Here is a 51,719-nt window from a genome sequence, read left to right on the forward strand (position 1 = left end):
ATGAAGATCTCCAACCCATATCAGTGTGGAAATTGGACAAAGAAAAACTCAAAACTCTTTTAGCTGTGATAGTGTCTGTCTGCATTACACTACTACATAAGAATAGTTATAAGTATATATACTTGTAATATACTGATATTATAAATAGTTATAATATCAATTCCATGACAGTAATAGCCATATATTGTAAAACAAATGCACTGAAAAATAAAAGGAACTTTTATAATTAGTTTTGTACTAATTTCCATGCTTGAAAGAGATAAACACATGGGGCCAGTTGTTCAAAACATTTAATCTGGATCAAAATGATCTGGATTTGGAAATCCCATTTTTTCCTATTCAGGATCAGGTAATCCGTCTTACTTTTATGCCGGTTTTTCAAAGCAACATTGGACTGGGTCACCCTGATCCAGATACACAGTTTTCAAGATTACCAAATCCGGATTACCAGTGCTCTAAATGGGACAACATATCCTTTAGCTATGTAAAGAACAGGTAGAAGAGCCAATATGGAGTCACTGTAAATGCTTCTTATTTTGAGACAAAACACAAAAATAACAAAAACATCCACTTCCATTCGTAAATTTCTTTTATGACCCCTCATCTGAGCCACAACAGATAAAAAAAAAAAATACATTGTAGATATTTTGAAAATGTCGTAAAAAAATTTTTTTAATGAGGGCCTGACTGGACGTATAGTATGCAATTGCTAGAAATTATTTTTGACAGGCTCATCTCTGATGATTGTTTCTTTGAAATTAATATACGGTGATGAATGACAGAAAAATTGAATTATATTATTTTTGTTTGTTGTTGAAATCTGTTTGGGGGATTATTTCATGGGGACAAGATCATTTTTATTTTTACTTTAGTTTACTGAATAGCTTTATTGGTAGCCTATGTCTACTTTATCTACTTTATCACTGTTACAACGGTTACACAAGTCAAGTGCAAAATATAAATAAAAGTATATATACACTAAATGATACAAAAGTATTATTTGACCAATTTAAAAGTTTTACTACATTTTCTTCTTGGAATCCACCTTGAAATCCTATCCCCTGTTGGGATCAGGATAATACTGTTTTTTTGGATCAAAGTTATCCAAATCATACTGACAAGTTTTGAACAACACAAACTGAAGGTTTGATCCAGATTAAAATTAGGATTGGATTCCATGATCTAATCTGATGTCAGACTCATTCTTTCCCCTTTGAACAACCCATTTTCAAGATTTGATCCAATCCGATAACCAAAATCCGATCAGTTTACCTTTGAACAACTGGCCCATGATCTTTTATTTTGGCGGAAAACATGGTTTACAAACGCGTCTCATTACACTTCTAGTAAAATGCGTAATCGTCAACTATGCAGATGTCTAAATAATGCGTAACTGGGTAATGGGTCCTACACTCATCGCGTAAGTGTTCTGAAAGTAGCCTAGTTCTGCTTACCACAGTTCTCTACACTCACTCATTCTCCCCCCCCGATCCTCAATTTCCTCATCAGACACTTGAAGGGGCCGTTTCTTTTTTCACGCTATTTCTCTGCACATTCCTTGCGTTTCTTCTCCATATACTGTAAGCACTCCACTATTTTGACAGATACACACTGACACTGCACGCGCGCTCAGAGCCAAAAGGGGGAGATTGGACCAGCACATTAAAGATGTGATTGGACCAGCCCAGTGCCAATCAAGAAAAGAACCAATGGGCCGCTGATCTACGTGTTTCACGGGCCGGTCTGTTAAAAAAAAAAACAACCTACGCTGACTTTTTTTGTCCAATGCATTACACTGGCACAAAGATCCCAGCGCCACCAATTAAGCAAAACTAAACGAATGTGCCGCCGATGTACGAGTAGCCTATTATGGGCCGTTTAGACAAAAAAAAATGTTTTTATATTTTTTTTAAAGAATTATCTGTAGCCCTATCGGCCCAAAAAGCACGTCGGCCCACCGGGCAAATGCCCGGTATGCCCGATGGCCAGTCCAGCCCTGGTGGGAACCGAGCTAGGGTGACCACCTGGCTATTGCTCTGTTGCGGGTCAGGAGACCTGATTTTGCGGGACACGTGGGAGAGAGCTTACTATTATTATACTAGGTGAATAAATATTGATTTTATATTAGATGTCTTTTTGCAGTGATATAAACATGCTTTAAATTGCTAATAGGCTTTATAAAAATGCGCTGACCGGCGCTGTGAACGTCACTAATAATATAAAACTCATTTTAACAGAACAGGTCTATTCAATCTAAATAATTAAGTGAAAATAATCAAATCGCTAAAAAGCACATTTTCAAATAAGCACATAAATTCCAACAGGAAAGACTAGAAAGATTAAATGCGTTCTTACCGGATTTAGTGCATCTTGAATTTATATTTTTTGTCTGATCTGGCAGCTTCGAGTTGGGCCTTCTCATTCATTACGTATCTGTAGAACTCCTGGCAGGTGTAGCTCATACCTGTCAACCAGTGTTAATTTTGGCAGCAATTTTTGATTTAGTCTTAGTTTTCATCTTCAGACGAAAATGCTTATTGGTCTTAGTCACATGTTAGTCATTTTGTCTTTCATAGTTTTAGTCTAGTTTTAGTTGACGAAAAGTCATTGCATTTTTTGTCAACTTTGTCATTACTTTTAGTCAAATTGCAGATACCGAATTTTGGCATATGTAGCCTAGTCTTTAGACAAAAAATGTCATAACAAATTTTCTCTTGGCCAGTTCATTAAGCTTATGAGAAATTTGAATCAAGGTAACAGGCTGTATTGACATTGCACTCTAGCAGTAGCACTTATGCAATTCTACATATCCATTTTCCTTAGTTCAGTGGTTCTTCAATTTTTTAGAGTGCCGTAACCCCTCTTCCACTTAGACTGCAGTCACACCTTTTCCATTAAGGGACAATATTTGCCCTCTTTAATCGATTTTTCCAGTTTATTTTTACCTTTATAAATACCTTTATAAAATAAATAATGATTTAAATAAAACAATGTTCAATAAATATGCAATGATGGTAAAAACGAAGTTATACTTTTAAATATTAAATTAAAATGGCCACTAGGTGGCGGTAAGTCTGTCTATAGTTTATGAGTGTGCCATCGAGCCATTCATTCATTCAGTAACGAAGCAAGTTGCTGTACTTATGATCGGATCATTGAATCTCACGATTCGTTCAAAGCCACAGATTCGTTCACGAATGCCTGCTGTGTGCTGCAGTTCTGCTGTGGCGTTTGTTGCAAAATAGAGCAAATAGCCTACTGACAATACAGTTTTAAATTTAGTAGGCCTACCTCACTTACTGTTACCCTTTTGTTTATTGAACTGTTGTATAAAATCAATGTCACATTTGAAATCGTGTGGATATTCGGGAAACATTGCATTCTTGCTCGTATAGGGCTAAAATGATCAACATTAAAAACAATGCTGGATATCAGCCTGAATTTTGACCGCAAATTTAGTCTCCCAAACAGCGCAAGCGGCTAGTGCAGAAAAATGACAGACTGAATGACACTTTAATTTAAGTAGAAAATCTCAAATGAAGATCGCTGAACTCTGTTTTTTTCAGATCATCCGCGCTTCTTCAGCATGTAGAGAGAGCGCGCGCGCATGGTTGCCAGATACCACTGAAAAGACCGGGTAGAAAACGTGTTATTTAAACAGAAATTTTTAACTGGGGATTAAATTATTGAAATATGGCAACCGTAAGCATGAACGCTCGCAAACAGTCTGTAATGTGTTGTCTTCTCCTTTATTCGACAAAACAAGTGGTTTTGGTAAAGTCTTGTTTTTGTTTTAACCGATCAGTCTCGTCTTTTTTCGTCAACGATATTGCATGTGTAGATAGTCATAGTTATCGTTTAATGACGTGGGTGTCGTCGCATTGTCTTGTCTTAGTCAGGGGAAAAAAGGTCGTCAACGAACATTTTTCGTCATAGTTTTCGTTAACGAAATTAACACTGCTGTCAACACTCCCTTTTTCCCCGGGAGTCTCCCTTATTTCACATCCATCTGCCGAATTTCACATCCATCTCCCGCCCCCTTCCCGTTTTGTTATTTCTCCCGTGAAACTCCCGTAATTTGTATTGCCCAAATCTCGTTTTATGCAGGGATGCAAACGGCGCACTTTATTTTAATGCAAACATGTTGTTAAATGCATAGTTTATTCCAAGCGCGCTGTATCTGTTTTATGGGCATGTTGAGCGATGCTCAATTAACAAATGAATCACTCTTTTTTTAGTCGATTCTGTTCAAAGACTTCATCAAACATGTTGGCAGATCTGTCTAAATTGGTTCGCGAATCAGTTTGAATGATCTTCTTCAGTTTCCTGCACGCACTGAATCACTGAAGCGCTTTCAATTCACACTCGACTCGGAGCCGTAACAGGAAGATTTAAGAACATCAAGACCCACATAGCAAAATTTGTCTGGCCCACCTCTGGGCCTCACCCTTGCATCAATTCTGGCCCAGTTCTGGCTGGGTCCCCGGCCCAAAACTGGCCCAACACACTGAAAACGGACTCAAACAACTTCCTCTAGCCCAGATGTGGCCCACACCCTGTAAAATGAGTCTTATTTATTGATTTGACCCAGGTCTGGCCCAGGCCCTGTAAGACAGATCTGGCTTAGAGTGGGCTGGGTCCCCGGGCCAGATGTGGCCCAGAAACTGGCAGACAGTGATACACAAATTCAACCATTTAAGGGTTTTTATTATAAAATTAACAAATACACTTTAATCTAAACATGTATTAACAATGAACAAAATACACTATTTACACATTTATTAACAACACAATTTTTAAACCACAAAATAACAAGTAAATTATTTACTGTATATGATTAAAAGAAAAACATAATTCTCTTTCACACACAAACTTTTTCACTCTCTTTAACACTAAATTAATTACTTTTGCAAATGTCAAGTCACCATTAAATATATATCACTATGTACAGTAATGACTTTTTCAAAGCAGCTTTACAGGGTTAAACAGGAAAATGATCAATGATGCAAACAGAGTTCAATTGACCCTTCGCTAAGCCACGCCCGAAAACCGCAACTGGCCAATCGTGTCTTAGCAACCGTAACTAGGCGCGGGAGGTCTGGCAAGCTTTCGAGCGAGTGAAACATGCCGAAGCGTTGTGCGTATGGATTGTGCAAATCTGATACCCGGTATCCTAAAAGTTTGGACGCGGGAGTGGAATTTTTTTCCTTCCCGAAAATCTAAAAGCCAAGAGGAGAAATGATGTGCGTGGATCAGCAGTGTGGGAGACCACATTCACAACTACATGTCTACAGGATTAACAAAAACACATATTGCTTGGAAGTTGGAAATAATGACTGTTCTTTGTTCATAATGCATATATTTGAACGTAAAATAAGACGATTAAAGACAAGACGGAGGCTCACTGACATACTTTAAAATATATTTCAGCATTTTGTTAATGGACGGCCTACTAACGTTACCCCTGACTGAGTAACTTTAACGCAATCTGATCGCGGCTCACCCGGTGTTAGTGTTATTCCACAAAATGTATGGATAAACTGTTTGATATGTAATTATTAGATTATTTTCACATTTCACTTACCCTGCTGTGCACGAAAATAGCTGTGTGTTTCCCATTTGAATGGTCAGCGTATGAGGCGGCCGCTGCTTGCGCTGGGACTATAGGCTTTAGCTTCAATTTGAATGAAATGATTCGCTAATCGGTTGCATATTATGTCGTGGATATATCCCTCGAATGCATACTGCAGTCCCCTTTGTCTTGCTCTCTCAGATATTTCACATGTTCGCCAAAAATTACTAATTATCTCATTGGGAATTTCTGACACCGGTGCTGCATACACACTGTAATAGACGTGCCAGACACGAAAGCTTGACAGGCGTAGCAACATTAACTAGGGAGGGCGGGGCTTAGCGAAGGGTCAATTTGGCTGTAAAACTGCTCTAAAAAGAAAATAGTGTCATTGTTCAGCTGAATTCAGTTTCAGTTTCGCTCAAGCGTTGGATGAAGTGGCCGTGGACCTACAGTACAGTCTAGTGAAAGCAAATCTGTAAATCTATCATATTGTTTGCCAGCGATGAAGATCTTTATTAGTTGAACATCTTCGTAAACTGTCTGTGAATGAATGATTCCACAGGACGATACATTCGATTTCATTTCATTCAGGTAATATATTTTACAACCAAACCGATTATTACGCCACGATAGCACGATCCATCTGCTGTCAAGACGCTGATCTTCACCATGTATTGCAACCATGGTGTTGACGAAGAGACAGGAATATGATGGCAGACATCGCGCGATGTTTCCATGTGCAGTTTGTTAACGTTAGACGTCTCTTTTTGTCTGGTACTAATAAAGTTCACTAGCTTAACACTAAGTTAGCTTTAGGTAGTTCATGCTTACAGCTGTTAGCTAACAATGACTGTACCTAACGTTAGTTGTTCGCTGGTTCGACCAGCTTACATGCATCTTTCACTGTATTTTACTGAACTCAGCCCAGAGCCAACAAACCCTGTAACGTCACACGTTATAATACTGCACAATGGCGGCGCCCTTGCCACGAAAGATATAACGGTGTTTCTTTTTTATTTTATATGTTAACATTTGTCATGCTTCTTATATCATTTTTGATTATAGTGGAAATCCATCTTGTAAATCATGTAAACTTGATTGACTGCTTCATTTCCCCTTTGAGTTCCAGTATGACCCACTAGCAGTTAGTCAGGGGCAGTCAGTCTTGGTTTTTGCTATCAAATTAGGCTAATCTACGTTCCCTTTCGTTGTCACTCCGAGTTACGTTGGATGACGACGAATGGGGTTTCGCTTAGAAAGCCTATCAACTTCGAGTATTACAAAACGAGCCAATGGCAAAGAAATGCCATGGGTCTGCGGAATTTGCATGGCGTAACTCCGCCCCACCTCGTGGGTATAAAAAGAGGAAGCCGGCATCAAGCAGATATGTTTTCGCTTCGGAGCCAAGTGTATTCTTCTCTCCACAAGCCATCTCTGAATTGTCAGCTTTACAAACGAGTACCTCGAGTGTTGGTGTGACGGCGATCTACGGCGAGAGCGTGCCTCCTGCTGATCTGTTGCAGTGGTCTGCCAGTCGGTGCGTTTCTCCCCGGGTGCTTCAACACTTGAGTTTTCTCTCACTAAAAGAGCTTACACGTGGCACGTCTTTTTAAAGATGTCTCGCCCGTGTACTTCTGGTTGCGGCAGATTGGTATCGGACTCTGATGGGCACAAGCGTTGCATAGTATGTTTGGGCATTGATCATGCTAGAGCAGCGCTCGTGGATGACTCATGTTCTCTCTGTGGGAACATGACCATCGCGTCATTACGGTCGAGACTCAGTGAACTCGCAAGAGTGAGAGTCCCCTCATCCACCCCCCGTTCTGCGGTTGGTGGCCAGGGTGACCTGAGGGTTACGGTCTGGAACAAGGCGCCGACTATGTGTCCGCAACCCCAGCCCCCCTCTTCAATGACGGTGCCCGCTAGTGAACTGCTGATTCCCGCGGGTCTACCCTCTGGTGGCCCGCGTGTTTCAGTTGAAGCTACAGAGGAAGATGCCATGTCTGTTGCAGCATCACTAGGTGGGTTTGACTCTTCTGGAAGTGAGGGCTCGTCACAGCTGCCACCTTCCGGTGTGCATACGGCTGTGCTCGAGTCTGATCCGGAGATGACGGCCATGCTTTCCCGGGCAGCCGCGAGCATCGGACTTGAGTGGAGGCCTCCACCCTGTCCTGAGCGCTCGCGGCTGACCGATTGGTTTTTGGGTAAGGCCGCCGACCCTCGTCCTCGGCAAACCCCAATACCTTTCTTCCCGGATGTGCGTGATGAGATCTCGAAGTCCTGGAAGACCCCCCTGTCTTCTCGGGACCGCTCGCTGGTCTCATCCGCCTTTCCTCCCCTCGATGAGGCAGCTGCCCGTGGGTACACTGGGCTTCCCCCGGTTGAACGCTCTGTTGCCATGCAACTATGTCCTCAGAGTGCTTCTTCTCGGGGCGAGCCTAAGCACCCATCCAAAGCCTGTAGATTTTCGTCGACCCTGGTGGCGAAGTCTTACAGAGCGGCGGGACAGGCGGCTGCTTCACTGCATGCTATGGCCACTCTGCAGGTCTACCAGGCCCAGATGCTCAGAGACATGCACGAGGGTAGGACAAACCCAGGGCTCTTTGATGAGCTGCGCGCCGCAACCGACCTTGCTCTCCGGGCGACGAAGGTTACCGCGCGCTCCCTGGGTTTGGTGATGTCCACAGCTGTGGTCCAGGAGAGACATCTGTGGCTGAACCTGGCTGACATGCGGGACGCCGAGCGGACCCGTCTGCTTAACGCCCCCTTGTCCCAGGCCGGCCTCTTTGGCGGTGCAGTTGAAGACTTTGCCCAACAGTTTTCAACTGCCCAGAAACAGACCGAGGCCATCAGACACATTCTGCCCCGCCGGCCCGCTGCTGCCTCCACCCTGCCGGCCGGGCAGACGCCTCGACCTGTTTCCCGCCGAGGGCGCCCTCCTACGGCTCCCGCCCCTCCCGCCCGGACCACGCAGCAGCCTCCACCCAGGGCCGGTCGCGGAGGAAGCCGTAAGAAGGCGCCATAGCCCTCTCCTGCGCCGCCCCCCGCTAAACACCGGGCTAAGCGGCGCTCCTGAGACGGGCTGCTCAGGGATGATGGTATACAGGCGGTTGACACGGCGTGCCGTCCACGGACCGCTTCGCCCCTGTCCCCCTCTGTCGCCAGACCCCTGGCAGAGCAGGTCCCCGCGGGACGACCAGCCTGGTCCTCCCCTGGCCCCCTCTGCCAGGGCGCGGTTGCTAACTGTGCCCCCACTCCGGGCCGCTATGCCGTCCACGTCTGGGCCAGTTACTCCGCTTCGCTGCCCCTCCGGGGGGACGCCTGTGGCTCGCATGATCCCGCTGGTTCAGTTCCTGGGAGCCTGGCTAGAGCTTCCCCGTCTGTCCCACTGGATCGCGCGTACCGTCAGGCTCGGCTATGCGATTCAGTTCGCACGGTCTCCTCCCCGCTTCAGGGGAGTCCGCTCCACGTTGGTCGGTGGCAATGCCCCTATCATGAGAGCAGAGATTGCCACCCTGCTGGCGAAGGGTGCAATTGAGACTGTCCCTCCAGCCGAGATGAGGTCCGGCTTCTACAGCCCCTACTTCATTGTCCCCAAGAAAACCGGTGGGTTACGGCCAATCCTGGACTTGCGCGTGCTGAACCGCTCCCTTCACAGGATGCCGTTCAAGATGCTCACCGCCAAACGTGTTTTCGAATGCATACGGCCCCAGGATTGGTTTGCAGCGATCGACCTGAAGGACGCCTACTTTCATGTCTCCATTCTTCCTCGACACAGACCGTTCCTCCGGTTTGCTTTCGAGGGGCAGGCATACCAGTACGCGGTTCTCCCTTTCGGGCTAACCCTGTCTCCTCGCATCTTCACGAAGGTCGTCGAGGCTGCCCTTGTTCCCCTTCGAGAACACGGGGTTCGCATCCTGAGTTATATCGACGACTGGCTGATCCTAGCTCACTCTCGAGATCAGGTTTGCGAACACAGGGACTTAGTGCTTCGGCACCTAGCTCGTCTGGGCCTTCGGGTCAACTGGGAGAAGAGCAAACTTTGCCCCGTGCAGAGGATCTCTTTTCTCGGTATGGACATCGACTCGGTCGCCATGTCCGCGCAGCTTACGAGCGAGCGCGCGCAGTCACTGCTGACTTGCCTGAGACAATTCGAGGGCAAGAGTGCGGTTCCACTGAAACTCTTTCAGAGGCTCCTGGGGCATATGGCATCTGCAGCCGCGGTCACGCGGCTCGGATTGCTTCATATGAGACCGCTTCAGCTTTGGCTTCACGACTGAGTCCCGAGGTGGGCATGGCAACACGGCACGCTCCGAGTACCAGTTACTCCGACCTGCCGTCAGTTCTTCACCCCGTGGGCGAACCTCAGTTTTCTCAGGGCGGGTGTCCCCCTGGAACGAGCTTCCCGGCATGTTGTTGTCTCAACAGATGCCTCCACCACGGGCTGGGGCGCCATGTGCAATGGACATGCTGCTACGGGCTCCTGGACAGGACCCCAGCTGCTGTGGCATGTCAATTGCCTCGAGTTGTTGGCAGTGCGCCTTGCCCTGGACCGCTTCCGGGCGTTGCTCAGGGGTCAACAGGTACTAGTCCGTTCAGACAATACCGCCACTGTAGCGTACATCAACCATCAAGGTGGTCTACGCTCCCGCCGTATGTCACAACTCGCTCGCCACCTCCTCCTATGGAGTCAGAAGCATCTGAGGTCGCTTCGAGCCATCTTCATTCCCGGAGCGCTGAACTGTGCAGCCGACGAGCTCTCACGGCTTCGGCCACTCCCTGGAGAATGGCGACTCCATCCCCAGTCGGTTCAGCTGATTTGGGACCAGTTCGGGGACGCGCAGATAGATCTGTTTGCCTCTCACGACTCGACCCATTGCGCCCAGTTTTATTCCCTGACCGAGGGCACGCTCGGCACGGATGCTCTGGCGCACAGCTGGCCGCAGGGCCGCAAGTATGCGTTTCCCCCAGTGAGCCTTCTTGCGCAAGGTCAGGGAGGACGAGGAGCAGGTCATTCTGGTTGCCCCTTACTGGCCCAACCGGACCTGGTTCCCCGAACTAGTACTCCTCGCGACAGCACCTCCCTGGCCGATCCCTCTGAGGAAGAACCTTCTTTCTCAGGGACGGGGCACCCTATGGCACCCTCGTCCCGATCTTTGGAGCCTCCACGGGGGTGGCTACCTTCACTTCCGCTATAGCGTCGTCCACGAGACACGTCTATGCGTTGAAGTGGAACCTCTTCGTCAACTGGTGTTCTTCTCACCGAGAAGACCCCCGGAGATGCTCGATCAGCGTTGTGCTTTCCTTCCTTCAACAGGGGTTGGAGCGAAGGCTGTCTCCCTCCACCCTGAAGGTCTATGTTGCCGCCATTGCCGCACACCATGACCTCATCGAAGGTAAGTCGGTGGGGAAGCACGACCTGGTCATCAGGTTCCTGAGAGGAGCGAGGAGACTAAATCTGCCTCGCCCTCCTCTCGTTCCCTCTTGGGACCTCTCAGTGGTTCTAACTGCCCTGAAGAGTGCTCCCTTTGAGCCCCTGCAATCAGTCGAGCTTAAGTTCCTGTCTATGAAGACAGCGCTCCTGGTTGCACTGGCCTCCATCAAGAGGGTTGGGGACCTGCACGCATTCTTCGTTGACGAAGCGTGCCTGGAATTTGGGCCGGCTTCCTCTCACGTGATCCTGAGACCCCGGCCTGGATACGTGCCCAAGGTTCCTACCACTCCCTTTCGGGATCAGGTGGTGAACCTGCAAGCACTGCCCTCGGAGGAGGCAGACCCAGCCTTGGCACTGCTCTGTCCAGTACGCGCTCTCCGCGCCTATGTACACAGAACGCAGTGTTTCAGGACCTCAGACCAGCTCTTTGTCTGTTATGGTGGGAAGCTGAAGGGAAAGGCTCTCTCCAAGCAAAGGTTGTCTCACTGGATAGTGGACACCATTGCTTTGGCATACCAGCAGCAAGGTCGACTGTGCCCCCTTGGTGTGACTGCCCACTCCACCCGGAGTGTGGCGTCCTCTTGGGCTCTAGCGCATGGCGCGTCGCTAACAGACATCTGCAGAGCTGCAGGCTGGGCGACACCTAACACATTCGCCAGATTCTATAATCTCCGAGTGGAGCCTGTGTCCTCTCGTGTACTCGCTTCAACCAGCTAGTACCGGACCCGCTCAGGTGTCTTCGCTTGCTCGCCATTCCACTCCACGGACTGGATACGTGTGACATTCTCCTCAGGTGAGCTTTCCCGAAAGCCCTGAGCTCCTCCAGCACTCCTGACGTCGGTGCCAGTGTCTATTGCCTGTGCGTCGGCTAGATGCCTCCCGTGTGCACGGTCCCTCCTCTGAGCGACCCCCACATGTGTATTTCCACTGTAAGCATCTCTGAGCATGTGTCTTTCCCTTGGCAAGCCACCTTGCCACCCCTGGGGTTGAAATATTCCACCTGCGGCTGGACACCCCAGTGTTTTCCATATGCTTCCTTCGGGTCATATGTGTATTCTCTAAGTCCCCCCCCTCTGGGTTGGCATTAATTGCATACTTCCCCTAAGCTTGGGATATGCTTCCCAGTGTACTTTGGTATTCCTGTGATAAATGGAGTCCGTTGTCCAGGCTGACAGGGATCTCGATTTTCGCAGGGCACTGGAAGACAGCTGAGAATGTGGCGTGATTAGACTGGTAACCCCATTCGTCGTCATCCGACGTAACTCGGAGTGACAACGAAAGGGAACGTCTACGGTTACGTATGTAACCCTCGTTCCCTGAGTAGGGAACGGAGACGTTACGTCTGCCTGCCACTTTCCGCTGTACCGCGGGGATCGCCTGAGCTCAGTCTTGGCTCCTCAGCGAAGAAACATATCTGCTTGCTGCCGGCTTCCTCCTTTTATACCCACGAGGTGGGGCGGAGTTACGCCATGCAAATTCCGCAGACCCATGGCATTTCTTTGCCATTGGCTCGTTTTGTAATACTCGAAGTTGATAGGCTTTCTAAGCGAAACCCCATTCGTCGTCATCCGACGTAACGTCTCCGTTCCCTACTCAGGGAACGAGGGTTACATACGTAACCGTAGACGTTTTTCTGTAACTGATTAAAAAAAATCTATGAACAGTATTAAAGAAAATAAATTGATGTCTAACTTGTAAGACTAGTCTTAGAGGTTTATGCAACCGCCCCCTGTTCACAAGCTGGGGTGGGACTTTTCCCTATATGGCTTTTGTGGCACATATGAGGTATTTCTGGGTGTTTCTCCCTCATATCTGCTTCTAGGTCTTAAATATGGCATTTCTCTGAGGTTTAGAATCCAGTATTCCTGTAAATATTTTGCCTTTTATGAATTTAATAAAGATCTCTGTCTCGTAGGCTATATTCTGTCCAAACATAAAAATCTACGTCAGGTGACCTGTAAATGCGCAGAAATGTTGGGCGTATTTTCAATTCGCAATTTCAATTTGCACAATTTGAAGGGTAATGGAAACTCGGCTAGTGACTGAACAATTAATAAATACTTTAGATTGGACTAAACCATATATTTGGAAAAAATTATTTAATTGCATGTTGTGGTTTGCATTTAAATCGCAGGCATAGGCCTACAACTAATATACATATTAGAATTATTCATACAACAGGGGCCTATATAGTATAACTGCTGGAATTTGTGGGCCCCTGTAGCCTATCCTGTGGGGAAAAATAGGATTGGATTAACACATGATAGTTATGAAAGTTGTTTCGATCCAGTAGGCTAAGTTAAACAGTATACTGAGTCCTCCAAAAATTGTCTTTAAAGGCAAAACTGATGATGACACCAGATCACACATAGACAATCAACTTTTAGTTTTTTACATTAATATGGCTGGTATTTAGCCCAATGATCAATAGGGTTACATTGGGTAAACAGAAAATGTTGTTGTGGTATTTCTCACTTCATAAACAACAGGTGGCAGCAGTGGTTAATTTGTCCCTGTAGGTCTGCAGCTCTGAACTATTACAGTGTGGAGATCTGCAAGCCAATCTACTCTCTGATTCAAAGCAATGAAATTCTAAGTGTCAAAGATGTTGATCCAGGAAAATACTTTTAGTGAAGCATGTTTTGCTTGTGGCCACAATTTCATGACTAAGTTCATAAATTTCATCGGAAAGTAACTTGACGGCATGCAGTTATTTCTTAAGTTTCATAATGATCACAAGGCATTTATGCTAAAATTGTATGTCAAAACAACTAGTATTTGTGTACCCATTGTCCACATTTTAAGGGGACTGTTATATAATGACTAAGGATAATTATCAAGCAGGCTGTAAAACAGTACCTTATCAAAGACTCTATGTTTTGCAGGAACATAGTAATAACCACCATATAATAAAATAACTAGTTGTACATCTGTATTTACTGTATGTTTCGTATTAAGAACAGTTACACAGAACATTTAACTTCTGTAAAAGCAATGAATTTAGAAATAAAGAGTTCTGTCATTTCATCACAGTTCAGAGTTACACGTAATAATGGAAATGCTTTTACACATTTTTCACGGGGGAAAAGAGGAAGAAACAAATTTCAAGTCAGTGCACATGCATGTCATTTTAACTGATATTAAAGAATTAGAAGAACTTTCACAATATGTAATACCTTTGTAATCTTGCCATTTCTTTTTGAGTATGACATGAGAACAAGACTCGTGTAAAAAAATGTTTTTGCTTAAGTGTATTACTGAAATAATATTATGCATTAATAAGGCATACCATATATTCCTTGTACACTGTTCAGAATCCATCCATGATACTTTGTCAACATAAAACACACAATAAAAGTTAAAGTTTAACTCATTACATCTGCCTTGATAAATCCGTATCAGTTGCGTTTCTATTATCACACCCTGACGGTAAAATAAAGTATATGACCTTATAAATATACAAAAGAGCTGAAAACAAGAACCAGAAGGTAGAATGAGCAAGAAATTAACTCTTTATTTTAAGCTAATTCAATTCCTGTCAAATGTCATTGAAGTTTACATAAATTATAAACTACAAAACAGTAGTTATATCACATTCTTTGGTAAAGATAATGAACAAGTTAGGCAATCAGACAATAAAACTGCCATGGAAATAACAGCCATATATATTTTTTTTAACCAAAGCTTATACTGTTTATGACAATAATAAAATGTTGCCTCCTCATTTCTTTTCCCTGTGTGACGTTGTGTTCAGGTCTAAAGATGAATTTAGTCATGGAACCTCTGTTTTTAATTACCCATAATCACAGTTATTTTATTTTCAGTGAAGGAAAAAAAGAATGAGGATGTATCTGATGGTTTCTGAGAAACTGTTTGGTGTGATAGCTAAACATTAGCCTATAAATATAAAACATTTAAGGAAGAATGTATATGGACTGTTTAGATAAGATGAATATAATCTACACATTAGCAGAACACAGTCCTCTGCTCTGAACATTCGTCACTGTTTCAATTTGAAGGATCTGGAACATTATCAAGTGTGAATCACACACTATAATTAAAAGGCACTGGATTATGACACAAATATGACGCAAAAAGTGGATATTTGATATGATGTTCAGTCATATGCTATAAAGGCATGCTGTGGGAGACCGGGGATGGTTGTAACAAGGGATGAGTTGTAATACGGTCAGTTAACCAAATTACGTACAGGGATGTAATCATACATGGCCACCATCCTATTGAGGTGACAGTAGAAGTAATAGGTATTTGTGTAAAAATGTGAAGATAAATTTAAGATAGACAAATCAATACTTCACTTCATAATTTGATTTGCGATAAGGTTTATGTATGTTAATAGACAGAACATGTTTCATCTGAATCCGCAGCTTCTTGTTTAACTGGAACAGTCATCTCTGGGCTGGGAAGGGTTGTAACAAAATAAGACATTGTATAAGCTGATATTTGAAAGCCCATGTTTTATGTCATTTATTTCAGTTTATTTTAATGAAAATAAATAAATGCATGTGCATAAATTCAAACAGATATCCATGTTTTCTCTATAACGTTGTAACCCCAAACTATACTGTTACAACTCACTCCTGTAGATGGTATGTTGAAATGTAATTTTGTATGTGACATTATTTTTCACAATAGAGAGATTTCAAAACAAGTTGTAAATTTCAAAATCAATTTGTATCAGATAAATCTGTGAACATTGTATCAAAATTTAAGATAAATAGCCCTGACCAATAAATGTTAAAAAGTGATACCACCCTCCCCTGTCTCCCCTATCATAATTATGAAAACAGAACAATTACACAGCCTGACAGGTCATCTTGCATTCAAAACTATAATAAAAATGTTACATTTCACTTACACAACAACATTCAGCAAATTAAAGCTAAATTAAAGAAATAAAACAAAATGTGGTAAATGTGCAATATGTGGAAGACTCAGAGCAGTAGATTTCAGTGTCTTCACTTCCTCACCTGCGCAAAGGAGGGTTTGATACCTGAAAGGAGATGTTACACAAGCATATGATAAAAGAAAGCAACCAAATGATTTCCTTATTGTTTTACTGCATGGCTGCAGGACAGAATAAATAGCATTTGTTTATGATGCATTACAGTTTTATTGCAGCTAAAGTACACATATGGTTTTCTACAATGGGATATGCTACATTTTTTATATGAAACTGCTCACCTGACTTCCATAGGGAGGTGGAGGAGCCTTTGACTTGGCTCCAGATTTTACTTCTGCATACTCTGTACTAGACTCACTTGCATTCCCCAGAATCATTCTCTCTCCACCAGCCTTCTGGAAATGGCTGATGTCTGCATAGTTCAATTCCTACAAATAGTCAATTATTTTTGTTAAATTACAATGTCAAATTAGGTAAAAAACAGATCTTTTTTTTTCTTGTTGCTGATATTTAAATGGTGAAAAAGAATTGTCACTATTAAACAGTGGTAATTATCATGATAATCAAAATGACTGAATATATGCCAATATCCATAGCTCACTGCAGTCATTTCGGTCCTTTTGAACCGACTTTAAAAATACACACATCCCTCCTGCTATAAAAGCCATAAACTCTTTAATTACCTCTGAGATAAAAGAGTCAAGAGACAGAACAACTGAATATCAGTTACTACCACTGAAAAACACCTTTAAGTGTTTGTAATGTGTCATTTCACATCAGACTTACAGTTTTAAATCAGGTATTTAGAGAATAAAAGGTAAAAATGGTTGTGATAATGAGGAGAAAACAAAAACTGAAAGTCACTCACAGGCTCTTGTCTGCTTTGTTCTGCTGCTTAAAGAAAGAAACGTTCAATAAGTTTGATACTGAGAGAATTATGTTCTGAATCATCTGTAATAGATAATCTGAAATCTGTTATGGGAGGGACAGTTTCTTGGTCAATCTGGCTACAAATAGTAAGTAGTGTTGATTTAATCAGAACTTACTTGTGTTGAAATTATGAATAAATAACAAACATACCTCCACTTGCCCGTCCATTTCTGTGAAGGCTTAGATTTGGGCTGTAGTGTAAAGACAAATACATTTTGTAAAGTAGTTGTTTATCTGTACTACATTTTGTCTCACAAAAGCAGCTTATTACAGTTGTTTTACTGAAATTGTTTTATTATCAGATAAATACAGGCCCGGTTTCAGAATTAAATCACAAAGGGTGCTTCTGAAATTAGTGAAAAAGCTTCTAAGTACCACCATAACAAAAATGTTGATGTTCAGTGGGAGATTTAGAAGTTTAAAAGTCAGTATTTTTACAAATAATTATGCAACAACATTCAAAAAAATATTATGAGGGCTGCGGGCATGTATTACTGACTATGTATAACAAATGAGCATTTTATTATTCACAATGCTAGTCACAATACCAATACCAAAATTTCAGTAGTCAGTAACTATACCTGTACAATTACAGGATTCTCAGTACCAATTTCAGTACCAGAGCAAAAGCTATTGGAGCACACTTCCTTTACTATTTACATATTGAAGTATATTGTTATATACATTTTTATTTTACCACGGGTTGCCGTGTAGTTAAATCCCAAGGAAGATGTGTGATGCAGAACCAACGAGAAATAAACACTTTTAATAAACACAAATAGTGATAGCATACACAACTAACGTTATTTCAAATAAGAGACAATGAATAGAGGAGAACTCAGGGCCTAAAGAAGAAAGATCATCAACAGAACAGGGAACAGGTGTGAACTAATCTGAAACCATGACATCTGATGAATGACTCGAAAACAGGCATGTACAGACAATTAAAACTTAGCGTGCTAAAAAATGGAAAGGTTATTCCTTTGTGTTTTTCAAAAACAGAGGACAACATTGTCAAATTGATCCCTGTTCACACAGATTTGCGGAAACGATTAAAAACGCTGTATTGTGCTGCCAGGCCAGTAGTTGGCGATGTCACTTTGTAAAGAAACACAACACACCTATTCATACTTTGCATGTTACGTCACAAGTACTGGCTGGCGGGCAAGAACGTCGTTCTCTAGCAACGAAACCCCGTAAACTAATCAAAGATCTTGCCAGGACATCGCCAGTTTTAATATACAAAAGTTGGTGTTTTGAGGGGTAAACGACATGCAAGATAGTTGTTGTGCGATTGGATGCCCTATTATTCAGCATAATCGGATTAAGAACGTGCATGTAAACGCGCTCATTCCCTGAAAGTGAAAGTAGAAACGGACTAAGCTTTCAGCATCTGTCGCTGCATTAATGCCGCGTTCCCTCAGAGACGACGATGGATATAATGGTATAGCGACTATCTTAATTTACTGGTTTAATATTTCTCTTGTGGACCTACATTAATGACAGTAGAAAATTTGAAGAATATTTATTTTTAAACAGGTTTTTGAAGCTGCTTTTGATTTTCACAGATGGCAGAGTTGTGCTGTTCGTGAACTAAAGACTGTTTTTAGGCCTATATCATTTCAGTTATATTATTAATATTTAGTAATTGTATTGTTTTTAGTGTTATTGGTGTCATTAAACGTTTTGTTAATGTGCTATGGAAACAAAATAGCCTCACTATACTGGCTGGCCACTATTTGTCGCCATTTTGTCAGCGTTTGTTGCCCGCCAGGTATCCATGGTAGTCACGTGACTGCAAAGTATGAATAGACCCCTTTTCAGTTGGTAAACATGATGACGTTTTTATGTGGGCGGAGCTTAGGTGGAGGCAGAACGATCCCTCTGGCCGCTTCACTAACGCTAGTTTGCATGTTTTGTTAGCTTGTTTTTTAAAGTGATCGGAGAAAAACAGATTTTATCTTAATGTGCAAGGTCACTCTCTGTCCAGGTTATTTGCAAAAGTTAATTTTAACAGACGGAACCAGATTGGCCGACCCATACATGCTCAGTAAATGGATGGACGATCTGACAGGATTAACGTTACCTCGGGTGAGTGAGTGGCCTGCCTTCTACACCGACCTGATAGAGAAACCGAGAGCAAAGACAAACTGAGGGCATATACATCTTTATTCTTTAGATGCCTATAACTATGTGATGAATGGTCTTGACTTGTGGCATCATTACATTGCGCGGTCCTGCCCAGCGCCAAGGCCAGAAGACGACAATGTAAAGTGACATACAGTGCAATTTTAATGATGTGAATATTTTCTAGAAATAAAAATATTTTTTATGTATTACAATTATATTAATTAACTATGTATTTGATTATTCTCTTTCTTACCAGGTTCTTCAAAAAGTCTATCACAATCAATAACAACAATGTATACAATCATAGATGATTCACAAATAATCACAATAATTTAGAAAACATTATGCGATAAAATTTCAAATTGGATCCTGTAGGTGATTCTTGCACCCAGAAAAACAACAAGATGACATTTAATAATAATAATAATAATTTAAAATTCTTATTCTGTAGCCGAATCTGTGCTGGTTTGTATTGGCCGCCTCCAGTTTTCTCTATGTTTTGCCTCCAGCTAACGCCGTGACGTAATTGTGACGTCGGCGCAAAAGGGGTCTATAGACTGAACATGTAATATGCATGTGTGCATGATGCCATCGTTTTTACAAATTCACATTTTTTTAGTTTACAGAGAGACTATAACGGTATAGTTTTAAAAAACGTACACTTTGAAACCCAAGTTTGTGTTTTCAGGACCCCAAAACGCTGTTGTTGTGTAAATGAACTACAAATAATGCATGAAAGTACCCGGCTGTGTTCTTGATAATAAGTCTGTAACTGTAACTAGAAATACCAGAAGTCATTGCAGGCGGACAACATGTAGAAGCCTGAAAGCTTTAAACTTCTCTTCTCACTCAAGCAATGTTTTAATAGGTTATGGCATCTGTGATGTTATGTGTTATTTATTGTGCATTGGGCAGCGCTTTCCTGCAATATGCTGATATGGTCTGTTGAGCAACAATATCACAGCACTTTTCAGTCCTCACAAAGATGCATTCTGTGTCCTTGTGTCCTTCTGAGTTTGTTCTTTCAAAATAGTCTGGCAAGACTGGTCTCCATGAGAAAGCAAAGCTGTTGCGTATGCAACCCACCGTTCCCTGAAGGAGGGAACGGAGGACGTAGTCGACGGTCAACTGAATTGGGATCTCGCTAGAGAGCCTATCCTCTTCGAGTACTATTGAACGAGCCAATGTAATTGGCGTGCGTGATTTGCATCACACACTCCGCCCCCGCAGCGCGGATATAAAGACGGAAGTGGATGCACGCACTAGTTGCTTTTCGCTGAGGAGCCGAGAGTAACCCGGGGTCAGCGGTGGTCCAGCGGTAGTGGCAACGGGACTACGTCCTCCGTTCCCTCCTTCAGGTGGGTTGCATACGCAACCAGGACGTTCCCTTTCAGACGATAACGTCAGACGTAGTCGACGGTCGACTGAATTAGGATAACCTTTGAAAACGCCACTAACGCTGCCACCTTCCAGTGCCTAAACCAAAGCCTCCTGATGCCCCCGCAAATTTAAGGCGGGGAAGGACAGGGCTTAGGCCAGGGAAGTCACTGCTGTTCCTACAGGACTATTGGGAAAGCGTTCCCCGTACATTGGAAGGAAGGGACGCTGCGGAAGCCACATCCAACCCAGAGGGAGGTAACATGGAGAATACACATATGAACTGGGCGGAAACCGGGCAGTCTAACATATGGAATGTCGCTGGGGTGGCTCCAGCCTAAGACGGGGGGAGACACACCGGAAAGTGACGGCAGAGAGACTCTGCCGAGGGAAGACACTGGCTAGCCGAAGGGAGCCGTATCGTGGAAGAATACACATATGGAGTCGCCGTAGGGACCGCAACATATGGACCCAGCCTAACACAGGTTCCACACTGCTTACGAGTGGTAGGCCTAACACCAGACGTTCCGCACGTCCGACGTCGGAGGGGTGTGGAGGAACTCAACAGGGTTCAATTTTAAGGGAACTCAACTGGAGTAGAAAGGCGCACGTATCCAGTCCATAGGAGGGGAATGGCGCAGCAAGCCGACACTTGAACCGGGCTCACGGTGAAACTGGCTTCATGAGAAGGGAGCCCACGGGAAGCAGCGGTTCAACTAGGTGTCGTCCAGCCCCCAACTCTAGAATCTGTTTACCAAAGCATATCGTCAACGCCCAGGCGGAGCACTTTACACTCATCATAGAGGAGCTCAACACCTAAGTGGACATGTTGCATCTCGGATTTTTACCGAAATGAAGGCAAGCACTAAGTGCAACTTTGCATGGAAACAGCCTTCCCTCTCTGCTGAGTTCCAACAGATATTTGTAGAGCTGGTCTGAGGTCTATGGCTTGCATTCTGTACACGTCCAAGCGAACGGACAGAGAAGCCAGGGCTGGATCTGCCTCCTCCAGAGCAGCGCTTGCAGGCTCACCACCTGCTCCTATTACGGGAGAGGTAGGAACCATGGGCACAATCCGAGCCGGGGTCTCAGCTTGTGAGAGTTAGCCGGCCCAGACTCCAGGCACAATACGTTGACCGAAAGCGAGCAAGTCCCTACCCTCTAGTAGAGACCACGTGAGCAGGAGAACTGATATAACAGAATTTTTAACTCACTGCCTGCAGTGGCTCAGGGGCGGTCTCTGCAGTGCAGTCCCACCAGGGACAAGGCCCAAGAGGATAAAGAGGGATGCAAGGATTTACAAGACCTTGCTCCTCAGGAACCTGACGATCAGAACGTGCGTCTGCCCACTTCTGCAACATGATGAGCGTCGTTTAAACACCGAGGAAACATCATTTTGAGGGTGAAGGAAAACAGCCTACTCCAACCCATTTTGCAGGAAAGAGAGCACTGAAGTGATCGTAAACTTTCAGGATCTCCTCTGGAGAGAAGATGCACTCAACGACTAGGTTCCACTTCTAAAGGCGTAAGCACGCTACCCATTTCTAGGGGGTGCTCGCAGAAGTGATGGTAACTATCACATGTCCCTGTGATAGCCACCTGAACCTCCGCGTTCAGATGTAAGACCGCCCGGAATCTCCGGGGGAAGAACGCGGGTGCCATCGTGCCCCTCCCTGGAAGAGTTTTCAAGGGAAGTCAGGAAGGCTGTCGATGGGAACCAGGTCTAGTTGGGCCAATAAGGGGCAACTATGAAGACCTGTTCCTCTCCTGACTTGGCACGTAGGTGCAAGCGACAGGCGCAAAAAGACAGGAGCATTGCTCAACACAACATGTGAAGATCACTGGGCTTCCGGAGCATTTTCTGCTCAGCACTTGAGTGTGATAAGTTCACTGAGCTTCAGGAGCATTCCTGCTCAACACCTGAGTGTGATAAACTCACTGAGCTTCAGGAGCATTTCTGCTCAACCCTTGAGTGCGATAAACTCACTGAGCTTCAGGAGCATTTCTGCTCAACCCTTGAGTGCGAAGAACTTCACTGAGCACCAGGAGCATTTCTGCTCAGCACTGCGTGTGATGAATTCACTGAGCTACAGGAGCATTTCTGCTCAACACCTGAGTGAATGAACTCACTGAGCTACAGGAGCATTGCTGCTCAACACCTGAGTGCGATGAACTTCACTGAGTTTCAGGAGCATTTCTGCTCAACATGAAGTGTGATGAATTCACTGACTTGAGCAGGCGCAAGGCAACCATGAGTCGCAGTCGCTTTTAGAAGGCTCACTGGGGTTAAACGCATTTCTGCGGGCCCCTGGACAGCTGAGAGCCAGTGTTTGTCCAAGGGTAGTCTGCTCGGTTTGTACAAACACTGGCAGGAAGACGAAACCGGAGGGGCAACTGAGCGGCCCCGGAATAGTCATGACCCAGCTGGACCCAGGGGATGGAGTTTCCACTTGCCCTGGCTATAACTGTCGTGAGGCTCGATGGCGGCACGATTGAGTAGAGCGGGAAGAGTGGAACAAAGCGTCCTCAGAAGCTTCTGACTCCAAGGAGGAGGTGACGGGTGAGTTGTGACATGCAAGGGAAGCTTGCGCAACGGTTGCAATGTCTAACAACTCGAGGCACGAATGCCCGTGTAGTCGAGGGTCGCCCAGGCCCCCGTTAAAACACACCCTTTGTACATGGCCCCTCTGTTGAAGAGGGTTTGGCAGCAGACCGGGATGAACTATAGTCACACAAGGTGAGCTGCTGTGCCACGGTCACCTCGGGACTCGATCATGAAGCTAGCGCTGAAGCGGTCACATATGGAGGAAGCAAATGGTTGCAACTACCATATATCCCAGGAGCCTCTGAAAGTTCTTTCAGTGGGACCCTTTCTCACTTCAAACACCAGCTGAACACATTCTCATTGGAGAGACGTGTTAGACCGAGTCCATCTCCAAAACTGAAAAAGAGATACTCAGCCCGTGGGCGAGATTACTCTCTTCCAGTTGACCTGAAGACCCAACGGGCTCTGGAGCACTCGAAGGGAAGGACACTGTACTGATACTCCACCCTTACACGCAACCCACAGGATGGTCTGCGGTGCGGAAGGTAGAGATCTGTTTTTAAGCACATGTCTTACAGGTCGGAGCTGCAGACCAATCTTGGGCCAAGATGGTCACGACCCACCACCTAGTAGCACGAAGAACGAGTTTACAACTGGCCTTCGTACCGGCTGGAGGAGCGGCTATATCAAATCCTTCGCCACCAGGATAAGATAAGCACGCACAAGTCAGGAGCACTGCTCAACACTCGGTGTGATGAATATCACTGAATTTTCAGGAGCACGTCTGCTCAACACCTAATGTAATGACTATCACTGACTTGAGCGGGGTAGCCGAGCCTGAGGTGGGGCAGCAAAGTAGAGAGAGTGGTGTTAGTGTGCTGTGCAACACTTACCTGTCTCCACAAGCGGCAGGGGGCGCGTGAGAAGGCGGATGACCGGGTCCTCGAACGCACCAAGCTGCCTGCTGGCGACCAAGGGGGAGCTGAGGGGTGTAAGGCTATACAGGGTCACATCCGCCAGACTGGCCCTCTTGGGACCCAGGAACAGATGAAATTGCTCTCTCTTTGAAGTGTGGGTACCGCTTGCTCCGCTTTTTTTTTTTTTTTTTTTAGGGAGCCAGCGGCGGAACAGACACACACACAAACAAAGGTTCGACCGGGCCCTCACCCGGGGGGAGGGAGTGATCGTGCCACTCCAAGAGCATCTCATCCATTCCTGGGCGGCCCGCTCCGGAATGCTTTCGCTGTCACTTGCCACCTGGCTTGGCAGCGCCAGGAGCGGGCTGGGCGTCTCTACTGCGGGCGGCTCCATGCTGAGGCCTGGGTGGAGGCTGCTGCGGAGGGCCAGCAGGAGCGGCGGCCGGGGAACGCCCACGGCGACGAGCAGGCGGAGGAGCTGCCACCGGTGGCGGGTGGAGGCAGCAGTTGGCCACCGGGGCAGGATGTGCCGGATGACCTCCGTCTGCGCTTGAGCTGCAGAGAACTGTTGGATACAGTTCTCCACCGCGTCGCCGACCAGCCCAACCTGGGAAATTGGGGAGACCAGGACCAAACCTTGTCCGCATCCGCCATACCAACCAGGCTGAGCCAACGAAGGCGCTACTGGACCACCAAGGTGGACATCGCCAGACCGATCACGCACGCTACGACACTCATGCACCGGAGGGTGAGGTCGGATGCAGTGCGGTGCTCACCTATGAGCGCACGGTCTGGATTACCCTAGTGCATGTCATGGGTGCCCTAGCCTGCAGCAACGCCATGGCACGCAAGAGGCAGCAGCTTGCCCACAGGCTTTGTAAGCTCTGCCCGTCTGAACGGACGAAAACTCACAGGCCTTAGGGGGGAGACGAGGATCCCCCCAAAAGGCAGCGGCCGCCGGATACAGGTGCACCTGTGTCGACAGACCGCTCCAATGGAGGGACACCTCGCAACCCTTCACCGTTCCTCCATCAAGGGTAATGAGGGGGAAAAGCTATTCAGGCAGTTTCTGGCAGAGAAAGATGCTGTTCACCACCTGATAAGCTCTCCATGCATTTCGGGAAAGAAAGGCACTGGGGCGGCGAGCTGAGAACCAGCGCGGCCCGCCCCAAGATACCAAACTCCAGATTCCAACCGAGACTGAACGGGACACGGTGGAGGTTCCACTCGAGCCCGGCAGCCTCGGCGGCCCGTTTCAGCATAGCTGATAATTCTGGATCCAGCTCGGGCAACATTGAACTCCCGGAGGGAGACAATGCAGCCGAGTCATCATCTCTAGAAGTCAGCTCACCCTCCGATGCTGCAATCGGCGTCCTGTCCTCCAGGGGAGCCCGGAGTGAAACGGCTGGCCCACCCATTACAGATGGACCAGCAGACAACACAGGAGCCTCCAGTGGTTGCAGTGGATGGGAGGAGTGAGGAGCCCACAGGGAATGGTTACCGGGCGGGACATCCAACACTATCCTCCGGTCACCCATCCCACACAGCACCCGAGGGTGGGGCATGGTAATGGGGACTCGCTCTCCGCGAACGAAGGCGAGTCTCGCCCTCAACACTGCGACAGTCATGTTCCCACAGTGAAAACATGAGCTGTCCACAAAAGCTGTCGCAGCGTGCTGTAAGCCCAAACACGTGACACAACAGTTGTGAACATCAGAGAGAGACAGGGAACGACCGTACCCAGAAACGCACCGGCGGAATGACATCTTGAAAAAGACGCAAACGCACCCTTGTTGCTCTTTCAGAAAATAGGACCGTCACCAGTGCCGGAGCACACAGGGGAATGACCGCGGCAACACTGAACAGAGAACTGAAACAGTGAAGCACTCACTTTTACGCCCTCTAACCAGCCATCAACACACACAAACATTTAGAAATTTGTTGCTGTTAAAACAATAGTTGAGAGCTCAAAGCTCGCGATCACCGCTGCACTCGCGCTGTAGAACACCAGCACTGGGAGAGTCTTCCTGAAAAACACTGACACACTCGCTCGTTGTAGACAACAGCACTCTCAGAGACATCAAACGATCGGCTCTGAAGCGAAAGGCAACTAGTGCGTGCATCCACTTCCGTCTTTATATCCGCGCCTCGGGGGCGGAGTGTGTGATGCGAATCACGCACGCCAATTACATTGGCTCGTTCAATAGTACTCAAAGAGGATAGGCTCTCTAGCGAGATCCCAATTCAGTCGACCGTCGACTACATCAGACGTTATCGACTGAAAGGGAACTGAGAAACGGCCACTAATTTTAGCATCTCTGATTGGACATTCCATTCATGTGCTCAACAGACAGGTCTGTGATTTGCTACAATCCTCAAGGCTTTTGCCCAAAGGGACTTGCAAATGAGGAGAGCAATAGAAGCAAATAAACTAACAAAATACTGTGACTTCCCAGATTAGTCTAACGTATTACACATAATTTAAAAAATATATATAAATATAGAATAGAAAAGAACATTGTTACATTTTGAAATCTGCTTTCATCATTTGCAATATTTCCAGTAGCATCTTTAGTGATTTTGCAACCGTTTACTATTTCTTCTCTTGTTGTCCAAAGAAGTGGAGTTACAGGATTTTGCAACAAAAAAAGCACACATGGACTTAAATGGTTTTGCAGCAAAAGACATATGCATTTGACTAAAGTGACATTTGTGAAAATAAGGCATTTCAATAACTGAATAATAACCTTTTCATTTACATTAAAGTGAAATTACAAAACATAAACATAGGAGCCTGATAAAAAAAATGCTAATTTAAAAGAAAATATGTCAGGTGGACTTTTTGGAGGTTTTTGCATTGGAACTCTTCATATAGAACAGAAGCATTTGAAAGCAGCCACATATCAGTGTGGGTACCAAAAACAGTCGGCCAAATATGTTTTGCCAATATGCAATAATAATAGTTTTAACTGAGCGTGCTCTTACATTTAATTGTGGGTGCTTAGCAAAACAGAAACAGCTTGTTTTACTCACATTTTCTTGGTTTTTGTTAAATAGACAATAAGACCACAAATGCCTGCAACTGCCACTAAAATTCCAATGACAATCCCAACTATCGCTCCGGTTGTAAGTCCTCCTCCTCCTCCTCCTCCTCCTCCTCCTTCTCCTCCTCCTCCTCCATCACCACCTACTAAGATAAAGATAAACAACAGATCATGTACTGCACACAATAAGGCTACTTACTGTAATGCACCTTTACCACAATTTTAATTAAAAAACTAAACAAAAAATGATTCATGCATTATGAAGGTATATGAAATGTACTATCTGTCTTTCTATTGGGTGTATTTTATTTAGCAGATTTTTATGCAAATAATTTTATCCAAAGTAATCTAAAACAATACAAAATGTCATAAAAGTACCTATTACTTTTTTTTAACCATACATTTTTGAAAATATAACATTCCTTAATAGGTAAATTAAGATCAAAGCATTGGTTATCAAAAAGTTACAACACATTTCAGGTTAGTTTTATCTTTTTACCTTTAACTAGTAAAGCATGACTTTGTGAGTCGCTTCTCTTTGTGACTCCATTCCAGACAGTGCAGTTGTAATCTCCACTGTGTGTGAAGTCAGTCTCATCTATGGTGAAAGTGTCTGTGGTCACACTGGTGTTTGTTGCGTTAAACTTCCAGCTGAATGAGGTAAAAGGTTCAGAATTTGCAGAGCAAGACAGAGACACTCGAACCCCTAAATCCACCACTTCCGGACCCACAATAGAAACAGCTTCTGGTCCATCTAGAAAAAACACAAAGCACTGAAGTATGTCTATATTTCATCAGGTTTGAGCTCAAATAATCTTGATGTTTAAATGTTTAACACGCACAGTTGATGATAAGGCTGAGTCTTGCTGTCTCAGAGCTGACAGGGTTTCTATAAGTACACTGATATTCCCCACTGTCTGATCTCTGCACTGGACTGATGGACACTGATCTGCTATCAGGTGAGAAGATGATGCGGTTGCTAGGAGACAGAGGACTGTTATCTTTCATCCACTCCACAGAGGTGATGATGCCAGTTCCCTCAGAGGTGATGTTAGCAGTTGAGTCGCCCTCAATTAATAATTCTTCTGGACGAATAAGAATGACATTAGATATTTTTTCTGTGTAAATGAGATAAAGAACAAAACACAGGATCTAAAATTAGTATTTCACATTTAAGACCCAATAAACCTTACAAACAGCAAAAGAGTTTGTGTTTTTGCATTATGTTTTTCTTTTCATAAATTACTGGTTTCTATGAATATTATTCAGTTTCATAAAACAGGCATAATGTTTCCATCCCATTCACTACGTCAACACTCCTCATGCAGAATCATTGGAAATTATTATTATTACAATTTACAGTTAAAAGTGCACTCCTACCTAGTACTATTATGAAGTATTACTAAAAACTTGTTGTTTATGACTACAAATAACTGTGACGTAGCAGCACTCTGTAATGTAGAATCAATATAATTATTTACAGCTTACTTTTGTTTAGTCACTTTTACTTGTTTAGTTATGTTAATAGTTGTTTAGTTTTTAAATATTTGTTTATATTAACAATAACATCGAATTCTGTATGCTAAATGTTGATTGTTGGGTGTTTCTCCCTTCTCCCTCATAACTTCCTGCTCAGCTACTGTTCGGGCGCACTTGCTTACTGCTCCGCGCTTTGCTCTATCGCTTTTATATTTTTGTATTCTATCTCCTTTTATCACCTAATTTTAACTTCAGCAAATCAGCACAGTGCTCAAATGCTTGGATTACAAAAAAAAAAAAAAAAAAAGCAGAATTCTTTTATTCGACCAGCCTCCCACTGAAAGCTTACATTCCGGGGAAGAGAAAACACAACTGCCATCAGGACATTCATAAGGATAAGAAAATGCCTCCTCTGGAATCTACTTGCTGCTCTAACTGCCACAGACTTTTACCAAGGATTGCAGTTCTTGAAACAAAGTTAATTGCGGGACCACCAAACCAGACGGAACACACAACAGAGCTTCGTCATGGACGCCCTCAGCATAAAGCCGGTGAGTCCCATGAATCTAGTGCTCCTCGACAGGCTATACTGAGTGTAGAGAAACAAGCTGATCGATTTACAAATCTATGGCACAAACAGGGAGCGAGACCCAAAGGCACTCGAGACATCAGATTGTCACGAGCATCACATATTGCCGCAGTAGCATTCTCTACCCCAGATACGGCTCTGCCAAGGATTGCAAACACTGGTCTCCTACCACCGCCTATATCTTGAGAACAGATTTGAAGTATTAATGAATGAGGAATCCCCAAATTTGATGAATGAACACAGACTGAATCAGCCTGTAGCTAACACTGATGCTAACTGGGGCTCAAGGTCGAAAAGACAGCGGTAGGGATGGGCGATATCTTATCGTTTGCGATATATCGTTGAAAATTCTCCTCACGATAAAAATTTGTCTCCTCACGATAATAACGATAAGTCTAGTTGATGACGTAGTTTTGTGCGCGGCTGCGCGCCCGATTCATTGTTCACGTGCGGAGTGAAAACAAGCATGGCGGAAGGCGGACGTGAGGCTGAGGAGGTGCTTGTTGTTAAGCGAGGAGCTACCTCCACAGTTTGGAACTGGTTTGGTTACAGAAAATCAGATGAGGAGCAAACTACCGTAATATGCAAAGTTTGCAGAAACACGGTGGTTACAAAGAGTGGAAACACGTCCAATTTGTTCCACCATCTGAAACACAAACACAAACCAGAGTATGAAGAATGTCTGAAGATACGCGAGGCAACGGAGGCGAAAACTACAAGTGGACCTAGGGGTAAGAAAATTCCCACCCAGACGAAAATTGCCAGCGCATTTGCTAATTGCGTCCCTTATGATAAGCAAAGTAAACGATGGAACGAATTGACGGAAGCAGTGGCGTTTTGTTTGACAAAAGACATGTTGCCATTCCAAACTGTCGAAAAAGAAGGATTCAAGCGAATGATCCATAAACTGGACCCAAGATATAACATGCCCTCAAGGAAGCACTTTTCCAAAACAGCCCTGCCAGCGATGTATGAAGAGTGCCGCGGTAGGGTACAAACATCACTGTCTACGGCGGATTTTTATGCTTCAACTGCAGACATGTGGAGTAGCAGAACGACTGAGCCATACATTAGCCTTACGGTCCACTACATAACGAGTGACTGGAGTTTGAACAGCTGTTGCATCCAGACAAGTTTTTTCCCAGATGACCACACGGGTGAAAACATCGCGAGTGGCTTGAAGCAGTTTCTTCAAGAATGGAATTTAGATGAGGAGAAACAGGTGTGCCTAACAACGGACAGCGGGGCCAATATAGTAAAAGCAGTCTCACTAAACATGTGGACAAGACTGTCTTGCTTTGGCCATTGTCTACACATTGCTATTGGTAAGTTTACTCTTTCTCTCTTAGTGTCAGTATATTTAATCCATGCACACTGAGCAAACATGAGCTTAATATTAACTGTATTTGTTTCTGCATTAGTAATGTGACTATGCAGTATTTTGAACAGTAATTCATTACATTAGCTAATGTTTATATTATGTGCCTTTAATATTAAATGTTCATTTAAATTTTATTTTGTTTCATCGATTTTAAATTTAACTGAACTTTAACTTTTTTCTTTTAACTTTTTTTGTGCAAAATAAACATAAATAAATACATAAAAATAAACAAATAGTTTTGTTGTTGCTTTGCAGAGAGAAGCATGAGGGATACCAGGATTGACAGAGCTGTGAGAGTCTGTAAGAAGATTGTTAGTGTTTTTTCGCACAGCTGGAAAAAGCAGCGAACACTCAAAGATGCTCAAGTAGAACTTGGCCTTCCGCCACACAAACTTGTGACTGAATCGGCAACACGATGGGGATCAAGGCAGAAGATGATTGAGCGCATACTTGAGCAAGAGAAGGCCATTACGCAAGTCCTGGCTGCTGACAGGTCAACCAGGCATCTGGTGCCTACTTGGCAGGATATTGATGTCCTAGACTCTGTCAGTAAAGCACTTGGGCCTCTTCTTGATTTTACAGATGCCCTCTCTTCTGAAAACTATGTCACAGTGTCATGCTTGAAGCCTACTCTTCACCTATTCAATAGTGAGCTGCTGCAGGGGAAAGATGAAGACACCGATCTCACCAGGACAATAAAAAATGTAATATTGGACTACATGAACACCAAATATGGTGACCAAGACGTTCAGGAACTGATCAACATGGCAACAATTCTTGATCCACGCTTCCGCACTCAGTATATGAGTCAAAAAGAGATCCTGGTCATCAAAGCCAGAGTAGTAAGAGAGGTGGAATCCCTTTCTGTCATGACAAGTGACGCTGGCTCTTCTACCCCTGAAACGTCATCTGAATCAACAAAAGAAGCTCAGAGTGCATCTAAAAGGCAGAAGAAGAGTCTTGGAAGTTTTTTCAAGAAACCAGCTGCTGCTGAGATGACCACCCTTTCTGAAACAGAGAAAATTGAGGCTGAATTAAACAACTACCTGCATGGGCCACTTGCAGATGGTGAAAACAATCCCCTTACGTGGTGGAAGGTACATGAGGTGAATTTCCCTAACATCAGTCGTTTGGTGAAAAAGTACTTGTGCATCCCCGCCACTAGTACACCCTCAGAGAGGGTTTTCAGCGCTGCTGGAAATGTAGTGACATGCCAAAGGTCTCTTCTGAAACCAGCTACAGTGAATATGTTGGTCTTCTTGACTAAAAATCTTAACGTGTAAGCCGTTCTTTTTTTGAAAGCTACTGAATCACACTAGTAAGTGTGTTATACAACTTACACTACCAGACATATTCATGTCAGCCTCATTTCTACATTTTGCAAGAGTATATCAGTGTTTACAGTTTAATTAAACTTTTATTTAAATGTAATTTATTGATTTGTTTTTTAATTTATCATCTTGTTTTGCACTATTTTGTAAACTATCTAAAGACATAGCTGGGATCGTTACTTTTTGATTTGCACTATTTTTACAATTTGTTCCATGGGACAAGAGTGTTGAAAATTGAACTACCTAATTGGTGGTAGCATGTTCCACTTACATATTATGTTTACATTCTAAGAGTGTGTCATTGACTGTTTCACACGGAACTTCTTTACTTTATCAGGTTACTTTAACATGTTTGTTACTTTATCAGGATTTATTTGCAGTTGTGCTCTGTTGTAATTTTGAAACACAACTGAAGACATGGTTGGTGATTGTTACTTTTGCTGTTTGCACGATTTTGGCACCATGAGAGTATAAATAAATAAGAATCTGTGTTTACATTTTAAACTTGTAATTGATTTGAATTATTATTGTGTAATTGTTGTTGTGTGATTTTTTTCAGCACAGTCACTGGAACAACTTAAACATAACATAATCTGATATTTTACAGAAGAAAATAATTTATCGTCATTTGTATCGTTATCGCAATAAATACCTGAAATTATCGTGATAAATTTTTTAGGCCATATCGCCCATCCCTAGACAGCGGCACTCAGCTCAGACTGCAGCCGAGCCCAGGACTCTGATAGTGGGCGACTCCATAATCAGAAACATAAGTAGCAGGGATACAACTACGTGCTGCCTTCCACAAGCAACAACTTCTGATGTAAACAGGGAACTTCAGAACATTCTTATGAAACATAAGACTGCAAAACGACTCATCATTCATGTGGGGAAGAATGATATTCATAAAGAGCAGTCAGAACTCCTTAAGAAGGATTTAAATGAATTTTTTGAAACACTTAAAAGACTGAAAGTTCAAACATTCATCAGTGGACCACTCCCAGCAAGAGGAACAAACAGGTTTTCACGGTTGCTTGGGCTTAATACATGGCTGCAAAAAACCTGCAATATAAAAGGAGTGAACTTCATTGATAACTTCAATATTTTATGGAGTCAGAGGCAACTGTTTCAACAGAATGGCCAGCACCCAAACAAACTTGGTTCAAGAGTGCTAAAGGACAATATCTACTTCTCCCTCCGTCATCCTTCTGCAGTGTATCACGGCTCCAGACTAACTTTTCCACTGGTTGCACTGGTGCTACCAACAGTTGGTCGCACCAGCATATGATTTGGTCGCACCTTTTTTTTTTTGCTACATGCCATGGGATTAATCAATGCATGCTGATGAATAGTGGTTTTAATGGACCAAGGCTAGCAAAGGCTTTCTGGGTTGCAGCACGAATACCTGTAATATATTAATTATCATTGCCCAACATGACATCATGACTTTGCGTAAACATACACGCCACTTTCAAGTCAAGTGGCGTGTTATCTATACGCATTTTCAGTTATCCGCGTGTATGTCCACGCCGAAATCTTTTGCGTGTATGTCTACGCCATTAAATGTCCGAGTGATTCCGCGTGTATGTGTACGCCGTTAAATGTCCGAGCGAAACGAAGCAAAATGTATATCTACATCTGTGGAGCGATATTTCTTTTCCTAGGATGGTAGGAGAACACTCATAAATGGTATTAACCCCAGGGACGGGTAGGTTTAGGGACGGGGTTGGGGTAGGTCATATATTTATATATACATAATACATTAATATAACGTTAAGTCAAAGGCGTTGATAAACACGCTGAAAAGCGGTTATGCGTGTTGATAGCACGCCAAAAATGGAAATACGAATTGGCGTGTCATACATACGCCATTTCATGAGATCAGTCTGCATTGCCAAATTTCAGGATTTTCATGGATTTTGGACAGTAATTTTAATCTGTAATTTTAAGCATTTTACATTTGAATTATATACAATCAATCTATTTACATTTGAATCATATTCTATCTATCTATCTATCTATCTATCTATCTGTCTATTATCATCTTTCTATCTTTTAAAAATCATTAAACATTCAAATGTATGCATTACATTTTAAAAGATTACAGTATTATAATAAACTGATACAGATTTTTCGTTATCAAAGTTTATTGTTTATGTAACAAAAAGCAGAAATCTCACACTCCTTACCTTCTGCATTTTATAATAATTTCCTTTTCCTCTGTCGAGTGATTACTCTCATGATCGCTCGACAGAGGAAAAGGAAATTATTATAAAATGCAGAAGGTAAGGAGTGTGAGATTTCTGCTTTATATTTCAGGAAAATATAACCGCTGAAAAGACGTAGGGGGAAGGGTATACTTTTCAAAATATGAAAAGACAATTCAGAAAAGCAGAGAGCATGTGGCGGAAGACACAACTTGTAGTCCATGCTTTCAATAAGGAATTAGGCAAAGCTAGACAGACTTTCTTCTCGAATATTATAAACAGCAATATAAACAACACACGCACTCTTTTTGCTACTGTAGAGAGACTGACAAACTCCCCAAGCCAGATTCCCACTGAAATGTTCTCAGAGAGCAAGTGCAGTGAGTTTGCTTCTTTCTTCTCTGAGAAAATCAATAATATCAGAAAGGTGATCAGCTCATCCTTGAGTTGCGCTGGGGTCAGACATATCAGACAACAGCCTGAGAAAGTAGTCACCATGTCTGATTTCAAAGAAATTGATGGCAAAATTTTGGAGGAAACCGTACAGCACCATAAAACATCAACCTGCGCCCTTGACACACTTCCCACATATTTCTTCAAAAGTGTGTTTAACTGTTTAGAAGCAGATATCCTAGAAGTGGTAAATGCCTCACTTCTCTCTGGGAGTTTTCCGAACTCCCTGAAAACTGCAGTTGTCAAGCCCCTCCTGAAAAAGAGCAATCTGGATAAGACCATATTAAACAACTATAGACCGATCTCAAATCTTCCTTTCATAGGCAAGATCATTGAAAAAGTTGTCTTCAATCAGGTGAACAAATTCTTAAGCTCAAATGGATACTTTGACTAGGGGTGCACCGAAATTTCGGCCATTAATGTCATTATCGGTTTCTGGCCGAAATAAAAAAAAACAGCCGAAAACGTAAACCGAAAATGAATGTCACCCGCCCCTCCCATCCGTGCGCAAGCGCTTAGATTTCACTCACGGTCAAGCTGGTATCACACGTCTGCCTATCAAAAATAGGGATGTCTCCCGCATACTGATAGCGGCTCCCTGATGCCCGCAAATTAGTTCAAATCTTCCGGAAGAGCGAGCGAGCGAGCAAGAGCTCGTGCTCCAAACCGTGTAGCGCGCGCACGCCAGACAGGGAGAGAGCGTACGTGTGTGTGCTAGTGTGCCACATGAAGCGCATGTAAGACCCCCAGTCCAATTTTCTGTGTGTATAGAGATTGCTAATGTGACGTCATCGTGACGTTTTACCAGTGGTGAACGCAAAGCATTTTGGGAATCCGCGGCACAAACAGAAGGCGCCAGACTTGATTGCATGGAGGGAAGAACGCAGTGTTCAAGATGCCGTCTACCTGCTGTGTTATAAACCGCAATAGTCCTTCTTGCACAGTTTTGAAAACGAACGTTAAGGGTTGTTTTAAGGACATGTTTGTGTATGCTCGTATGCAGCCACTCTGAAGCGGTCAGAGGCGATTCTAAAAGATTCAAAAAGTCGAGACAGGACCCATCGTCAACATTATACCCACCACTCTAACTTAGTTCATCCAAAACTAACTAGAAAATAGACTCAAAATGCTAAATACCTGAATTATCCTTTAAGAACGAATCAATATATTTGTTTTCCTTAATTTTAATGAACCCTAACTTTATTCTCATCTGAATGGTAAATAATTGATTTTCGTATAAAATAATACTACCATTAAAAACACATTTGATTTTCTTTTTTAATCAATGTAGAATATGTAACTGCTCTGAACAAAAGAAATGAAAACCAATGCAATATGATTAATGTCCAAAAGATGACAAACTTTTTTGAAATGGGGTTGGATAAATATGTTGCTTTTAAAACTGTATGTGTTTGGTTGGGTGACAGTTGTAGGTTACAGCTTGAGTTGTGTGACAAAAGCGCAATGTTGTGTTTTATTGCGAGTGTAAGCTACACAGATATAAGTAAACACTTTGCAGTTTTAATGATAACCTCTATGAACAAAATAACGGAGTATGTTTTTATGTTTCCACTGTTCGATCGCGTCTCTCTCTCTCTCTCTCTCTCTCTCTCACACACACACACACACAGTTCGATCGCGTCTCTCTCTCTCTCTCTCACACACACACACACACACAGTTCGATCGCGTATCTCTCTCTCTCTCTCTCTCTCTCTCTCTCTCTCTCTCTCTCTCTCTCTCTCTCTCTCTCTCTCTCTCTCTCTCTCTCTCTCTCTCTCTCTCTCACACACACACACACACACACACACACTCCAGCATGCATTGCAATCTTGACATGAATTCTGACTGCATGCAGATAGATGAGAGAGAGCGAGGAGTGTGGTGCTTAAAACATTAGCATACTTTTGAACGGACGACAGTTTTCTGGTATGGTCCGACAATGTTTTCTTTAGCCCGCTGCATTTTGTAGGATTATATTCTGTTTTTCACGCTATTTTTTTTTTCATGCCAGAACCATAGAACGTAAAAAAATAGGCCAGAACACTAGCCTGCTATGCCAGCCCATGTAAACGGGCCAAACATACCCATAATTCTTTGCGTTCTAATGACGTTGCCGCCCAGTTGGTCACATGTCTTAGCGATCTCTATAGCAGTTACATTAAAATTTGCATAGCACTACACAACTGTGTTTCCTAAGGCTACATAGGCTTACATGTTGTTTACAGTTTGAGTTTGGATTAAGTTCTAGTGCTGTTTTTGCACTGTTGTTTTATATTGTTTTGCGAAGCACTTTAAAATGTAAGTAAAATTGTTTACATGCAGCAGCAGAATAGAGGCCCTCTGCCATTCTGTGATTTTGTGTGCAGTTATTCAGATAATTGTTGATCTTTTTGCACAACTATTAAAAAACTATTTTATTTGATGGAACATAAAACTTGAAGAATAATATTATTTGGTATTATTATTTATATTTATTGTTAAAAATATTTTAGGTTTTGTACTGTATATATATATATATATTTTATATATAAAATAAATGTTCGGTTTCGGCCCAGAATTTTCATTTCGGTGCATCACTAACTTTGACAATTTTCAATCTGGTTTCCGACTGCATCACAGCACAGAGACAGCGCTCATAAAGATAATAAACGATATTCGCTTAAATACTGATACAAGCAAATTATAAGTGCTGATACAACTCGACCTCAGTGCTGCATTTGACACTGTCGATCACAACATACTTCTTGACAGGCTGGAAAACTGGGTGGGGCTTTCTGGGATAGCCCTTAAATGGTTCAGGTCATACTTGGTAGGGAGAGGTTATTATGTGAGTATTGGAGATCATAAGTCTGAGTGGACACCCATGAAATGCGGAGTCCCTCAAGGCTCAATTCTTGCGCCACTCCTATTCAACCTGTATGCTCCCAATGAGCCAAATAATGAGAAATAACCAAATCGCTTTCCACAGCTATGCAGACGATACACAGCTCTACTTAGCCCTATCGCCTAACGATTACAGCCCCATTAACTCTCTGTTCCAATGCATTGATGAAGTAAACAATTGGATGTGCCAAAACTTTCTTCAGTTAAACAAAGACAAAACTGAAGTCATTGCGTTTGGAAACAAAGATGAAGTTCTCAAGGTGAACGCATACCTTCAGTCTAGGGGTCAAACAACTTAAAATCAAGTCAGGAATCTTGGTGTGTCTCTAGAGTCAGACCTTAGTTTCAGTAGTCATGTCAAAGCAATAACTAAATCAGCATACTATCACCTGAAAAATATTGCAAAAATTAGATGCTTTGTTTCCAGTCAAGACTTAGAGAAACTTGTGCATGCTTTCATCACCAGTAGGGTGGATTATTGTAATGGACTTCTCACTGGCCTTCCCAAAAAGACCATAAGACAGTTGCAGCTCATACAGAACGCTGCTGCTAGGATTCTGAGCAGAACCAGAAAATATGAACACACAACACCAGTCCTCAGGTCTTTACACTGGCTGCCAGTTACATTTAGGATTGATTTTAAAGTATTATTACTGGTATATAAATCATTCAATGGCCTAGGACCTCAATACATTGCAGATATGCTCACTGAATATAAACCCAACAGATCACTCAGATCATTAGGATCACATCGGCCAGAAATACCAAGGGTTCACTCTAATCATGGCGAGTCTGCTTTTAGCTATTATGCCAGCCGCAGCTGGAACCAGCTCCCAGAAGAGATCAGATGTGCTCCTACAGTAGTCACATTCAAATCCAGACTCAAAACACTTCTGTTTAGCTGTGCATTTACTGAATGAGCACTGTACCACTGTTCGTCCGACTGTTTGTACTGTATTTTATTTTATGTTTTAATTATTCTGATTTCTTTTGATTATTTCTGTATTTTATCTTTTATTCTAAACTGTTCTAATTATTCTGATTTCTTTTGATTATTTTAATTTCTTCTATGTAAAGCACTTTGAATTACCATTGTGTATGAAATTTGCTATATAAATAAACTTGCCTTGCCTTGTCAGTAAGTTTTTAACATCTCACTCAAATATGCCACTTTATAGTGTATTTAACTACTATGTACTTACATTAAAATAAAAATGATTTCATGTGTTCATTGTTGCTGTATTGTAACACTTGTGCTGATATTTAGGTGGGGCATGGATAAGGTTATGGAGAGGTTTGATGGTCTAGTTAGGTTTAAGGATGGTATAGACGTAATTACAGATATTAATTGAAGCTGTAATTACATGGAAAAATGTTTTTTTTTAATAAAGTACAATGTAAAAATATGTATATGTGCACACAATGCGTTGTATCAATTGTTTAATTTAAATGTTAGTACATAGTATTCAAAGTGGAACGAGGGCACTTTATTATGGGCCAAACACCCATCGCTGGATGTCTGGTTAACAGTCTAACACTCTGCATCCGGTTCACTGCAAAGAAGAAGAAAAAACCAGGCCTGTGCATAAATGAAATATTATTATTTCCAATTTCTCATCTGTTAGATATTTAAACTGTTCTAATGCCATTTTCAAAAATCCATGGTTTACTCTCTATTAAATATATTTCTGTTTAAATCTTTCACATTTAACACCTCATTAATCATCTCCTTATCGAACTCTTTTAATTTATAATCAAACGATGAACCAAGTTTTACCAACAACACACTCACCGAAAACTTTTAGTGAAGTTTCTCCAGTAAGTGTCTGGAAACCACTAGTTACAGTGAGTTTGTATATTCCAGAATCATTCAGTGTCAGTTTCTGCAGCACCAGAGCGAAAGTGTTGATGTCAAAATTGACTCTGTCTTCATATGCGGGGTTTACTGTAGTTTCGCCAGGCGTTATTATAATTATAGTAGCTGAACCAAAAAACCAGAGAGTTATATCCGATGTGGAGGGAGGGTTATCAGGGGCGAGCACCACGCTTTCTCCCACTGCTCCATTAGCCGGCTCAGGAAACTGCAGATCTTGACATAAATATTGTCCTAGGTAGGAAAAAAAGTATTTCACTAAAAGGAGACTTACATTTTTCTGCAGTTGAATAATTAACTACAACCAGTGTTGTTATTTTTAAACGGAAATTCAACACAGATACATTTCTAAAAAGTCTCACCAAAACACGACAACATCCACAGCGTCCAGTATAAACGACAATAAACCATCATGATCGAGCTCTCATCCGTCAAGAACTGCACCTCAAATCATCTGAACTACTCACATCAGTTTCCAGTTAATGATAAACGGCTGTTATAAAGTGAATAACTCACTGCGCCACCTAGCGCTGGATATTAACAAGAGTCAAGGCTTAGATTTGATCATGGAAATTATCACTGCAATCGCTTAATCTCTTAATTAACCAGATTTATTCAACTCAAAGACATTTTATGTATTACTGATTCAGTCTTTCAACATTGGGTGTGGTAATGTTGTTAAGTATGGAATGCCAAAGCTGACTTAATTAAAAATAAATAAATACATAAATAAATATACGAATAAATGTAAAAAAGCAAAAATACATAAATAAATATACAAAGAAATGTAAAAAAGTACAAATAAATGAGTATTTATACTTTTATTTCCGTATTTATGTATAATTGTATTTTTCACACATTTATTTATTTATACATTTATTCATTTATTTATTTCCACTTTTATTTATTTCCACATTCATTAATGTATATATGTTTTTATGTCTACATTTATTTATTTTCACATTTATTTATTTATACATTTATTTATTTACACATTTATTTATTTATACATTTCTTTGTCCGTATGCTAATGAGGGGGCGTTTTTTACCTCAGACTTTATCTCAAATAATAAAATTTCTTGATTTAAAAAAAACATGACTTTAATTTTTTTTTTTTTATTATTTTAATGTTTGTAGGCCTATATCTGATATACATTAATTATTACATCATTTATTTATGTAAATACCATACATCATTCATTTTTTTACATTTTTATTGTTAATTTTAATGTTTTTTAATATATTATACAGGTATATAAAAGGAAAGGCCAATTCCCCCCAAACATCAAAGTGCATTCTAGCACTTACACCATGTCCCATTTTCAAACACCCATAAAAATCTTTTTCCGTCATAGGTTTGCTTATTCTTTCAATTGATTACAATTCAGAGGGACCGTGACTATTACTGTCTTTATTTTCAAGTCATTTTACTGAATAGTTTTGGAGAAAAGTGAAGGCCAATTCACCCCAAACATCAAAGTGCATTCTAGCACTTACACAATGTCCCATTTTCAAACACTCATAAAAAGTGTTCCTTCATAGGTTTGCTCATTCTTTCATTACAAGAATTACAAGGTAAAAAAAAGTTGCATTATTTTGAGAATAAAGTGAAAATTGTGAGATACAGTACCAGTATTGAGTCAATACTATTGACCTGTATCAAGCTTACAATAAATTAAAATCAAAATGATGTTAAACATTACATTTTACAAATTAATAAAATTTAACAAAATGTAAATTTCATTTAAATAACTGTTACTGTAAGGTTAAAGATACTTTCAGATCATAAATGCATAGGTTCAGCAGCTTAGTCTAATTCAGAAAGTCTCATGAATTTATTTTCATGCAGAATAAACTAGACGAAGTTATAACCAAACTAGTGCAAGCAATATATCCAAAATATAGTATATACTAAACTGCACATTTCAGATGATATATTTGAAAAAAAAAAATTTTAAAACATCATGAAAATAAAACTTTTATTTTAATTTTTTTTAATTTAAAATATCATTAAAAAAAATCATGCAAACACATTAATAGCAAACGTGAATATGAATCAATATGTAAACATAAGGTTAAATAACTACATACACAATGTATTTGCAGTGAATATGTGCAAAGCCTCAAACAGTGTGAGAGTTTTTGCATTATATTCATACTGAGCCTAACCTCAAATACTTGTGTACTCAATACTCAAATATTCCCCCCTTTTTTTATTAATATATAAATATGGATCAGTGAGTAGCCTAAACATAACATGTCAACTGAGATGCAAAGGTTGATAATCCAAATGCAGTAGTTTATTAAAGGGTAATGCAAAAAACAGGCAAAGGTCAAAACACAGGCAAACAGTCCAAACCATAACACAGCTCAGGGCAGAGGCCTCAAAAACCATGAACATGAGAAACCAAAGACAGAACACTCAGAAATGCAGCGCTGACACTTACAAGACTTCACAAGAGTGACTGGGTATTCCGGGTTTATATAGACAGAGTTAACAAGGTGTACTGAGATAATGAGACATGGCTGAATACAGTCAGGGATGATAAGACTGGGCAGTGAGTTCTGGGAAATGTAGTTTGTGAGGGAATGACAATAATCTGGGCTGGTGCCCTCTGGTGGCTATCAAGGGCACTCCAGCTGGTGATCGTGACAGTAAACAACTCAGAACATGTTTCTTTGGTACACCACATCCTTTTGACTTTATTCTCAAAAATTACAATTTTATTCTCATATTGATGTTATTGTCGTGCTATGAATTAATTCTTGTAATTTTACATTTATCCTCAAAATATTACGACTTTAATCTTGTATTGTTAAATTATCTTAGCCTTATATTATATATTTGAAGTGGAAAACTTCATGCAGTACTTATTTATATCACTTCAACAAATGTATTACATTGTTTTAAACACACACAGTGTTGAAGTGGTAAAAGTGGACATTTGACAGTTTTTGGTACCTGCAGTTTATTCAGAATTCATCCATGATGAAAATCACTCATCCTCATGAAAATAAAACCAACTAGATAAAGTTTAACTCACTGTTATCTGCTTTGATATATTCTTATCATTTGCATGTCAGTGTTATCACATCATGAAGAAAAAAATATACAGTACTGTATATGCGGCCTTATAAATATTCAAAAGAGCTGAAAACTAGAACTAGAAGGTGGCATGAACAAGACAAACTCTTTATTTCGAACAAATAAATAAATAAATAAATAACAGGACAGTATTTATATTGCATCCTTTGAAAAAGATAATGAGCAACACATTTCTTTACCAAAACTCCCTATTTACGACCATGTCACTTCCTCATTTCTTTCCCTGTATGATTTTGTGCTCGGGTCTAAAGGTGAATCTACTCAACAATGAAACCTCTGACTTTATTACCCACTATCACAGTTCTTGTATTTTCCCATTCCAAACAAGAAAGAATGAGGATGTATCTGATGATTTCTGATAAACTGTTTGGTAAATGTGATCAGCCAGAGTAATTTATTAATTATAAATAAATATAAACAGACAAGATGGGAAGCATGTAGGACTATGTAAAGAACAGCTGTTAAATCTGTTCTACTAAATTCTGTTTGCATATTTAATGTAGGACTGCATTTTGAATAAAAGAAAGAAATAAAGCAGATGTTTCAGTCTTCATTTCCTCACCTGTGCACAGGAGGGTTTGATACCCGAATAAAGAGGTTACACAATATGATAAAAGAATCCAACCAAATGATTTTACCAAAATCAAAAAATGTAACTTTACTGCAGGACTACAGGGCAGAATACAGGGAACTTGTTTTATGATGCAGCCAAAGCACACATACAGTATAATGCTGTACAACAGGACAGACTGGACTTAAATATTATTAACCCGCTCACCTGAGGTGAAGGAGCCCTAGGTCTGTTTGAAACTCAATGCTTTACATTTTCATTAGGAATGCACTGATACCATTTTTTTCAGAATCCCAAAAATTCTGAGTATCGACCGATACCGGCGCAGTTTTTTTTTTTTAAATCAAGTAGAATTTATATAACTCTCTGTGTGTTGAACTGATAATCACTCTTTTGTGTGTTAAACACAATCTACTTAATACAGACAACTTCATTATAAAGAGAAACAACAAACCAAAAAAATATATGATCATAATCTATGACAAAAATGCTATTATAAACTAAATTAGTGGATAATTCAGCAGTAAAATCTAGTCTAGAAAAATCATGAGTGCACAATAATTCTATAAAATCTGAAAATTTAGTGAAAAAATTTTTTAGTGGGGAACAAATCAGAGACAATAAGTGTAACACTATCTGGTAAAACATTACACATTGCTCTTTGTATTGTTGTAAAATGCATTCATGAAAAACAAGATAACAAAAATCAAAAAAAAAATATATATAGCTATAGGCTACTATAAAATTGAGACATGTTTTAAATGTATAGCACAGCTGTTTAATGAAGCAGCAACAAATGATAGATAGATAGAACAGAACAAGAAAGGCTATTAATAATCTTTCATTTCGTCACCGTATTATGATATGAAAGGCTCCAATACAGTGTCACAGCGTGCAGAGTCCGCATTGAAAAGTTCAAAGCACAAAGGAAAGACATATTGATGCGTAGTGTATTATACCGTATATATCTATGCAATAGTTTATTGAGCCTTTTCTTTTAACAGTTTTAAATTTCAGTTACTGTGCACGTGAAGAACAATTATAGTGCTCTGACTCTACTCTAGTGTTGTGATCAAACAGACATCCGGTAGAAAGGAACATGATTCAGGTAGCCTACAGCAATAAAGTCCAGCAAGATAAAGTTGTTTTATGCGAAACCATAGACCTTTACAGATCAAGTATAATAATAGTAACATTGAATCATCTTGGAGAGAGTTTCATCGTTTTTACTGTCGTTACCGAACGCGACGCGTTGTTTGACAGAAGAATGAGTGACAGCCGCAGCGGAGGGAAAAGTTTACGTGATCTTGAATTTAATTACTTAAATGTTCATTTCTATCTCACGTCACATTATACTATATAATGGCTTCAGAACCCTTATAATATAGTGCACGAAAACTTTAAGGTGCTTTATAATGTGTTTTTGCCTTTTGTGGGGCTTAACAACAACACAGTACACGCACAATATTGGATTTGGATCGGCCTCGTCTGACCAATACCCGATCCGGCAAAAATGGCAGTATCGGAGCCGATACCGATCCTGAGTATCGGATCGGTGCATCCCTAATTTTCATACACATTTTCTTCATAACTGTAATTCTCATATATAGTAGATTCACTCCTCTTCACCGGAACTGGTCCATCTGTTCTTGTCTTCTGGATATCAATGACTTCTTCATAGTTTGAGTCCTAAAAATTACAACATCAGTCACAATGATGATGTCTCTTGAGGTAAAATTGTGATAAAAAGTTAATGTTGCTGATATTTAAATCATGAAACAGTGGTAATGCTTATCATGATTGCATTTTTGTTAATAACATCCATAGTTTAATTGCAATCCTCAGGATGTTTTTGTGCAGTAATATGTGAAAGAAAAGTCTGTTTGAGCTAACAGTAAAAATGCACTCATCCCTCCAGCTAAAAAAGCCATAAACTTTTTAATTACTGAGATAAAACACCTTTCCTGTAAGTGTTTGTAATGTGTCATTTGACATCAGATTTACAGTTTTAAATTGGGTCCTATGATGAAAAGAATGGTTGTGATGAGAAGAAAAAAACTGAAAGTCACTCACGGGCTCTTGTCTGCTTTGTGCTGCTCCTTAAAGAAAGAAACATTCAATACGTTTGATACTGACAGAAACATGTACTGAATCATTTGTAATATGAATAGATCATCTGAAATCAATTATGGGATGATCAGTATCAGTGTTGTTTTAATCAAACCATACTCGTTCTTCATGTTGGTATTACGAAGAAACATACCTCCACTTGATGTTTCTTTTTGTTCTTTGTTTAATAACATTGGGCTGTAAAGTAAAGACAAATAATTTCTTAAAAATCTTTACCACATTTCTGTCTCTCAAAAATGCAGTACATAATAGTTTAATTTTAAAGGAAAGATCGCAAAAAGATGGTAATGTTTGGAAATTTACTGTATTTATTGGACAATTTTCACGAAAATTATTTTTTAAAATCACTGAGATCTTTAAAGGTCATATAGATTTTAGACCTGTTGGAAGCCGATACATGTTGTGATTTGTAAACACATTATTAATAGTAATAACCTATATAATATGTTAAATTAAAGCTGTGATTACAAATTACACCAGTAGGTGCCAGATTACTTACATTTTCTTGGTTTTTGTTAAATAGACAATAAGAAAACAAATGCCTGCAACTGCCACTAAAACTCCAATGACAATCCCAACTATCGCTCCGGTTGTCAGTCCTCCTCCTCTACCGTCTATAGAAAAGATACAATAAACAACAGACCAAGGCCATATACTGCACACAATAATAATTGTTATACACTTTAAATACACAGTATCAAAACCTTAAAGGTACAATATGCAGGATTTTTCGCCACCAGGGATCGCTATTCGCTAACCTCTTACAATAACAAAGGCTTATATTGATGACGTATATTCCACATTAAGCTGAATTATGGATCTTGTCGTCAAACTGATGGATCTTTTATGGATGAGTGAATACATTAATGTTTTTAACATGACTGTGGTGTGAAGCAGGGCGCGATTGCTAGACGTATACCAGCGCCACACGCAACGCGAGTACCGTGGATATTAAACAATAAGGACATTTCATTCTACCGAACTACACGCAAGTGCTGAATTAATACTCACACAGGTCAGTTTATTAGACGAATCAAACTTGAGGTAACGCAACGCTGTTTCACTTGCTCTAACAGTTACACTATCACACTAAACGGCATTTGAGTGTGTTGAATGTTGTTAGTTAGATTGTGTGTTGGCTGTATGAGACTAAGTACGTTAACCTAGATCAACATTAGAATAACATACAGATCATACACTAACATTTCATCATAATGAACTAAATAACATTGATTAACATTGATAACATTTGTTTTATTTACATTTGCTCACCTGTCTAAGTACATGCAACACTCGCGTCTCTGTCAAGTCGAAGTTAGTCGCGGACGTGGAGCTCTCGGCATCTCGAAAGATGTTGATCTTCGTTTTAGTCCTCTTTTTGTCTCAAAGTCTGCTTGCCATGGTCCAAAATGTTTGAACAAAACAACAACAGCGTGAGCGTCCTGCTAGGCATAACGGGCCAGTTGTCAACGTCTGTCGCCATGGTTACTATGGCAGTACGAGGTCAAACCTGGCGGAAACCGAGGGTAACGAGGATATGACGTCATTGACTGGCGACTCCTCACGTTCCCGCTCATACGTCCCGTTTCCTTGGTTAAAATCTCAATTTTCTCACGATTTACAAATTGTTTGAAACATTTGGGATATTGTAAGTAATCAACTAAACAAAATATATAACATTGGCCTAGTGGTTTTTTGATATTTTACTGCAAAAATCCTACATATTGTACCTTCAATTTAAAAAAAATTAAATTAAACACAAAAATTAAATTAAGACAACACAAGGCAATTACGAGCAATAGAGATGTACATACAAAACAGTAGAAAATGATGACAACAGAAAGCTCCAATGAACAAATGTTAAAATAAGGTCAAAACACTGGTTATAAAGAGTTGAAAACACATTTAGAGTTAGTTGTAACACTTACCTTTAACTAGTAAAGCATGTCTTCGTGCGTCGCTTCTCTTTGTGACGTTATTCGAGGCAGTGCATTCGTAATCTCCACTGTGTGTGAGGTCAGTCTCTTCTATGGTGAAAGTGTCTGTGGTCACACTAGTGTTTGTTCCATTAAACGTCCAGCTGAATGAGGCAGAAGGTTCAGAATTTGCAGAGCAAGACAGAGACACTCGAACCCCTAAATCCACCACTTCCGGACCCACAATAGAAACAACTTCTGGTCCATCTAGAACAAACACAAGAGACTCACTGTTAGAGGAACAAACTGAGCACTGAAGTATGTCTATATTTCATCAGGTTGGAGCTCATATAATCTTGATGTTTAAAACTCACAGTTGATGATCAGGCTGAGTTTTGCTGTCTCAGAGCTGACAGGGTTTCTATAAGTACACTGATATTCCCCACTGTCTGATCTCTGTACTGGACTGATGGACACTGATCTGCTATCAGGTGAGAAGATGGTGCGGTTGCTAGGAGACAGAGAACTGTTATCTTTCATCCACTCCACAGAGGTGATGATGCCAGTTCCCTCAGAGGTGATGTTAGCAGTTGAGTTGCCTGCTATTAATGGTTCTTCTGGACCAATAAGACTGACATTAGATATTTTTCCTGTGTAAACAAGAGAGAAAGAATAAATACACTGGATCTAAAATTAGTCTTTCACATTTAGGACCGAATTAACATTTGTAAAAAAAAAAAAAAAAAAACCTTGTGCTTTTGCATGGCAGAAAGTTGCCAAATTATGACTACAACAACCACATAGATGTGAGTAAAAGTCTGATGAATCAAGCAACCATTATAGCCCTTATTTAACAAATGGCTAGCAAATTATATTATATATATATAATTTAAAAAACATGTGTGTCATGTATATATATAATGGAGATGCCAATGGGGCCATCAGGGGTCTTTGTCTGCAGGGGCCAGGGAGGCCCTATATCTCAAATCTGCGTGTCCAGGGCTGTACAGAAGTCCTAGAAATGTTTATTTATGTTTGAATATTTGCGCCACATTGATAAACACTATTTTATTAGAGGTAAATCTGTTTGTTTTGATGGACATGATGCCACAACTGAAGGAAAGCAGCAATTTGTGTTAAATGTATATAAATCAATTCCCATTAAATATCGAGATGGTTTATTTCAGTGTCTATTTAGATTGTCACAGTCTGTAATGCATACAATTTATGTTTAATTGATTTTCATAGAAAAGACTGAATATCAGGGCCTGGTACAAAAGGAAAACAATAAAAATGCATAGCATAAAATATTATTGTAAAAGTTTATTATATTTAAAACTTTTCCAGGACAATTTGCAGTTTATTTTATGTTAAGGGTATTGGATAAGTTACTCTAAAAAAGTAATTAATTACTAGCTACTAATTACTAATTATCAGTGTAGTAAGTTTACTGTACTAATTACTCTCTCTAAAAAACATTGCATTACTAATCACTTTCTAAATCAAATATCAAACTCGACCAGTTAAACAATAAAAGGACAGACATGAAACTGCTCTTTTAATTCTTTAAAATAAATAATATAAAATTGCATACATTATTCTTGAACTGACAAAAGTATTTAAAGGGAGAAGACCGTTACATTTAAAACATACATTTTTATCGTTAGACACTAAATTTGGATGTTAAATCCACTATTATTTTACAGTAAAATGAAAATGAAAGGACACTCTTTTGAATTTTATGGTTATCCGGACAAAATAAAAAATCATCTGGTCCTTGGCAGGTCTTAAAATGATATAAATACTACCTCAGATGAAAAACAACACATGACATATTAAAACGTGTCATGGCATATTTAACAAAAACTAGACCAAAATGGAGAAGCCATGTGTGACAAACTAAGTGCACCCTTACTGCTTCTATAGAAACGCAGAGTGTTGTAGTCAGGCGCTGCTAATCAAATGCCTTTAACTGATCAACAGCAATTCAATTTGTGACCAACTTTAAAAAAGCAGAAGTTTTGGCAGTTTGCTGGTCTAGAGCATTCAGGTGTGTGTTAAAACAATACCAAGGAGGAAAGACATCAGCAATGATCTTAGAGAAGAAATTATTGCTGCCCATCAATCTAGAAAGGGTTACAAGGCCATTTCCCAAAAATCTGAATTCCATCATTCTATAGTGTGGAAGATTATTGACAAGTGTAAAACATTCAAGGCAGTTGCCAATTTTCCCAGGAGTGGACGTCCCAGCAAATTCACCCCAAACTGAGACAAAAAAGCAACAACAAAAAAAACTAGCAACTGAAAGGTTTTACTAAAAAAACATTTTTTTAAAAAAAAAGTTTTAATTAGTTTTAATTAATAATATTTTCAACTCAAAAGTTAATATCCATATAATGTAATTATTTTAATGCATTTTAAATTGTTATATTGAAAATAAATCAATAAATCGAATCCATTTCTAATGCCTCCCCTAATCTTATTTGCATAAGAAGTTGTCACTAGACAAATCTGCATTTTGGCTGATAATAGCCTATGGTATATGCCGAATGCCTGTAGTGTGGTGTGAACGAATATTCTGTGTTTTTTACAACGTACAACAACTGCAGAGAAATCTGGACAAAACCACAAAAAAAATGTCAAATGAATGCCGATGCTGATGCCGTGCTTAATGACTCCGGCTCCGGACATTCTCATAAAGGTGAGAGGCCATCTGTCCGACAGCTAAAGCTTGGCCAAAAATAGGTCATGCAACAGGACAATGATGCCACGCACACCATCAAATCTACAAAAGAATGTCTGAAAAAGAAAAGAATCACGATGTTAAATAAATTTGGTTAAATAAATAATGACACGGAGTAATATCATGACATGTTGTTCATCTGAGGTTGTATTTATCTTATTTTCAGACCTGCTAAAGACCAGAGAATTTCCTGATATGTAAAACATTGAATTCAAAAGGGTGTACTTTCTTTTGCATGACTTTATATATAATTGTTCTATGCCGTATTTAATGCAATTACATCAGAAGTAACTGAAAAGTAATCCCTTACTTTACTTTTTCAAGGGAAAAGTAATTAAATTACAGTAATTATATATTATATAAATAATATTAATTACTTAGTATTGAATTACACCCAACACTAATTAAGAAATGTTTTGTTTAGTGGACTCAAATTAAATAATTTCACAGGACTAATACTGTAGATTCGTTTTTAATTTCAAATAGTTCAAATCGGTTTCTCGAAATGAAATGTGATAACTTGCATGGTATTATTCCAGTAACATAGTGTGAAGTAGATTAAAGGAGGAGAACAGTAAATTAACAATAAAATATTGACAGCAGGGGTTGTCAGTAGTTTTCTGTTAATTTAATGTAAAAGATTTACAGGATATGATTTTACAGAAAATACTGAACTAAGTTTTAGCAACACACTCACTGAACACTTGTAGTGAAGTTTCTCCTGTAAATGTCTCGAAACCACTAGTTACAGTGAGTTTGTATATTCCAGAATCATCCAGTCTCAGTTTCTGCAGCACCAGAGCGAAAGTGTTGGTGTCCACGCTGACTCTGTCTTCATATGGGGGGTTTACTTTAGTTTCGCCAGGCGTTATTATAATTATAGTAGCTGAACCAAAAAACCAGAGAGCTTTTTCCGATGTGGAGGGAGGGTTATCAGGGGCGAGCACCACGCTTTCTCCCACTGCTCCATTAGCCGGCTCAGGAAACTGCAGATCTTGACATAAATATTGTCCTAAGAAAAAAAAAGAAAAATAATGCAATTAAATTACTTAACTGCGTTCATAAATCCAACTACTGTATTTATTTTTAGTGTTAACAAATAAATAACATCTTCATGAATTGGGAGACAGATGTTTCTGAATTTAAATAAAATATGACTAACTTGTTATTGTTATTGACTAACTTGTTATTGCTTGTTATACAGCATTATTTAATTTCTAAAAAGTCTCACCAAAACACGACAACATCCACAGCGTCCAGTATAAACGACAATAAACCATCATGATCGAGCTCTCATCCGTCAAGAACTGCACCTCAAATCATCTGAACTATTTACATCAGTTTTCAGTTAATGATAAACGGCTGTTATAAAGTGAATAACTCACTGCGCCACCTAGAGCTGGATATTAACAAGAGTCATGTCACAGATTTTTAATCGTGGAAGAGCAGTTATCATTACAGTGTAACACGGGGCTCAGTCTCAAGTGTCACGCATTAAGCGTGACAGTCACTCATTTCGGTCTTTTGTCACGCTCTCCCGCAACACATTTTATTTCTCACGCTGAAAAACTATCTGTAATATATAATTGCCGCAGCGCCCAAAACTCTGGCCGCGCCGCTCTCACTGTGGAACCGTCAGGAATCAAGCGCGTCTCCCCTGGTGCAGTGCCATGGAGATCTCTCTATGGCACTGCCCTGGTGTTGTTCGTCTAGCTACACAATAGCCAATCAGAAAATAGCACTATTGTAACTAGGTAATATTTAACGCAACAACCAATGACAATTTTTTTTTGTTTTTTTTTGTGTGATATATATACTGTAGCCAACCTACTGTTACAAGTCAACCCATGGTGATAGGTAACAACAGCATTCTGCTATATACAGTATTTAAACAAACAGTATTCAAGGATTCTCTATTAGATATAGGCTACATATTTTTCCCTGGCTAATGTAAACCCTTGATCTGGTCAAAATCCAACAAGTACTAATCAACATCAAAATGAGTAATACTGATAGTCTGTATATAACACAAGCACCAGCACTGCCTGTCCACAACATGAGGAGGTTACATGTGATCCATAAGATCTATGCATACAGTACGGAGCAGATTTGTCTATATATTAAACAGTACTTTTGCTGTTTATTCTCTTGATTTTCTTATAAAGTTGGTCATTGCCAAT

The 51,719-nt window shown here is 40.9% G+C and overlaps 1 protein-coding gene across 1 annotated transcript; it reads right to left on the reverse strand.

Moving 5' to 3' along the window:
* Positions 1-14,509: 14,509 nt before the first annotated feature.
* On the reverse strand, positions 14,510-50,893 carry LOC143714403 (cell adhesion molecule CEACAM5-like). The gene is made up of 18 exons (XM_077205517.1): positions 50,771-50,893; positions 50,237-50,551; positions 47,171-47,446; positions 46,809-47,063; positions 45,380-45,494; positions 45,014-45,057; positions 44,824-44,849; positions 44,317-44,439; positions 39,436-39,511; positions 38,993-39,307; positions 27,719-27,994; positions 27,376-27,630; positions 26,866-27,022; positions 17,014-17,054; positions 16,802-16,827; positions 16,215-16,361; positions 16,001-16,023; positions 14,510-15,429 (listed from the first exon to the last, which is right to left on the reverse strand). Exons 1-18 carry the CDS (start codon positions 50,820-50,822, stop codon positions 15,363-15,365), a joined length of 2,589 nt encoding a protein of 862 aa, XP_077061632.1. The 5' UTR covers positions 50,823-50,893; the 3' UTR covers positions 14,510-15,362.
* Positions 50,894-51,719: the final 826 nt, after the last annotated feature.

The sequence above is a fragment of the Siphateles boraxobius genome, unplaced genomic scaffold (genome assembly GCF_051911475.1).
Source record: "Siphateles boraxobius isolate OS27281-9 unplaced genomic scaffold, OSU_SipBor_1 12, whole genome shotgun sequence".
In the NCBI taxonomy this organism is placed as follows: domain Eukaryota; kingdom Metazoa; phylum Chordata; class Actinopteri; order Cypriniformes; family Leuciscidae; genus Siphateles; species Siphateles boraxobius.

What these genes read in the sequence shown, in the direction of transcription:
- LOC143714403 (XM_077205517.1), bottom strand. Translation starts at nt 50,822, where the DNA reads ATGATGGTTTATTGTCGTTTATACTGGACGCTGTGGATGTTGTCGTGT. An exon ending in TTAACAAAAACCAAGAAAAT is followed by an intron (nt 45,058 to 45,379) that starts GTAAGTAATCTG and finishes TTTACTTTACAG; the next exon opens with CCCAATGTTATTAAACAAAG. An exon ending in AAGAAAATGTGTATGAAAAT is followed by an intron (nt 39,512 to 44,316) that starts TAGGGATGCACC and finishes TTTGAGGTGCAG; the next exon opens with TTCTTGACGGATGAGAGCTC.